This window comes from Volvox carteri (genome assembly GCF_000143455.1).
Source record: "Volvox carteri f. nagariensis unplaced genomic scaffold VOLCAscaffold_24, whole genome shotgun sequence".
In the NCBI taxonomy this organism is placed as follows: Eukaryota; Viridiplantae; Chlorophyta; class Chlorophyceae; order Chlamydomonadales; family Volvocaceae; genus Volvox; species Volvox carteri.
In genome coordinates, this window is record NW_003307567.1 from 1499348 (window position 1) to 1567121 (window position 67774).

The window sequence follows — 67774 nt, forward strand, 5'->3', positions numbered from 1 at the left end:
AGGTCCTGCCGGTCGCGATGCGCCGCCGCATGCAGCGGCAGTAGGTTGGGCAGCTGGCGCAAGCCGCCGCGTGACAGCGGGAAGAAGGGAGAGGGCTCCCACCAACATAGCGATTCGGGGGCCGCGCTGTGGGCAATGACGCCACCGAACATGTCCACAAGCAGGTTGGCGCGCCGCTGCAGCGGCGGCGGTAATGGATCGCTGGTGGTTTCGGCGCCGCTGGCGGTGGCGCGACCGGCAGCTGCTCGTTGCCATACTGCATTGCGGAGTGCGGCTTCGTCCGTTGAGTACGATAGTCGCGGTGAAGGCGCTGCCGCAGGCCCTGTCACGGTCCCGCCGGCGTGCTCGGACGAGGTAGGGGATGGAGCTGTGGCTGCGGCAGCTGGGACAGCGGCTGCGTGACGAGCTGCCAGAGCTTTGATGGTATTCGGTTAAGGAGCGTTGCACGGCGAAGCATCGGGCATAGGAAATAATGTTAACCACGGTCAGCTATTCCGTTGATTCCATATGGTGATTTCTACGCACCCTAATTCCTACGTTCCGCGTATTGTCGTTCATTCCAGGTGCTTATGCGATGTAATGGACAAGGTTATGAAGCGTTTCTGGCACTCATAAAGACATATTTACCTTCATCATCGAGGATAGGATATATAACCTCATGCCACGGGTCCAGGAGTTTCTTCTTGAGCTCTGACAACGATGAGTACTGTGCTGTGCCCCAGCAGAACGCCTGGCCTTTCCGCTCCACAATTGTCAAATCATATGCATTTGGTATGGAATCCGCATCAGCTGCCTTCAACGCAAACTCTTTCGGGAATGGCGAGCTGCCTTGCGCAGCTGTCCACCACCACTTCATATCATAACCAACAGGGTCAAAGATAGGCTTTAAAAATGTTATCAGTAATCGAGGAAAAGCATATCACAGCTTCCACATGGTCGCGCGGTGGTGTGCAACCTCAGAGCATAAAGAGTGCTATAAGACAGATGCGTGACGGGCTCAAGTAGCGCACCCGTTACCAGATCGAATAAAAGCACCAGCATTTTGAGTATATAGAATATCGAAGACCAAGTGCTGTAGAATGCTCCGGGCGGCTGGTGCCCGTGCCGAATTTCCTAACCATAACGAACTTCCGGAGCTCCGGAGCCGCCAGTCCACTAATTATCCGCGCCCCTCTCTCGCAGCGCAGCCGCTAAGCAGCCGAATGTCTAGTTTCACGGTGTTTGGCCGCTTCATACCTGCACTGCTGAGACGTGGCTATGTCAGTTCGACACCTACATGCATTGCGCGACCGTGCTTTGTCCCTCGCCAGCATGCGACACAAGCCGTAAGCACACTGCTCTGCAACCAGACAGGGCACCTGCAGAAGGCTGTTATGGGAAATAGCTCCATGCACGGCTGTTCCTGCACATCTTCCCTCTGTCATCTGGTTCACCGCCCGGCATGCGCACTTTTAGTGGCACAATTTGCAGGCGCCGCACGCCATGTCAACTCAGGGTTGGCGATCACACAATGAGTTCGGCTGTATCGGCCGGCTGAGGGTCTCCCAGGGGCTCATTTCTGTGCCAGGCGAATCGTGTGGTGCTGGATGTGCAGCCAGGGGGTGGTGGATGTGCGGGAACCGGGTTCCGAGCCCGGCGAAGGCATTGAAGGGCCACAGCATGTCATGTCACAGCACTAAGGTGAAAAACTGCATTTGAGTAAATACATTTGGGTAAATACAGAGATCCATAAGAAACCACAGTCGATGGGGGGTATATTGGAATTTTAACCACGCTGCTGCAGCCGTGCGGCTTGCAGTAATTTGTCTCTTAACAAGCTCGACGCAGCTTTGTGTAGCTGCCGTACATGTACTGGCAAGGTCCTCTTGTGGGGTCGCTGCATCGTACTGATGCCGGAGAAGGGTTCTCTGTAACTTCAGCTGCTTCAGGCGAAGGCTGCATTGCGACCTATGAGGCTTGGTTCTGTTCATAAGATTCGCACCAACGCTTGGCATGGCAAGTACAGGTACATAGCATCTTCGGGAAATGTGCAGGTGCACTGCGGCGGCCAGCGCGTTCGTTTTTTAGCCTCAAAGAGTAAATCTTCAAAAATTAAGTACGTAATATATATATCAAGAAGTAAGTGGAAAGGCAGCTGGGTTCCGGCGGACGACGCATGGCCGGGTACGTAAGTATTGTGTTTTGGCGTCGAGGGCCCTGGCTTGGAGATTCAATAGTACTCTGGGCTGTGATAATGAACAGCTGCAAAATGATGATTCAACATGGGCCTAACTGCTCCACCATTTCGCCCACCATTTCCCAACGCACTCCAACCACGTGCAATTGCACGAGCTTGGTGCTATTGGGCAATCATTTATATATTGTGTTGAACATGTAAGCTGTGAGGCGTCCGTGGTGGCTGCTCACAACGATTCGGAAAGTGATGTCTATCAGTGCCTCAGCGTAGGTTGGCAATAATCCTTTCCACAAACGAGATTTTTCACTACCGAAAGTTATTGGAATTTCCTGGTCACAAGATGACGGCTAGTGACTATGTTCCTGCATCATATGATTTGCACGAGTGTAACCAGGTATAATTGCTAAAAAAGTTTCTTAATTATAATCTGAGAAATTCTTTCTTTGAACATAATCCTGTGCAAAAAGCAGGCCCTGTAGCAAGCTACCGATGGTATCAAGTATCATTAGGCTCATTGTGAAACGCAGACAGAAATTTTCTTACAATAAGTCTCCGGATAAATCTCTACGGGTACATCACACATCACTGTGTATATACACGTTATGGAAATACATGTTGACCTTCATGGTGGGCGGTCAACAATTTCTTGGCAGGTCCCGATTGCGTTGACCAAGGTCAACGCTGTGACCCAATGTTGACCAAATTTCTGTGAATGAGTGAGATGTGTGACATAAGCCCCAAGTCATTCCCCCTGGTCAATAATAGCAGCCCTCCTCATGATGGTCATGAACCAACCCTGGCGGGCTGTGGGACCCCAAGTCTTCATAGGACAGAAAGCATAGTGTGTCCTAAAACCCATTTCTCGCAGTTGTGCGGATAACACGGCCTTTAGATATTGGCTGTCGGCATAAGTAGTAGTCCATCGCCATCCTTAAGTGTTACTTGTCCTTTGTTCTGGGTGCCGGCATAATCCCAGCAGCCTTTAGTAGTCATTGATTGCATTTTCATCCGAAAACAAGCCAGCCGTCAGCGCGTGGCGGCACATAGCCACGATGGGGCGCCTTTCAGCAGCCCTGGCCGTGGCGGTGGCGCTCTTAACGCTAGTGCCGGGCGGTACGTGGGGCTTCGCGGCGCGCGCTCAGACATTTAAAAGCAGCTATCAATTATCACTCAAATAGCACGACCCATGTATCGTTGTATGCACCCACTGGTGCACGAGGGGCTGGCACTGATCGGCATCCCGATCCCCTTTGGCACTTTTAAGCGCACCCACAGCGGGACAGCATGCTAGCAAGGGTTAAACTGGTCATCATACCTATGGGTCACGTGGCTTTGACAAATCACTCTGCGCGGTGCAGGCCGTTCTCAGTTTGCGACACCTTTCGAGTACATCTCTTCGCAGCCAGATTTGTCAATTACCAAGGCCTGCATTGAAAACATCATTTTGAGGAACCAGGCTCCGTGGACATCCCAAAAGGACCAGGACTTCACCATTTATGTGCCCACCGACGATGTAAGGCGCATGGGTGTGGGCGGGGATCGTTTGTGACTGCTGCGCTAACTTATGCTTCAAACACCCTTGTTCTCGGCTTTAATTTCTAAAGGTTTTGCTTCTTGCAATTTCAGGGTTGGAGGGTCATCTTCGACTCCTTCGGACTCGGCGACCCAGAGCGGTTTTGCAAGGAAACACGGAAAGTCAAGCTGAACCAGACTCGTAACTCTGTGATGAGGTTCCACCTACTTCCTGGGGCTCGCACCCGCGAACAGCTTCCGGGTAACTGCCAAGGCGGCCAGGGTTGCAAGTACGCAACTCTGGGTGGTGGCAACAACCTGGTCGACGAGCTCACGATCGTCATCGACGCCAGTGTTGGCACATACGTCTTTGGTGCCAACCCTGATGACTACGGTGACTACCAGTATACCACACTAGCTAACGGCACTCGTGTACCTCGGTTTAACATCCGCATCAACGGCCGGGTAAGCTGACAGCTATGCTATGCGGTGTTCAACTAGTATCTGTGGACTATTGAAAGGATAGAAACTATTAAAAATTTCGTGACAGTAAGGAAAATAATGGTAAATCCATTGTTCTCGGTACGACGAACTTGCACTAGGTGTATAGTTGATTGGTCAGACTTTTCCACGTTGCGGCAGACGGTTGTTGGGGCCAGATGTGCGCGATGGCGCTCTTTGTCGGTTATGCCTGGCCGGCATTCGCTGTCTTGTGGCATCCTAACCCATCTTCCGATTTCATTGCATCGCCAGCTTCAACCCCTTTCACCCTGCCATCATGTTCAAGCCGTTCCGTTCCGTTCCGCTGCCATCTGTTCCCCGGGCCAGATTCTTCACGTCCTGGACGCCGTCATGATTCAGGCGCGCTTCATCCCAGCTCCGTCGCCGTCTCCACCACCGCCCAAGCAATCCCCTCCGCCTCGCCCGCCGCCACCAACCACCCAGCCCCCGCCGCCGCCACCGCCCAGGCAGTCCCCGCCGCCACCGGTGCTGTCGCCACCGCCAGTGTCCAACTCCCCGCCGCCTCCAGCTCCTCCCCCACCCTCTCCGCCGCCTCCAGGTCCCCCACCACCAAGCCCTCCTCCACCGTCCCCGCCACCTCCAGCTCCTCCCCCGCCCTCTCCGCCGCCGCCTGCTCCCCCGCCGCCATCGCCTCCACCGCCCCCGGGTGCCTCTCCGCCGCCTTCCCCCGCTCCTAGCCCCCGGCCACCTAGCCCCGCGCCGCCGCCTTCCCCGTACATTGGCTTCTACTCGATCTACTCCTTTCTGTCGCAGCGCGTGGTTGACATGACCCGCCTGAAGACGGCGGTCGATGCCGCCGGCCTGGCTTCGTACTTTGATGACCCCAGCCTCCAGCTGACTTGCTTCTTGCCCAACGATACTGTGAGTTTTAATTTATTAGAGCCCCATAGTCCCATACTCCCCGTACTCCCCATACTCCCCGTACTCCCCATACTCCCCGTACTCCCCGTACTCCCCGTACTCCCCATACTCCCCATACTCCCCATACTCCCCGTACTCCCCATACTCCCCGTACTCCCCATACTCCCCGTACTCCCCATACTCCCCGTACTCCCCATACTCCCCATACTCCCCATACTCCCCATACTCCCCATACTCCCCATACTCCCCGTACTCCCCGTACTCCCCGTACGACGCGCCTTATGAAAGAACTATTGCCTTTAAAGCCGTAGCTGGCGTCAGCGTACGAAAATGTATCCCTTCTGCTTGCTGAGCCCACCGTCCTTCGTGTTCCCATGTCGCCTGTTGTATTGTGTTCTGTGAGTCACAACAGCACGGCCCTGGTGACGTGCAGCGGCTGCCGCTCATTCGGTCGTCGCAATACTACAGTACTCTAGTTGCACCGCACACACCGCTGCACGACACGAGCATGTCTCACCTCTTCGCGAGCCGTTGAGACGCGAGGCGTCACCCTGTGGCAGGCACCATCTGTCAGAGAACTCAATATTGGCTATGGAGGGAAATCTTGGAAATTTGGTCAAAATCTTACATGACTTTGACTATGGCTCTCATCCCCTGTCTCTGTGCGCTGTCAAATCCTGAATCCCTGCACCCTTGTCGCCGTCCGCACATACATGTACGGATACATACATATTCATGCACGAATATATATCCGTACATACGTACATATTCGTACACACGTCTTTGGCACTACACAGAAACTAACTCCCCACGACATTGCACACGCCCCACGTCACGTCACGCGCCACGACTCCACAGCTAGTAGTATTGCCATTCGCGGATGTTTTTTACCTTGACAGGACGTTTTAGACTGACGCATAGATTGTCTAAGCATCGTCGCTAGAACAAAGTGGTCTCCACTTATGTGAATGACGTGTATGTACACGGAGATGCAAGGACGTTTCCCTCGGCTCTGCCATCCCAGTCCCCAGCCACTAAGCGACAGCTTTAAGAGGGAGGTTTTATTTCTCCTAGCGATCCTGGACCGACAGGCCTTCCATTACCCTCCGCACGTGAACAGGAAAACCGTGCGGCCAAAGCCGGCTCTGCCTCCTCATGGCTAGGTCTCCAACACTACTAGTAAATCCCGGGTGCTCTTGCGTCCCACTGGCTTCCCCGAACTGTTTGTTAGATCCGTCTGATTCCGTATCCCTACATCAACACTACCCGCCACTCCCGCCGCCCTTGCGAACCCGCCTCTTCCCGCCCACCCGAACGCTATTCCCGAACAGGCCGCCACCTGGGACGCTCCTGTTTTCTGGACGAGCACGATGACTAATGTCAGGGTGAAGGATCAGACCGTGTTCGTCGCCGCCTGCCGTGCCAACATGTCCTCCTCCGCCTACTGCACCAGCGCCCTCGTCACGGAGTACAGCGCCCTCGTGCGCGACTTGCTTCTGCGGCACTGCATAAGCCCACGCGTCCTGACCACCAACTGGACCAACGCCGTGTACACCACTGTGCAGAGCTTTGTCTCCCTGTCCACAGCCGTGAGCGCCCCCACGTAAGTGGTAGTAGTGACATGGGCTGTATGGCTGGATGGTAGGTGTTAGAATGTGGAGCAGCCTTGTTGGCTGGTTGGAGCGGGGATTCGGGTGGTTTGGGGGATGGTGGCCGATGGACGAAAAAAAGGGTCATTGCTGCCGGTGTAAGGGGCTTTGAGGGCCACGGTGCGCCTGTGTGATAGCTCTGACCTACCTGGCTTGGGGCTCGTTCCTGGGTGGGGGCTGCAACTCGCGGCGCACGTGCGGGATACGCGCCTTCCCGGGCCCTTCGGCACTATCTAGGTGTTTCGCTCCTGTGCCTGAAGGGGTTGCTGTGTTCCTCGCAATGACGTCGTACCCCGCTGTTCTATTGGGGCGTCCCCTTGGCTGGCTGCCACTGCTGCTGCTGCTGCTGCTACTACTACTACTACTATAGAACTATTAACGCTGCTGCAGTCACAGTCACTGGTTTTGGTGTTTGCGTTGCTGGTCAACCTGTGCTTGAGCTTGATGCTTATTCCCCATGACCATGACCATGACCTAGTCCAAGGTTTATCCTTCATCACCAATGGACCCTCCGTCAAAACTTCCACTCCGTAGGTATTCGGTTTCGCTGGTTGGCGGTCCAGTCCGCACCCTGCTCCCCGACACGCCTTCAGCACGCAATCGCGACAACATCGTGGCCCAGTCCGTCATCCAGATAATCAGCGACTTCATTGTCGGCGGCCCATTTGCACCGCCGCCGCCGCCGCCGCCCAGCCCACCGCCGCCGTCGCCCAGCCCGCCGCCGCCCGCCTACACCTCCATTACCGCCGCCATCAACGGCGTCGACCAGCTTTCCATCACCCGTCAGCTCATCAGCCTCCTGAACTTGTCGCCCCTGATTGATGCCCTCAACGGCACAACCTGCTTCTTCCCCAGCAATGCCGCGTGGTACCGGTTCAGCGTGAACGACAATAACCTGCTAGTCAACGTTGTGGCTAGCCCGTCCCCGCCCAGCCCATCTCCCCCTAGCCCACCCCCCCCAAGCCCACCCCCTCTTCCCCCGTTCCCTGCCTCGACCACCGGCCGCCGCCGGCTCTCGTCTGTCGAAGAAGACAGCAAGACGGTGAAGTTCAACATTGCCCCGGGCGTGGTGGCCCACGGCGTTATCACCGACCGCCGCATGCTGGCTCAGGTTGACAACGTGTTCAACGCCGCGGACTTCTACGACCGCACGATTTGGACTGTTTCTCTGGAGAGCGGCATCACCCCTTACCTCACGCAGATGCTCCGAAACAGCATCTTGAGCTCTTGCGTGAACCCAGCCAACGCGACCCGCAGCTTCAACGCCGGTCAGAACACGGTATTCAAGCTGCAGGACGCCAACACGGAGCTCCCCTTGGAGACTGCCTTGGGCTGGGGCGAGGACGTCGCCGCATACGTCAAGCGCATCGCGTGAGTAGTTCGTCGCCTGTGGTGCGAATCTGTGGTGTGGATCCTCCTGGCGGCAGTTGGTGACATACATACATACCGTCATATGTGTGTGGGTGTGGGTGTGGAGAAACGTGTGTGTGCGAAGGGGGAGGCAGAAAGTGGGGGGTAGATGCAATGTGAAGGTAGTTGCACAGCCTCACTGCATGGTGGTGGCCAGCAACGGGTGTTCAGCAAGGGAGGGTGGGATTTGCAGGCGTGGTTACCTTAAACACCGTCGTGTGTGTCATGATTGATGAAATGTTGCCGCGGTCCCAATGGACCTAGGCAATAGCGGTCCATAAGGGTTTGAGAAGGCCTCTTGAGCTGATCCGCTGGCAGCTGCATCGCTGTGCGAACGGCCGTCAACCCAACCCCCCCCCCAAGCGTACTCTCAGGGCGCTATCGGACAGTCAGTATCCGCAGTCTTTTCGTCGCATGCTCCTTCTCTCCCACTACCCACCCCGCACACCAATCCCCACCCCCACACACGCACACGACCCTACGTACGACCTCAGGCACATATTCATTTTACCTGACGCCTCAATATTTTTCCCATCCTAGACCTCCCTTCTCCACCTTGTCTGACCCAAACCTCCCCCGTGCCTGTTTATCCGCTTGCGCAGGTTTTCGGGAACTTGCAGCGACAGCGTCACAATCAACGGCGTGGCAAACGTCCCCCTTGAGACTCTGGGCTACTGCTCCCAATGCCCTAAGTACGAGACCTCGGACGACACCTACCCGAACTGCAACTTCAATGTGTACTATCTGAGCTACGGTGGCGCCTCCGCTTTCGACACCATATCAACCGACAACACTGTGCGCATCCCGTTCGTCTACTGGGTCCCCCGCGACATCGTGATCGGCTCCCCCGCACAGCCGCGTGGCTATGTCCAGATTGTGAACCGCGTCTACCAGCCGCCCAATGTACCGCCGCCGCCGCCGTCGCCGGCGCCGCCACGCCCGCCGCCGGCACCTAGCCCGCCGCCGCCTGTTCCGGGCGGCCTCCCAGGCCTCCTCAACAACAGCTTCTCTCTTGCTCACCAGTTGTTCACTGCCTTCAACTACTACCCCACCGTGGCGCAGTTCGATACCTCTGGCTGGACCCTTTTCGTGCCAACTGATGCCGCCCTTACCGCGGCAATGACTGCCAGGGGTCTGACTATCAGCACCGTCATCAGTTCGGGTATCGGTCTGTCCATCGTCAGGAACATGTTCGTTCCCAACACCATCCTCTTCACGAGCAACATCACTAACTCCACTTTCGTGACCACCAACGTGGGTATTTTCGGCAGCGGCACGAGCAGCAACGCCGTCACCTTCCTTGTGCTGGGAAGCAGCATCACGCTCAACCAGACATTCCCAGGCAGCGCCTCACCCCAAACCGCCACGATTGGAATCCTCCGGGATCTCCAGGTTCTTCGAGGTGCCGGCGCCTTGGCGGGTGTGGTGCAGCAGCTAGACTCGGTGCTGTGGCCCGACCTGGCTCTACCCTCCCCGCCTCCACCACCACCAACGCCGCCAACGCCGCCGTCGCCGCCACCGCCGCCGCCGCCGCCGACGTTCCAGGACGGCATCGCAACCTACCTGGCCACCTTCCCCGAGCTGTCCATCTTCCGGCAGATCCTGACTTGCACCAACTTCACTACACTCTTCAACGACGCCTTGAGGCAAAACCCCACGACGATCTTCCCGCCAATCGACAGCGCATTCAACAGCTATTTCGCTACCAGCGGCCGTACGCTGTCGTACTTCTGCAACCCCGATAACCTCGGCGACGCCATTAACCTCATCAAGGCGCACGTCATCTCTGGCGCCTACTCCTCGGCCACTTTCGCAGCCAACACCGGCGCCAGCACCCCGGTAACGTCTTACCCGTACTTCTACGTGGCCGAGATGAACAGCCAGACTCTGACGGTTTCCGGCAACGGCACCGTCACCAACGTCACCGCGCGGTACCCACCCGCCGCCGGCACCTTCGTCCCGAACCGCTATGATATCATCCTCTTCAACACCACCCCGCCCCCCACGCCCACTTCTGTCGGCTACGTCTATGCGCACATGATTAACGCCGTTCTGCCGCCAGCCAACTTCGCTCCCCCGTCGCCGCCGCCGCCGCCGCCACCCAATGTGTACAACGCCATCAGCATCTGGGACGGCATCACCAAGGAGCCCCTTCTGGCCACTTACGCGGGCCTTGCGTCCGTCCTGAAGATTCCGGGCACCAACACCACTTTCCGGGCCTACTTCGAGAACACCTCGACCATCGCCACCGTTCTTGCGCCGACTACAGATGCGCTGTTCGCTATGTTCCCGCGAGTTACCATTACTTTGGCCTCGGGATCCTCACGCGCTCTTACGAACTCGGACTGCCTCGGCAACTATTCGGCTGCCGTGGACTTCTGTAGCAGAATCCTCGCATTCACCGTCATTCCTGACGTGGAATTTTTCCCGTCGTACAACGCAGCGGAATATTTCTTATCTTTTCCGTTCGGTGATGCGAGCAGGTATATTTTTATGCCGGTAACGCTGGTGGGTCCATCGGTCTCCGCTAACTTCGGCTACACGATGAGTCTGGCCTCCAATCCGCCGGACACGACCACACTCGCATTCGCCACGGTTCCCTGCAGCGGCAAGGCCGTCAATCTTAAGGGCCCCGTTCCCGTCGGCGTGGTGAGTGCGCGTGTGTGTCTCACTTGCATGTTGGGGGGGGCCCCACCAGAGCTACTACAGGGTAGCTCTCCAAGGTGCGGGTGGTCGTGATTTTGTTTGCCCCACAGATGCGAGATGATGGGCCATATCTGTCTTACAGTTGAAGTGATAGGGGCGGCCCCAAGCTGTTGCCGCTGCTACTATAACTTCTTGCTGAACATTACTTAAGCCCTTCTTTGTGCTCCACCCCTCCTGCCCTTGCTGCCCCCTTCCTGTCGCCCCTTTTCCCTCATCCCCAGCCGAACGCCACCACGCAAAAGCAGAGCGCGCTATACGTCGTGAACGACGTGCTGTTCCCGCCTGGTGGGATGCCGAACATCGGTACCACGCCCTCATCGGCGTGTCCATAAAAGGACAACGAATCGCGAGGCGCCTTTATCGATTCGAGGATGATTTCAAGGTGTACCTCTTATCTCCCCGGTGTGGAGAGAAATGTAAAGATTGTAGCCATCAGTACTAATATGTAGGCTAAGCGCCGGGGCGGCCGGGGCGGCTAGGGGGCACGGCGGTGAGGTGGCGCAGGGGACGGGAGCGAAGCAAAGGGTTGGGAATGTGTGAATGGGTTTATTGAACTCTTTTCCAAGGCTCATCTAGAGAGGTATCGGAGCTGTGGATAGCTGTTTTTGTGGAGGAGGGACGGAGAAGGGGGACAGGAGGTTTGCGCTGCTGCTCCGTGCGGGTCAGTAGAATGCAGCGGGGCGGGGGAGAGGCGCTGAGTCGGCTGAACAGTTGGCGGATGATATGATTCGCTGGGATGTCGGCAGAGTCCGAAGGGGGTTGGGGCAGGTGGAAGGAACGATGACGGGGCGTGCGCGCGCGCGTGAATGTGATTTTTGGTGAGGTGAGGTAAACGTGTGAATGTGCGCGTGCTGAGATTGAGCGCGGATATGCCAGGAGGGCGGCGCACGCAGCAGCATTCAGAATAGACAAATTTATTTCTTTGTGGCCTTTAAACCTCACGCGCGCGTGATTCCAATCCGATTTTTTCCGATTTGTGGAAGATGCTTGATCTGTCTCTTCTTATCCTAGCATATGACTGCTGGATTCTGGACTAATCCGTCCAAGTTAGGGCTGGTGCTGCCGGCTTGTAACAAACCTGTTGTAGCAATATCGCGGTTTGCTGCAATAACGTTTATTATATCGTCTCATGAATAGCACATTACAAATAACACAAAACAAACAGGTGAATTGCCAGAGGGAACACAGGATGCTCCACATGCCACACGCACCTTTGATGCTTAGCCAGCTGTATTCCACATCACTTCGCCCGACATTATGTATACACACTTAAAAACGTGTTTATTACCTACCAACAGATGTGGAATGGAGTGCTGTATTATAGTGTATAAGGTAAGAGCGTGATGTGGTGTGGTGTACTGGGGTGTGATGTATATTGCATGTCGCCAGGAGTGCGCTGGCTCTTTCCTTGCTCCAGTAATGACATGCTCCAGTAAAGAGCGAGCAAATCCTTTCTTCCCTCCTCCTCTTCCTCCTTCAGCTTCTCAGGTCCTTCCGCCTAAGCAGTAGTCCATGAGTGTAACTTGTCCTTGTTTTGGGTGCCGGCACCCGTAATCACAACACCAAACTTGGTCATTATTGATTGCATTTCCAGTCTCGATGGTGCCAAACGATGAATACAGTTACTACCAGTTCACTACATTAGTTGATGGCATCCGCGTAGCAGGCGGCGTTCAACTCGTACCAGAGGGTAAGGGAAAAGATTATTAACTAGAATAGGAATATAATAAGGAACGTAGTTATGTTTAATTACGTTCGCTACGCGACGTGTTAAGCGGTATTGCCGGAGACTAGGTGAAAAATCTGTAATTTGCAAAACCAAAAATTACGATTTGGCATTTGGGTTTTGGGGCTGGCTCTCTTTATATAACCTTTGAATTCTTGGAGATATTTCAAAGAATACGTGAAACTCTGCTGCTGACAGAAATTGCTGAATTCTGTTTTGGATGCAAATCCAATTCGTTCCGGCGATCTCGACATGCGATTGCAGCACAAAGTGTCGCACAATCGCGATTTGCCCATGACATGATTGTCGGCTTAGATGCAGACGGAGCGTAGCGACCGGAGCCTCTAATTCTGTGCGGCTATCGTACGACCATTATCGCAGTGGCGATCCCTTCTATCAGCTTCTGCTCTCCTGATGATGTTATCCTGACTCCACTCAGTAGAGCTTTCAGCCTTGTCATTCGCCAATTTCCCCCTTTCCTATCTCTTCATCCGCGCGACCATCAGGCTCCTCAAAACCAGCGTGGCCGCGGCTCTAGCGGGGGGGACCTGAGAGCGGTCGGTGGCTCCGGCTTAGGCGACTCCAGGATTCGAGTCGGGCTATCGTGCTGGGTTTTTCCTTCTTACGATTGCTGTTGTGGGGGCGTCTTTTGTGTTCTGGGGCTCCCTGTTTTTGCCGGCAGTCTCGGTGCTGTACTGTCCAGTCCTTTTTGACTGGCTGGGCAGCGTCGCGCGTGGTGTCGCTGTGGCTGCGCGGCTAGTGTTCTTCTCCTGGTCCCCGCTCAAGGCGGTGGGCGTTGCCGCGCAGCCAGCGAGTGGCTTGGCTGCTTTCCTCTCTTCCGCGGTGTATTGGCAACCGGCAGCGGTCGTTTTCCGGTCCCCTCCCCGGCATATGGCACATTGCACTCAGCCCTAGCGATAAGCACTCTACGAGGAGACAGGAGCACAGAAGCATGAGCATGCAAGCCCGTTACGAAATTCCACAAAATTCGTTTTATTTTGTGTAAAGTTCCACAAAGACCAGTAAAAGTACTGTAAAAGTTAGTACACAGTATGGAGGTATGTTAATAACGCGAGAAGGCAATTTTTCGCCTGGCCGCACGATTCCTTTCTGCGCTGTGACACCCTAACCCGTTTTCCGATTTCATTGCATCGCCAGCTTCAAACCCTTTCACCCTGCCATCATGTTCGAGCCGTTCCGTTCCGTGCCATCCGTTCCTCCGGCCAGATTCTTCACGTCCTGGACGCCGTCATAATCTAGGCGCGCTGAAGATCCCAGCTCCGTCGCCGTCTCCACCACCGCCGCCCAAACTCCCCTCCGCCTCCCCAGAAACTGGGAAGCTGTATAATCGCTGCATGGTGGTGGCCAGCAACGGGTGTTCAGCAAGGGAGGGTGGGATTGAAACACCGTCGTGTGTCATGACCTAGGCAATAGCGGTCCATAAGGGTTTGAGAAGGCCTCTTGAGCTGATCCGCGAACGGCCGTCAACCCAACCCCCCTCCAAGCGTAGTCTTATGAGCAGTAATCTTACTCTTTTCGTCGCATGCTCCTTCTCCACTGTCGACAGCACATCAACCGTTCGTGTACTGGGCCCCCCCCCGACATCGTGGTCGGGACCCGCACAGCCGCGTGGCCATGTCCAGATTGTGAATCGCGCGACCGTTAATAGAATTTCTTAGTTGGACAAATCCTTTTCCCGGAAGATATCAAGGGCTCCAGCCGCAGGATGAGGAATGGTCTGGTGTATGCGCAACGCTTCCATTCCTTACTGGAAAGATGGTATCGAGCGTATTTTACTTTTGACTGCTATCAATGCTGAGCTTCCAAAGCGTGGATCGCCGGCTGCTTGACACTCCATCAAAAACGCACCACACGGTACTTCAACCTGCGGATGGACTCTTCACGAACCACGGCGTGGACCACGGTGATAGATCTCTCTGGAAGGGAAGATCTCTCTGGCGGTGTTGTGCCGCCCAGGGGAGGACCCCTCTCCCCTGGCAAATACCCGTGTTACAAGAAAGCCTTGAAACAGCTTCACGGCGCCGGCATGAGGCTGTTGGTGGCTAGGCACTTGGTGTGGGGGAAATGGTCCAAAACAGGCAACGCATCGATATTCCGCCATGATGCAAAATTGTTGTAGAATGTGGACGGCTGCTGCTGCTGTTGCTACAGCTCTTCCCCCAAATGCCCCTGAGAATTTCGCCAGCACACAGCTACACACCCCTTCAACAACCAGCTTTCCTTGCACACCATTTCAAATCACTCGGCTTGCTATCCACACAGCTTCAATCAATCCAATCCATGTATGCTTGCCAATCGCTACCTCCTCAACTCCTCAGTGCGTGGGCACAACTTGGGCCCCACCGTACGTAAGCGTACACACACCCCGCGTATGTATGTAAACTTCTCGTTTCGTTATGTATTTTTAAATTATAAAACAATTCTTCGATTATAAATCTTCGCTGCTGGCGCTGGACTGGAATTATATACTCCCCGTATCATCACGTATTCCCGCTTGATGCCTGTATGGATATGGATATCCATGTGTTCCTCAACACACAGCGGAACGGCGTTATACACATACATACATACATACATACATACATACATACATACATACCATACATACATACATACAAAAGCACACACACGCACGCCATTTTCCGCATCCTACGTGTCCAGCATCATCTCTGAGGCTCACGTCATCTTCGCCGTCGCTGCCATCGACCTCGTCGTGGTCCTGGTCTTCAACGGTGGTCCTGGTCTTTTCACTGGTGGTTTCCCGGTGGTTTGCGTCCCGTGATGACATTGAACTTGATTAGACCCCTCCGAAAGCCCTCCGCCATGAGCGGCATCACGAGGGCGCCCTTGATGGTGGTCCACCCCGCCTTGAGCAGCCCCGACAGTCCCTCGCTCGTCAGAGCGCTGGCAATGACGCGACCCCAGAACGGCGACACCTCCTCCGACCAGTCCCGTGTCCGGATGTCCACCAGGCCTTGTTCCTCTGCGGGATGATGTGAGTAGCCGTACGGGCAAGGTGGTGTCGTACCAGCATGGGTCGGGTCATGGGCAAAGCTAGGCAAGGTAGGGTCGCGTCGCGTCGGGTTGAGGTAGTGTAATAACAGGCCAGTGGTAAGGGAAGGATATAGCTGCTGCAGCTGCCGTGGTGATGGTGAAGAGGGTCAGGGATTGGCGATATTTGGCGATATATATCCGAATGATGGATTTCGAAAGGACAACATTTCAGCAGCCAGGGGGAGGCTGGCAGGGAGCTCAGCAGCCCTGCACGGCCATCCGTGTGCAGGCTTGCTGAGTAGCTGAGGAGGAAGGGAGCGGAGATGAGGCTAAGGAGGAGGAGGAGGAGAGCGCCTGGACGTTTGGAGGTTTCAACAAAATCCCCCACAATATCAATTCGCAGAAGCAAGGTCATCCCGACCCGAAAAATCTTAAATCCTCTCCTTCACCGCCTCTTCCTCAACGCACACACACACACACATACACACACACATGCACACAGACACAGACACCTACCAAATAGTTTCTGGTAGTCCGCCACTGAGCACCAGGCGGGCAGGTAGTAGGCCTCGCAGATGCGCTGCAGCAGCTCCTGCTCATCCGGCTGGAGGGCCTCCTCCCCGGGCCCCAGCACTCGGTGGCACCAGGTCACCACCAGGACGGAGCCACCAGGGGCGCACACGCGGACCAGCTCCGATACGAAGCGCCTGAGGAGGGGGAGGAGGAGGAGGAGGAGGAGGGAGCGGGAGAAGGGGGGGGGGGGAAGACGAACCACACACGATTGAAGCTGCTGCCAGGGCAAGAGAGTATCAAACGTAGAACTGACCGAAAGGCGTCCGGGGGGGGGGCAGAAGGGGGGAAAAGACGAACCACGAACGAGTGAAGCCGCTGGCAGAAGGGGGGAGGGGGAGGAAGACTTAAGGTGGAGGTGGTGAGGTCCCCGTGTGTCTGTATGTATGTATGTGTGTTCGTGTGCGAAAAATGGGTGACAAAGGCGCCAGGTGAGGGACGTTGAGAAGCATCTAAGCGGCATTTGTTGACTCTCATTCCCCGCGTCCGGTGTGCCACCTAACCCCTCCTTTCCTCCCGCCCTCCCTCCCATCCCTACCCGCCCTCCCTCCAAACCGACCCACCCCAAATTCCCCTTTCATACCCCACCCCGCCGCCACGTCTTACCCTCCCTACCTTCCCCCATACAGCCGCCCCTACTTTTCCCACATACAACCAACTTTCCATAGCAATTTCCAACAGCTCCACCCCCGGGAACTCTTCCTGATCCCCCAAGCCAGCCCCATGACAGCAGACGCTGACAGATGCCGACATACACCAATTTATCTCTCCGCCCAATTTATCTTTCCCCTATTCTCCCCGCCACCCCCTACCTCCTACCCACCACCTCCTGTCCCCTCCCTTGCCCCCGCCCGCCCTCAAGCCCCCACCTCTTGTCGGGCATGTGCTCGCCGCTCTCCATGGACCACACCAGGTCGAAGCAGTCCGAGTCGAAGGGCTGAGACAGAGCGTCGGCCACTTGGAACTGAAGACGGTCGCCCAGACCGGCGGCCTGGCTCAGAGCATTGGCACGAGCAGCCTGTGGGAGTGTGGGTTGAGTTGAGTTGGGGATGGAGATGGGGATGGAGATGGGAATGGCCGCAGGAGAAGGGGAGAGGGGAGCCGCCGGGGGTATGGGATGGTGGACATATACGTGCAAGGGCTGTTGTGCGCATGGAAAAAAACTTCATTACTTCATTACCACCCGTCAAGGCTGCCCGCATGAAAAAAAAACGGTGTCGTACAGTGTCGTACATTGCCGTATATTACCTGCTTGGGACTGAGCGTGATGCCGCTGCCGCGGCATCCAAACTTCTTCGCCATGTAGCGAGAGCTGCCGCCGATGCCGCAACCCACATCCACCATCTGTAGCGGTGGCCGCGGCGGCAGGTGGCAGTGGTGACGGTGGCGGCAGGTGGTGGTGGCGGCATGTAAACATCAGCAGACGCAATTGCCGAGTGGTGTGCGTGTGTGTGTGTGTGTGCGGGTGTGCGTGTGTGTGTGTGTTGGAGAGAGTCAAAGAGTCCGGAGAGGTCACCACACGCTAAAAGCAAGAAAGCAAACCAACGTGTGTCACGGGGCAGATGGGGGATGATGGCCGAGGCTGAGGAGTCAGTGGGTGGTGTTTACATAGATACATACATACATACATACATGGTAAAAGCAGTGATTAAAGCAGGAGCAAAAGATTTAGCACAAATAGGGATTGAATGTTTTCAGAAACTCAAATGGACAATAACTAAGAGCATTAATCGACGTAAACCAAAAGGATCACCAGAACCGGTTGTGTCTGTCTGTCTGTCTGTCTGTGTGTGTGTATATGTGATGCATGTGTGTGTGTTTGTGTGTGTGTTTGTGTGTGTGTGTGTGGTCGAATTGTGTGAAAGTAAGTTGACCAGGAGAACAGACGCCCATCCCTTGAATTCCTAGCACGGGTCGCCCTGAACCCCCCTCTCCCCCTCCTCCCTTTCCCCCCCCCCACACACACGCACAACACTACAACCTCTGTTGTCAGTCCCCCCCCCTGTGATTCGGCGCCCTCACTCACTCATTCACTCACTCACTCACGTTGCGGACCTCCGTGACACCCGCCACCTAAAGGGGGGAAAGGAGGGAGAGGAGGAGATGCGGTGAAGGGGAGGAGGGAGGGAGGGGGAAAGGGAGGAAAGGGGGGAAAGACGAACCACAAACAAGTGAAGCTGCTGCCAGGGCAAGAGTGTAAGGAAAGGAGGGGGGAGATACATGCGAAGTCAACAACGGAAACAAATGCCGATGCGCAAAGTCAGCTGGCATTGAGGAGGAGGAGGAGGAGGGAATTATGATTGTAAAACATATCCTGTATGTATGTGTGTACAGCGACGTGATGATGAAAAAAGGGGGTGAGACGCTTTTGAGGTGTCACGCCCTCTACGCCCCACCCTCCTCCGAAACCCCCCTCCGACCCGCACACCAATAACCCGAAAACCAGAGTCCAGAGGGGACCCGCTGCGCTGCCGTACGCGTCACACCACCGGTGAGGAGCGTTGATAAATATGGATTGTACGGCCTGGGCACGTACGTCCAGATCCTCCCACATGTCCATCCATCGCCTCTACCCCCAAGCCCCAAAACTCATACACACACACGCACATCTCCTCAACTCCTCCTTCCCTCTTATTTTCAGACACTGGCGTATAACGTATATAAGAAACCACTATCCCGCCCAGCCCCTTCAAACACTGCGCAACTCACCCGCCCACCAACACCACACACCTCCCCCCTCCCGTTTCCCCCCCTTTTCCTCAGCATCCCAAAGCACTTAAAACGTAAATGTGCCCTTCTCATCCCTAGCGCCCGGGCCCCCCGCCAGCCCCTCGGCCCACCTTGAGCGTCTCCTCAATCATGTCTATTTGCGCCTCCTGGTTGCTCTTGGGCGGGGCGCCCTTGGGATAGTAGCCTGGTGTCAGTGGCAGTAGCAGCAAGCGCGTTAGAAACTGGGGTGGCAGTAGCAGCAAGCGCGTTAGAAACTGGGGTGGCAGTAGCAGCAAGCGCGTTAGGAACCGGGGTGGCTGCAGCAGCAATTATAGCGATACAGGAAAAGGCGGCAAAAGGGTGAGTGAGTGTGTGTGTATGAGAGTGTGTATTCGCGACCCAAATGGGATCAAGGGTGATAAGAGGGCAACCGCGCATGTGTCGTCCTGACGGCTTCCGTTGTGTTGAGGTGTGTACGACATTACGAGCACATGACCTATCGTATTGTCGTACCATGGTGCATGTGCTCTCCCCACACATTCTCCCATAGCTCCGACGATTCATCGTAGAAGGTTGCGATACCGGATTTCAGGTCGGCTACCTGCTCGCATCAATCGCGCAACGCACGACATATGGGTATACTGCATAGACATACTGCATGTATACATGTATATATGCAGAGTATGTCAAGTGAATGGCCTCTTACACCGCTTTAGCTGATGCTAGTGTCTTAAGGACCAACGGGTACAATCATCCTAAGCCGAAAGGAGTTGAGCTCGTCTTCGGTGGCCTGGCATAGGCTATGACAAATACAGCTCCGCCCCGGCCGCGGAAGAGAGCCTTCTGGGGAGCTGGAGGTTAGATGCGTAATGTGTGTAATCGTTTAAGCGTTTAAGCAGGGCCCGTTTAAGCAGGGCCCGCACCGGCAGGTTAGCGTGATCATGCAGCGACACATAAACGCTCCTTGTCGCAGTCTTTTCTACGGTTTTCAAACGTACATCACGAATGCCATCCACAGTGCGGAATAGAGATAAAAATGGTTAAGGTTGTATGGTGTTCGTGGAGGGTAGCGATGGTAGTGGAAATGCTCATTAGGCATTTTCCCTTGGAAGGCTAACATGCAAAAGGTGCAATGCCATGCCACTGAAACACATAATGTACACTGGAAAGATTGAAGTGCGTAGAGCATCACAATAGGGCTTTATCGAGATCGATACTGCGAACGGGATGTTTTTCTTGGGATCGCAATTCAATGGCCTCCGCATAGTCCTGACTGTGAAGCAGTCCTACATTATCCTCCACTGCGGGTTAAGAGGCGCCGGGAAGGCACCCGTAGAAAGCGTCTCCCCGAAACATCAGAAGCAGCAAGCCCGTTATGGCTCTCGTAAGCGGAGTTATGGTATTGCTCAAGGATGGATGTCGCGACCTTGCAGGGTCAAGAAAGCCCGTCGGCCCTTGCAAGCTTAGATCTCCATGCAGCACTCTAGCCTAAAAGCGCTCACCTTTCCAAAGGTTGTGATGGGCTTGATCAGTGACTCGACAACGCCCGCTCGAACCATAAGGCCAGGTCTCCTGCCCGCTTGCACACGCAACGCTTTATCACTTGAGCGAAGACGCTTTGCAGCAAGGCATTTCCTCGGGCAAAGAGCCTGATGGCTCATGGTCACCAGCTGAGGTCACCAGCTGAGGTCACCAGAACGTGCACGCGAAGCGAATTCGAACCGTCTAAAGAAACAAACGAAAGAAGTAAAACCGTGTAGAGGAAGAGTACAGTCAAACATGAACGGTACGTGAAAAAGCCTGCTATATGTCGTTGTTCAAAGAAGGACTATCACTCCCGCCGTACAACATGACATTTGCCCAGTCCAAGTCCTTACCAACATACACATAGTTCCATATACAATTTGGTGCTAACCTTCCGGATACACCTCTTTGTGTTTAATATTCTTCTAGGCCTCGCAACTGGTCCTGTCCGTAGACTCCTTGTCGTTCCTCGACCCAGCCTATTACCTCAATTGACGTGGATCTAGAGGACCCTAAACCAATTTAGTAATGGCAGGTAAGGTCTTTTGTGGCAAGTTTGCTGTTGTGGGGTGCCTGCTGTTGCACTGGCCTTTAGGCAACCTCATCGGAGGCCCATCACGCCCATCACTGCGACCCATCACGCTACAAGCACGACAGACCTCGTGCTGTTTTCAAAATTCGTCTGTACTCAATGTTCGCAACAACCTGCCTATATAAAAACTCTCTTGTCGCGCCATCTCGTCCGTTGCAGACGGGCGCCTGAACGCCTCGCTAGACGAGCTAATTGAGGCGCAAGGCTTTGGAAAGGCTCCGCGTCCTGGCGGTTCCATGGGCATTCCAAGCCAACGCATGCAGCCTTACGGTGGTCGCAGCGAAGGCGGCCGGGGTCTGCCCCGTCAGGGCGGCGCCGCGCGAATCAGCGAAACCCTGGACGACACAGCAACACCCCAAAACGCAATCAAGGTTGGCGGAGCCCAGGACGCTAAAGACATAGCGCACCGCATTTGCGAGTCATGTCGCGTGGGAGAACCCCCTGCCCTGCTGACTATCGGAGGCCAGTCCATCAACCAGGCTGTCAAGGCCATCGCCATCGCCCGCGCTGATCTCGGCAAGGAAGGCCTCCAGCTCAGCTTCCAGCCCGCCTTCCGGCATACAGACCGAACCAAGCCCCTCATTGCGTTCTACGTGGCCAAGGAGCGAACACCGCGACAACAGGCAACACACGGCGACGACGTCACGCTGACAGTCGCGTCGGGGTCAAAAATCGTGCCAGTAGCCGGCGCCATCGCCGGCAAGATTCGCGAAAACCTGAAGATCTCCCTGATGGCCATTGGCGTCGACGCCGTCACGAATGCCGTACTAGCCGTTGGCAACGCACGGCTGTTTCTTGAGCAGGACAATTACGACATACGCGTGGAGCCGGAGTTTGAAAAGGTCGAGAAGAACGGCCAACTCATGACATCAATAAAGCTTTCGCTTATTGCCGAGGCGTTGTAGGCTGAACGGCAGCCTGCCGTACCTCCTCTTCTCGTCCTGTATCCGTCGGTGGGTAGGTGGGCTTGGGCACAGGGAGTGGAGGTGCTGTCTGTCTGTCTGCGGTGTCAGTCTAGGAAGCGCTCTCTGCACCCCGAAAGACCCGCCTGTCGTGCTGCTATCCTGTTTTATCCTTCTTAAAAGGACGCCGCATGTGGATGTATGGTATGATCTTTACGCGCCAGGTTGGGGTGCTTTGTACCTGGCGCGGCCCAAATGCGCGGTCCGACTGAAGGGTTTTGGAGGGACGGGAGAAGAGAAGAAGTGGGCGTTGGTGTTGGGACGTGTCGCCCCTGCGCCTTTCAGGCGGAGAACTCTGAACGCACTTTTGGGTGTCTGGAGGAAATGACTGTTGTAGGGAAAAGGAATGAAGGGGATGGCGGTTGACGGTTTTGTTCGTTGGGCTTGGCTTGGGATTTTGGGTTTGTCACGGGGCCGTTGGGAGAGGGCGCACAGCGATCCCAGCTGCTATTCGTTATTATTCTGAATGGAAAGTGGTTGACGGTTTATTTGGGGGGTTAGGAGGATGGTACTTCGTTATATTCTTATGAACGCCAAGAAGTGGATATCGTAAGATGGATGCCGGCGATTCACTTTGTAATCTCTCCAGGCACGGGAGATAGAACTTTGGTTAGGATTCAAAAAATGTGACCGGTGTGTACCTTCCAGATCTCCACCCGGCGTTTGGTGTTTGTCGTTATTGTTGTGTGTGCTGTCTGGTTTTGGTTTGGTTGATGGCCCGTGCATTCATGCCCAGTTCACGACCAAGGTATTTACGGCTGTACGGCGGCGAAAGAGCAGCGTTATGACGTGGATCGACCCCTGGGGCCCCCCGCGCGCTGTTGCCAAAGCGACGGTGAGGTCTCGCTGTGGGAAGAGGTGCTGCAGCTGCTACTGCTGCTGCTTGGGCTGAAGCTGCAGCTCCTTCCACAGCTGCTATTGCTCCGCATAGGTGCAACAAGAACCGCCCAGGTCGTTGTCTCGCTCCCGTCAGTTGGTCCGGGGTGCGAGGAAGGGGGAAAAATTACGACAGTGTCAGTGGTATGGGGCAAGGCATGTACGGCACTGCAACGCGTGTGTGGGGTTGGGCTGGATGACCCGGAAACGGCGGCCCGGGTTACGCAGCTACGTAAAACCTGCTACGTCTAACGTGATCTTTCGAGCTTTATCTTGATTATGAAAACATGATGACAGTGGCTGGCAGTTTTTTTTCCTCCTCGACTCTTCGTGAGCACCTATTTACGAGGGACCTAGACGCGGGAACACGCTCAGCACTTTCGCTGCACACCATCTGAACATGAATGAGCACCCGCCCGCGATATCTCAGCATCTATTTGACTGCGGACAGACAGACAGGCAGACGGACGGACAAATGGAACTGAACACGACAGGTCTTGTACCTGAACACGTCCTGCTTCTCTCCCCAGAGGTTGTGATGCGCAGCGAATGCGTGTGCTTGTGTGTTTGGGTGTTGTTGCCGTTGGGCTCCGCATCCCAAGGTCTTCCGTACTCGGTACGTGATAAAAGAACGGCCTTAATTCCCGTACCTCCGTACTTGGTGACGTACCATTTCCCCTTTGTGTGTTGATCCTTGTGTGCGCGCGTGTATGTGCGTTCGTACAGACCACGTGACCACACTATATGGCAGAATGCCTGTGCGTACCTTTGGAAATATGTACGTGCGTATGTATGTATCTCCCGTGCATGTCGGTGTACGTTTGTCTCACGTACGCAGGCTCACGCCACGGGCCTGTATGCCCTCTGGAGCTCGCTTGCCCAGCAGCTCGCTTTTATACTTGTGTGAGTAATGACTTACTCCTTATCGGCGAAAGGGCAAAACACATACTCCTCAACATCGCGTGCGCATTAAAAAGTAAAGCTTAGTACGCATGTATCGGTGTAAGTGTGTGTCGGGGGGCTGGGGAATGAAGGGTCTTCGTCTGTTTGGACGTGTGTGTATGTGTATGCGTCTGTTTTCCCGGGGGGGCATTTGCTTCCCCCCCCGCTGAGGGAAGGGGGGATGTAGGTAGGGCGTAGCGCGGAACACGAGCCGCTGGCCATCGTCGCCACTGACCTGAAGGGAGATGGCTGTAGTAGCAGCAGTAGCGGTGGAAGATGTAGCATTAGTGAAGTAGGTATGAAGCAGGCGTTTTACTACTGCTACTAGGCGTGCTACAGGTTCCACTCTGGTTCGCATGGATATCATTCGATGTCGCTGTGGAGTACGCTGGTGGGTCGAGGGAGGAGGGCATTAGGGGGAGCTTGCCGTCTCCATGCTGATATAGGACCCAGGGGCCTCACCAGCCTCCCTTCGCCCCTCTGCGATGTGCAGAAGGGGTGAATGTGGGGGGAGGGAGGGGTGGAAGGGAAGGAGGGTGGAGGGGGGTAATTTCAATGTGGATTTAGTCAGAGCTGTGGGCCGAGGAGGCTTTGGGCTGCGTGTCTGTGTGTCACGTCTTTCTGTGTGGTGCTTTTCTTAGCTGTGTGTCGCCCGGAAACGCGCGCGCGCGCATGCATGAATGCATGTATTCTCTTGTGTATACTCTCGGCGAATGTGCCGCAGGGTGGTGGTTATAGATATATTGTTACGGGACTTTCCAGTCTGCACGTGCGCGCGCGCGCGCGCACCGAACAGAACCATGGCCGAGACGTACGCGCGTGCGTGCGTGCATGGGTGTGTGTATGTATGTATGTGTGTGGGGGGGGAGAGACCGTTTTAAACTTGATCAGACATAAACTTTCTGACAATGAATCGACCAACGGAAACGTTTTTAAACCAATAAATATCATAAATAATAACCAGTCCGTTCCCGTTGTGCTCTACCCGAGGCTGGTTCCGTAGTGCTGGTTCCGGAGCCAGAAGGTGGGAATCAAGCTGCAATCATCCGACCCAAATCCTGTCATCAGCGCTTGCCAGTATGCAGATGACACAGAAGTGGTGCTGGTGATGATGAGGAATCAGGATCCACTCTTATCCTGCAGGCCATGGAAACCTTCGCTGTAGAGGCACTTGGGCGGCATCCACGCGTCTCCTTCCAGTCCTGTCCTGTCCTTTTGCTTTTGCAGCCGGGCGAGCCTCAAAACGTGCAGCCGCAACGGCACAATTCGTTCAATTTCAGGTTTAACAACTTGCAGGTATGCACCCGTGATTAGGCTCCTTGACATAAGGGCCTAATACAACATCTCCGGATTAATTCGTGGCGCTGTCGGACTAGCTACCGTCAACAACATGAACCCTTAATACAAAAGAATGAGGAGGGTTAGGCAGGCGTCCACCTGGCTCTTAAAGTGTTGCAGCCCTTTAGGGCCATATATAATTAAGCGGGGCGGCTACGTATGCCTCCAACCCCAAGCCCTCCAACCTTTCGAGCCCCTAGGCGGCGAGCTTGCGCCAGGAAAACAGTAAATTGATGGTTTCATCGACTGCACGCACCGCCCAAAGCCGCAATCCCATGTCCACGCGCCGCATTCTCACAGCGGAGCAACAGGCTTTTTGCGGTAAAAGCAAGGCTGGACACTAGTGCTAGGTGCTAGGAATTACGGACTGCCCTATACGACACTTCGCCGTACCACTACTTTCAACGCATCCATACAACCCGGCTACAGCTGCAGTTACGTTGAGAACACCCTGCTGCACGTCTTCTCGGACAAATCTGCGCATATCATACTTGGACTCGCTACAATCGTGCAGCCATCACCACTATGCTGCCACCTCCACCCCGTCATCCTAGTTCGCGATGCTGTGCATGTGTGCTGGGCCAGGCCCTCACCATTTATGCAGCTAGAACACGTGTGCGCGCGCGCGCACGTGTGTGTGTATGTGTGCGTGTGTGTGTGTGTCATAGAGAGACATAGAGGGCCTTGCTTGCACTTCCTGTTTGGGCTTGTTGGGCAACTTTTCGTAAGCAATAAGCTATTCTGGTATTGCGGCTGTGGCTGGTACACGACGACGGGAATAAAACAATCACTGTTCGCATGTCGTTGCGTTGCCCTGGAGCTTTCTGCCGCGTGGAGCAGCTTTGGACATGCATTCCAAAGGCTAAGCTGTCTGTCGTACATTGAACCAAAAGCACGATTCCTCTCCTTTTCGTGAGGTCTCGCTGGCGACTGCTGCTCCCCTCGGTGGCACAACCTGGCTTATATGTTGCTATTTTGCCATATTAGTTGCCGCGGGCTGGGGTTGGGATCTGCAGGTAATAAGGGCACAAGCAGTCCCTCCCCCCCACCCCCTTTGTGAGCCCTCATTCCGCTCCGCCTGATTTGGCACACCTCCATCCAGCACCCCGGGGGCATGAGAGACCATGCAGACGTAAATCTCGGTTATCACCCCTCCACCATGTCCGTCCCCTCTCCACGCCGAACCAGTCAGTTATGTTACTCGAATCCAAGTAGTACCTTGTTTGTACACCGATACTTGCGCAGCTGCCCACCCATCACGTCCGCCATCACGTCAAACAAACCCTTGCGATCATCACGCCCTGTAATAACCCCTGCCGGCAGCCCATGCCTGCGACCGGGAGAACCACGCACACGCACAGGGCCCCCACAGACAACCGGCTACCGCCGCCCCGCAAGCCATAACTACCCGGCCAGCAGGAAACAACATCGGAAAGTGCACATCGCCCGTCGCACATCAGATTACATGATATCACATCATGTCTGGCATGTCTTGCCTTTTCGCCTCACAGATACTCACACGGCCCTTATTGAAAACCACGTCTCCGGTTCGATCCTTGGCGCTGTCGGACTGGCCACTGCCTCCAGCACCAGGTCTCTACTAGCCCCCGGCTGGCGAATGGCCTTGGGCGACGTGTGTGGGGGGGTGGCGGGGCGGGGCGGGAGATGGTGGCCAACCGTGCGTTCAGCAGCGTCAAGGCGGGCGGGCGTCAAGGGGGATAGGGCCCACGGGGGTTTGCTTGTAGGACATCCCTAGAGGTGGGGAGGGAGCGGGATGCATGGACGCTACCCTGGGAAAAGTTACACAGTCCGCACTTCCCTACCTCCCTACTTCCCTACTTCCCTACTTCCCTACCTCCCTACTTCCCTACTTCCCTACTTCCCTACTTCCCTACTTCCCTACTTCCCTACTTCCCTACCTCCCTACTTCCCTACTTCCCTACTTCCCTACCTCCCTACTTCCCTACCTCCCTACTTCCCTACCTCCCTTAAACCCCTACCTCCCTTAACCCCTACCTGCCCCCCCCAAACACACAAACAGAAATACACACACCAGCACATACCCGCACACCTGCACCGCCACCTCCGCGACCGTGTCCCGTGATATGACCCTCCCCGGGTCGCCCTCCCCCGCGAACAGGGTGTCCTCCGGGGCCAGGATCAGGTTGCCCACTGCGGCCTCTGGCTGGTCGGACAGGCCCCCCGGTCTGAAAAAAGGGAGGTAGAGGCAGGAGGGGAAGGGAGGGGGTTAGGAAGGAGACGCTCCCGTTTGTCTGTTTCCAGCTGTAACGGGCTGAGGCCTCTAATGCGGGGGGAGGGGCCCCCGGGGTACACATGGTTATGGTGATGCACGCGGGAGGGAAGCCTAGGGAGCACCTGGCAAGGTGACCAGGGTAAGCCCAGGGCCTGAGGTTAGGGGGGAGGGGAAGACGAACCACGAACGAGTGAAGCTGCTGCCAGGGCAAGAGTGTAGGGGGGAGGGGGGGGAGGGGGGAGACGAACCACGGGGGATGAGTGACGCTGGGGAAGAGGGACGGGAGTTCGAGAAGAGACAGTGCTGGGCCTCCCTCCCCCCCCCCTCTCCCCCCTCCTGCACACTCGCCTGATGATGGTGTAGTTAAGACCGCTGGCGCGGAGGTACTTCTCAGCCTGCGTGTACGGACACATGTACGGCGTTTGTACGACAGGTGTATGGGAAAGTGCATTTGGCCGTAGTTGGTAAAGGTGCGCGGGGCGGGGGGGCCGGAGAATTCACGACATGGAAAGGGAGGAAGGGGGGAGGGATGTGGGGTGCAGTGGGCTCGGGGACCTTACTGCTTTTTCCCTGGCTGCGGGTTCAGGTCTCTCATCCTGAGGGGGGAAGAGGGGTTGAGCGGGGGTGGGGGCCGGGGGAAACACGTGCAAAGTCCTCGAACCTTGAGTTTTTGTATTAGGACTCCGCCGAAGAGGTTGAGGAAGAGGTAGTTGAGGTTGGTTGCTTGGCCAACCGCCGCGGCGTTTGTCAACAGACTTGATACGAGTACGAACTTGTTCACTCCGGAGCCGAGCGCCGCATTCACGAGGTTGATGGTTCCCTGGGGGGGTGGGGGGATGCAGGTGGGGTGTGTGTGTGTGTACATGTTGTGTGTATGGTGTGAGGGCGGGTTGTGTGTATGGTGTGAGGGCGGGTTGTGGGGTTCATGACATAGCATATAGGTGGGTGGGTGTGTGGGTGTGGGTGGGTGTGTGGGTGTGGGTGTGAGTTCAGGCGCTGACGGGGCATCTGATGCTGTGGAGGTGGATGATGAAGGGTATAAGGACCTTCGTGGACCCCAACAGCCCCCAGAAGAGAGTCCCGGAAATGCCCCCTCCTCGGAACTGTGTGCGTGTATTGTGTGTGTGTGTGTTTTCACGGGGGCGGGGGCGGGGGCGGGGGGCCGGGGGACCGGCCGACTGCTGTGGGACTGGCCGTTCCCCCAATCAATGGCCCCCCTCAACCCCCAAGACATACAGACAAACGCAACACACACACACACACACACGTACCTGCGCGTCTACTCGGGCCGCGCCGTTGGATCCGAAACCAGCCGCCCCCGTGGCGCAGATCACCGCCTGAGCGCTACCTATGGCAGCTACCAGCACACTGCAAGCGCAGCAGCACACAGCCACAAGACATACATGCATACATACACATACACGCACACGCACACGCACACATATACAGTCTTACAAACCCATTTCCATTTCCATTCCAGCCTCAGAATATGTTAAAAAACACTTTCGAATCCGAAGCTGCTCTGCTGATGTTTGGAAAAGAGTCAAAAGCAATCTGACCTGTGGGTTACCACCCTCGGCTTGGACCACCACCCCCCACATGCACACCATGTGTTCACGAACTCCCCCCTTCACTCCCCGCCCCACTCCCCTTGCCTCCCGGAGCCCAGTACCCCTCCCCCCTCGGCGCCCTATTACTGGTACGGTAAAGAGGTCAGGTCCAAGCACTCAACTCCACCCCCTTGGTGACGTCAGCCTCCACAATTGTGATTCCCCGATCCGCTCCGAAACCAAGTGCCAGGGCCTTCTCGGGGGACTGCGGGCATGCGGGCAGGTAGGGCAGGCAGGTAGGGCAGGCAGGTAGGGCAGGCAGGTAGGGCAGGCAGGTAGTTAGGCAGGGGGAGGGGAGGGGAGGGGGAGAAGGAGCTTCCATGCGAACCGGTGATGGCCGCCGACAGCCGACATCAGAGCAGGCAGCAGAGCAAAGGTGGAACAACGCCGTGATGGCCGTACACGCGGCGGCCGCCCACGTACGGCAAACCGTGATGGTGACGTTGGCCAGTAACCAACCCCCAACCCAGGCCTCCCTCCCCACACACATACACATACACACACATACACGCACGCACGGCCGCCTCTCACCCTCACTCCAGCCCGCACCAGGAACCCCGCCCTCCGCAGCTGCTCCACCACCCGCCGGCCCGTCCTGCCCGTGGAACCCGCCACGAACACCTGCAGGCGGGCGGAGGGGGGTTGAGGAGGGTGGGTGAGGAGGACGGGGTGAGGAGAGTGGGTGAGGAGGAGGGGTGAGGAGGGTGGGTGAGGAGGAGGGGTGAGGAGGGGGGGGTGAGGATACCCGCACATCCACCCGCACCTCCAAACAGGAAGGGCGCTACAAGACACGGCATGTAGAGAATACGTCGATGATGATGAACCTCTGTTGGGGAGCCCAAGGTTCCGGAGCTACTTTGGGGGCCTGCATGGTTGATTTGCATGTCTCTCGTGACTCGTTCAGCAGCAGCTGACGTCAGTTTGGACGGTTGTCGGTTGGCAGTTGACCTATATGATAATGCATTTCCGTGGATTATTGGGTAATTCCCCCATGTACGACGTACCGGCCCCTGCCCTGCCGCCGCCGTACCGCTGGGCACCCTCCCTCCCCCCTTCCCCCTCCCTCCCCCCCTAAGGGGGAAGGGGGGGAGAAGTTGCTCTCTTCCGTCTCACCGTCGTGATGCCCTCCGCAGCCCATGCCCGCATCCCGCCGTACTGCCGTACTGCCGTACCGTCCCATATGTCCCACCCGCTGCCTGCCAGCATCACCGCCAGCATAGGGCCCAGTCCCAGTCGCAGCATTACATCACGCCGGCGAGGACGGGCACCGCGAGTTGCTGCTGCCGCCGCCCCCTCGACCTCCGGCGGTGTTGGGTGACCCCCCGGTAAGTGCTGCTCATGCTGCGGTCGGTGGAAGTGGTGTGGTGGCGGTGGTGGCGGTGGTGGTGGTGGTGGTGGTGGTGATGGCAGTGATCGCGGTGCTGTGGCTCGTGGGCCGAGTTTCTCCCCCCCTTCCCCCGCCCGCCCCGGCGTGCAGCGCTGAACCGAGCAACAGTTCGAAAAGAAAGGTGCGAAGCAATGACAACAGCAACAGCAGCAGCAGCAACAGAAGCATTTACATATACCCGCGTCGCTGTGATGCTGTACGACAGAAATCGGCCCGAGGCCATGCTCTCGTCACGACGTCATCATTGCCGGCGGCGACGTCGGCAACTGCCGCCGAACAACGCGAAGGCTCGCTTGCGGGGTTTTGAAACCATGATGTATGGCATGATGTATGGCATATTCCTTACATCTGGCCCTGCCGTGCTTTTCGCAAAGGTATCTCAACGAGAGCGAGACATCGTGTTGCGAAGCGTGTGAAACGTTTGTACGGCAGGTAATGGCCCTTTGCGGAATGCTTACTGAGATCCCGGCATTAGCGCTCTTGGGGTGATGTACGTGGCCGTGTTGATGTGGGTGAAAAGCGGCGCACCTGCTGCCGGCTGCATGCATGGTGGTGTGTTTTACCAGGCTGAGATGTGCGTGCATGAGATGTGTGAGTGTGAGTTTGTGAGCGTGCGTACGTGGGTTTAGGAGAAAGGGGGGAAGTTGGATATGGATAGGAGGTTAGACGGAATTGTAGTTCAGGGTGCGCACTGCATTCTGCACAACTGGGCTTGGGGACGGAGTTCGGACAGCAGTGTAGGCTTTTTGGCTTCTGCGCGTTCGACCGCGCTCGCGCACATTTTAAGATTTCCAACCTCGCGAGGTTGGACGTGTGACACGATAGCCATGTTTTGGTGGAAGCAATGTTATTGGAGTCACGTTTTACTTGCTGAAAGAGAAAAACAAGCCGAGGATTAGGAGTACCGATAGGCTGTCAGCACACCACACCTGGATCGGGGTGACACGTTGGGGCACCGTAAAGGGCTTTCTACCAGGATGAAGGTGCCTTGGGCAGACCACAGAAAGAGATGGCAGAGTTTTAGACAGAGCAAGGGCGCCCTTTTTGATCCTCTGCTTGGGCTGTGAAGCCTGCGTCCCAACAGTGCATCCTCGAATTTTTCGATACATGTAGTGAATGCCCCTGCGCGAATTACTGTAAGCTAATGAACATGACAGATTTACAAATTGTTACACGTTTGCATCTGTGTTTTGCTAAATTCGTAAGGAATGTACGGAAGGGAAACGGCTTTCGGTCAGCAAAGATGGAACGTCGTGTGCATTTTTCAATGTGGAATTGGGTTTGCTTAGAGACTTGCACTTTGCATAATGTTATGTTATGTTGTCCGCGGCAACTGGGATGGTGGTGATCATCATGATTACAATCTAAACAGGCCGTAAGACCCAAGCGAGTTAGGAGCGCACGACGATCAATAGACCCAAAGGACCCAGAAAAGGCAAAGGGATGCAAATGATTAGGTTGAAAGCTGAACGCAAGGCCACCAAAGGAGCTTAGCTGTTCGAAAGAGAGTATTAGCCTCCTTTGGCAACTTGGAATCGACAGCGCTGTTACAACTGTACGGCAAGACCGAAAAATTACCTTCTATCTTCAGGATTGTGCGCTTATTATTTGCCGCTTTTGAGGATCGACAGCGGACCTTAACCTGGAAAGCGACAACTTGAAGAACATACAACGAGACAAATAGACATCTCTCCTGTTTTAGCAAGCCGATTTGTGAGATGAGTGACAAGGAGCGTGGCATAGAGGAGGAGAAGGCAAAACTGCTGGAGGGCAGGAAGGATGTGGAGGCTGGAAAGCACCTCATGACCTCGGCGAAATCTCTCAGCCTTGGGGGCTTTGGGTTGACTTCGATCGTGATCCTCTATTACGCAATATGTAGTTCAACTATGCTTGTGATCAACAAGGTCGCCATCTACCACTTTCCTTGCCCGATCTCTCTACTATGTCTCCAACTATTCTTCTCTGCCTTTGCTGTCACGTTGGGGCACTACGTCGGCGTCGTTTCAGCTGAAGCAATTGACTTCGATAAGCTGAAGAAGTTCGTCTGGGTCGTCGTCGGGTACGTAACACGTGTCTTTCGATATTCACCTTTCCTAAACAGCGTATCTCAGTAATTTTGCACATCTACCGTAGTTGAGAGGTACATGGTTGACAGTTTAGACCAAAACCTGCATTCCGGACTTCATTCGGTTCTCGCGTTCATGGGGCTCGAAGGCTAGAACCGGTGTTCCTGACGGTTTTCTACCTGTGCCATCTAGGTTTCTTGGTACCATCTTCGCCAACATTAAGGTTTTGCAACACGCTAATGTGGAGACGTTCATAACGTTTCGGTCTACGACACCGCTGGTGCGTCCATGACACTTTGTGCAAACGTTTGGCAAATCGTTATGGTTCTGTTGAGTAGAGCTGGAGGCGTTTCCGCGTTGGCGGCTAGTGCGTGGGTATGAGGGAGCGCCAAACACAGGGCTGTACCCAGATCGCCCGTGTGATTTTATCATTTGGGGGTGTTTGCCGACCTGGACTGCTGCCTGCTGTTGCCTTTTACGTGCCGTCGCATGGCATGGACTTGCACATGCACACCATGCCGTGTCGGCATTATGAACGCATACATCATAACCCACATGCGTTGGCAAACTGCAGATCTTGTCGATCTGTGACTACATATATCTTGGGAGGGCGCTGCCAACAATGCGCTCATGGCTCAGCCTGGTCGTGCTCCTGTCGGGTAGCTTTGGATATGTACTGGTGGACAGCGACTTCAAGATTGATGCTTACTACTGGCTATTGCTTTGGTGAGTAGTACATGCTCCGGGCATGCCGTCCTGGCGGCTAGAACCTGGTGTCACTTTGGGCATGTTGTACTGGCGGCTGGAACGTGGTGTCGGGCCAGGCGGATGGGCGTGGGGTTCTTGCACGTGATGTTACTCTTGTGGATATTTGAAGACCTCTTTAGGTATATTGTATGGATGAGGAGGTTTACTTTTTGCTTCCCGATCTGGGTATAAGCATGTGGACATCCACCGTTTCCAATACTGGCCGGTGTATAAGGAAAGAGCGCCGCCAACGTCCGAATGTGACAAAGTTGCGACGGTCGGCGTGCCGACCGCGGTCATGCCGGCCTTAATGGCAGCAATGCAAAATATGTCAGACAACCGAATACTAGCGGGTTTTTCTCACTCTATCGATGTTGTCCAAGAAGCATGCGTGTTCCGCGCGCATGACATCAGTCCCGTGGCGTCCATTTTCGCCTTACTGAGTAAGGGACATAGGCACATGTTAACGCTCCTCCTCGTCTGGTGCAGGTATGCGTTCTTCACGTTCGACACCGTTTACGTCAAGCACATGTGCGAGACCGTCAAGGTGCGACAAGCTGGGCCCTGTTGGCTTGACGTCTCTTCTTCCACTGGACGTCCCTTTCGGAGTTTCGACGTTAACATGATTTTGGTTGTGTCTTTGTGCGAAAGCAAGCTGCTTTTTGCATTAAAATCCGCACTTGTGACGCGCTATTGGATCCTCCGATCGTCGTCCTCAAACTTACGGCTCATTTCGCGCCATCCTTTTCGCCGTGGTCTGCTGGATCTGGGTCACGCGCGTATGCAGATGACTAACTGGAGTCGAGTGTATTACACCAACGCCATTGCGCTGGGACCTCTTCTGCTCGCACTGCCCCTTGCGGGCGAGCAGGACCGGCTGAGCTCTGTAGTCTGGACGTCGAACGTCTGGGTGCCGGTGCTGCTGTCGTGCCTGATGGGCATTTGCATGTCGCACAGCGCCTACCTGCTCCGTGATACGGTGTCCGCCACGCTGTTCACCATTGTGGGTATTTTGTGCAAGATCATCACCGTCGTCATCAACGTACTCATCTGGGACAAGCACGCAACGCCGGCAGGGATCGGCTTCCTGCTTGTATGGTGAGTGCTTGGATGGTTTAGTGTGGGGACTGGCATCACAGTACCACGCGGCAGGGCGGAAAAGAGTCGTGAGCTTAGTGGGGCAGGCGCCTCGTGGCGCAGGCCATGAGGATCGCAAGGGCCAGGAATCCGGGCCTGTGCCGCTCCGCAGGGTATTTATGCATTCGCTAAAGGGGTGTCTGGGAATAGGTTTCGCTGGGCGATTTGGAAAAAAAACGTAAAGAGTGTCACATCGTATGTGCGTGCCGCATGAATATGATGCAGGCCCGAGCTTGCAACTTCAGGTGTTGGGTTTTCATGCACATGTGTATGTTCATGCCTTGTGCAGCCCGTAAACCAATGAAAATTGTAACGGATTCAACCGGATACCTTTGTTTTAGTCGATCCATTGTTCTTCCTGAGTCAAGCCACATGATGCATGAGCGCGACTGTGCGCTGCTTGCTGCCCTGAATCTCTGATAGCGCCTCTTGTGGACCGCCTCCTGCTGCTTCTCCTGTAGCGTTTTCGCTGGGACGTTCTACGAGCAGGCGCCAAAGCGAGCCTTGTAGAGCTGTGCTTGGGTACTTTTCAAGCGGGCTGCCAAGCGGCAATCGCAACCTTCCGAATCGTTTTGTATTTGTAAGCTTAGCAATGATGGTGGGTCTTCGGGTATCGCTGCCTGCCATTGGGACGGTGTAAATCCCGATTTCTTTTCTATGCCGTGAAAAGATCGTAAGGCGGAGGTCGGATGGAACCTGCGGATAACGTGATAGCTGCGCAAGCAAATGTGATATCCGCGCACGCGATATTAAGGGAGTAGGCTTTTTGCTTAAGAAAGTAGGTTTGGAAGTGCCGCTTGGGAAACTGTGTTCCAAGAAATTGCCGGAACTTCTCTCCCTGATTTGCACGGCAGAGGGGCAGACATTCATCCAGCTGACTGTAAGTGGATGGTACGCAGTAGTAGTGATAGATACCTCCTTTATTCCCAGGTACTGCCCCCTGACCGCCCCACGCTGTGAGCTCTGTTCGTGTGGATGGTGCGAATGTTAGACCTTCGTAGCGGTTATAACCTAATTGCACGTGGTTGGTTGGTTGGTTGTGTCACGTGCCCTAGTTAGTTTATGAGTTCACATTTCTCACGATGCGGATGTGGATAGTCATCTGAGGATTTACTGGGTGGCACACGCTAGAATGGTTGTGACTGCGTAGTTCTTTGTCTCTAGATTGTTCAGTCGGACAAGTGAGAGGGAGGTTCTTTTACTTGTAGGATGCATCTGTTCGTCCAGATGACGTGTCGTCGTACGTAGTCGGGCGCCCTTAAGAAGGGGAACGCTAATGGTTTGGTTTGGAAGAGAGCTCAAGAGGAAGGGTCCCAACGCTCAAACATACTGTAACCGACGTTTCGAGTTTCAATACGGACTACTATTCTACTATTCTGCGTACTATTGGTGGGCTGTATGATGAACGCTGTCTCTTGTGCAGGTTGAGAACGGCACAAAGGGGCTCTGATGTCGCAGAGCTTTGATGTGGGGGTTTTCTATGTCGGTCCCCTTACTGCTGTGTCACATCCTTACGTGGAGGAGCGCCTAGGATACTAAAGGCCGTAATAAAACAATTTGTCAAACGTGCAGCATCGGCCGTGCAGCCGCGTCTCGGTCCTCGGATGCGTCGGCGCATCGCCGTCTCCTGGTGGCCATCTGCTGGAGAAAGCTGGACGCGACGTCGCTCGCACCACCGCAGGACTCCACATCGTGTGCGTTTTTGAATTAGCCAGTAGAGCACGCCTGTGCCTTATTGCGCACGTATTTATGACCATTCAGGGGTCGTCAGAACCTGGTCAACCAGCGCTCCAGAGGAAAGCTGGAGGCCAAGCCTATATATGGCTCCACCAGAACCCCACGTCACATGTGCCAACGGTTAACTAACGGCCGCGCCAACGGTCAAGTACGGAAAAGACTCTCCCGTGGTCCGCAGGCGAGCTGATTGAGCTGTGTGTGTGTGTGTGTTACATGGTTGGGGTTGCGTGACCCCATACCTGTAAGACTACCCATACGAGCCGAAGGCCCAAGGGCAATACTACAACGCCTAAAAGCCACGGAGGGAAGGAAAACACCGCACATCAGCCCAGGCTAGCGTCCAAATGGGGTAATTGAGTTTCGGTGAGCCCACATACGTTCCAACATCCTCGCAAGACGCAAGGGTTCCCATTTCATGGCCTCCAACTTCGATCATCAACAAAGCACTGTTGATGATCGAATCCCTCTTCAGCACGAAATATCATTATAGGCTGGGCATTCCAATAACACGTGTTCTTCATCCTCGATTCGGCTATTAGTACCACAACAGTGGCAAAACCGCTGCCCCCTGGGGACATGGTACTTGCCCCTTCGTGCTCTGTGTGCCTCCAAAGCCCAGCAACATAAACGAAACTGCATTAGCTTACGATGTGCTAAACGAGGAATGAAAACCTTAGCATGTGTTGGCCACATGACGGCTGCGGCTCCCGAAAAGGGCAGCCCCATCCAGTGCTTATACTTCGCCATTTGCACTCCCGGTTGCTTCCCATCTGATGGGTACTCCTCTGGCAAGACAGTCAGACGCGTATGGTCCCAGCCGCTCATCAAACGCTCTCTTAGTGCCGTTATCATCGCTCCTTCGGGTAGAGGTCTACTCAACAACCAGTCAACACGCTCCTTTACCCCCACGACTTCTTGCGGTATTCCGCTCCAAATGTTGCACTCCAAGAAGGAAAACAGTCGTAACATTGAGATTCCCCAACCCTCCCATTCCGGGTTGGTCAGGGCATCGGTTATCTCCTGCCGTAAAATTGCATGAGCGTTTTATGTAACAGGCCTGCGTTCACAATCCACCTCGTGACGCACTTTGCCAGAGGAGCAGGATTGTCAGAGGATATATATACAGCATTTCGTAAGGTCCGCCCTTAGTGCTGTTACCGTCAGGCTTGACAGGGATCCGTCCCCAGCCCCTCCTCGCCTGCCACGATCGCCGGACTTCGCCAGCTGAGCCAAGCAGGAGCTTTTAAGGAAGGCTCTTAATTCGTAGCTATCACCACAGTGAGCCATCCGCATTTCTTGTGTCTGTTAGCATGCCATATGGCGTGACATAGGGGTATATAGGCCTTCCTGCGCGGACTAAGACTTGTTTTATGGGCTTGCGGGTATGGGAGGGCGGAGCAGGGTCTGTTTATGCGGGGCTTTGTTGCGCGGGCAGCAGATACTGGCAACATGGAGCGTTCACGTGAGGGCTGGGCTGCTGACCTTCCAACCTGCTGAGTATTAACGTTGCTAAAAGGTACACGTCTACGCAAATCTGCAGCAAACAACATCGCCGCGCCACAGGGGGGAAAGTGCAATCGAGTGTAATTGAATCGATCCGTTTACGTTTACATTTACAAGCTTCAAGCTTGTACGGTCCAGACGAGCCAAAAGGCTCATGAACCGCCAAACTGGAAACAGGAACTTAAAAAAGAGAAATGCCAATACCCAACAATAACAGATTGATTAATCTTCAACGTACTGCAACCTGCATCTTCTAATGTCGTCCAGGACGCGCGCTAACCCGCGTTGATCCTTGACGCCCATAATCTCGATCATGCGGTCCCCAGGAGTAACCCCCAGGTCCCAAAGCTTCAAACGGATATTCGCATACGCAGGACAATCTAGCAGCACATGACATTCATCTTCAACAGCTTGCCGGTTCCCACAGACCCGGCACCACCGGGCAGACCGTTCCCTACCGTGCGGTCGATTAACCGCCAAAGGCCAAACACACACCCTGAAACGCATCAGCGTGACGTGCTGTTTTGGCGAGATATAGCCGCTGCCATGCTTGGGCAAACCCATCGATCCTGTCACACGCAAAACGGTTGTCGGTTATGGGAATAGCCATTCGTGCAGTAGTGTGTGCAAACAACGGCGCTTCCCATCCAACGTATTCGTAAATGATGCAGCATGTATTTCATGGAGCCAGACGAGCGGAGAAACAGCCAGAAGGACAGTATTTTACATTAGTTGTAACGAGGTATGCCTGCAGTCCGCAACGCCGTCGTACATTTGACTTGTTTTCTCCGGCCACTTCACCATTTCCGGAATCAGGGCATGAAGGTTGAGTGGCAACTTTCCATTTGCAACGTCCATGTTACGCGCAGAATAACCCGTTCCTAAAGCCTGTTCATCGGTATGGCCGATAGTGAAGCCCTTTCGAAACGACTGAACAAGGCCTCCAAGAGGATTCATAGCATAAGCAACTCGCTAGTAAATGCAAAGCTGATAGCGTTACTAACTGATAAGGAGCTTTACGCAAAGGCGCTGTCTCGCTTCTATTACGTTTTCGCTGCTCTTGAGCAAGCGTTAGACGAGGTAAGCCTGCAAACACAATCTGAGCACGATTATCCTTTATTCACTTGTCCTTGGCTATTTTGCGGCAGGCGCTCAAGAATGGCGATTCAGGCAAGCTCCAAGTAATCGTAAAACTGCCCTGTATGTTGGCGTGAAGACCCTTTCCTTCCCCGACCTCATGGACCAGATGTGGAGAAATTTAAAACATTTTATCATCAAAAGGCTATGTACCGCACAGCCGGCTTCCGTGCGGACCTGGAATACCTGCTTGGGTAGGTAGGGCCCTGTACAGCCAGCCTCTGGCTACTGCTCCCTTTCCCATGTCTTACATCTGCGTAATCGCCGTGGACTTGTGGTCTCCTGCTCTGAGTAGAGTCCTTGAGACCGAGGCCATATTGTCTAAACAGCGGAACTCTCTGGTGCCATCGAAGCATCCGAAAACAATGCAAGCCACCGCAACCATCATCACCACTACTACCACCACCGCCACTGTTTTTTTTTATAATCAGCGGTTCCCAAAAGTCCTCCCTCCCTCCACCCCTGGCAGGCCCAACTGGGAGGCCTGCTGCGGTTCCAAGAGCCCTCCACTGAAGGAGTACGAGGTCAGTAGTTGGTTGCCGCGAAGATACGGCGGCGCATAGCCCGATGATTGCGCATCCTGCCTGATTTCATGATTGCCCCCTGTTGCTCCTGACAAGGTTGTAAAGACCCTTCTTTTCCCTTCTCCTTACCCTTTTTTTAGCTGCTCCTTCCTGCTCCTTCCCGATGCTCCCCTGCTTCCTTCCTGACATTCTTAATTCTTTCCCCCATTTGCCTCCTAATGCCCGCCCGCCCGCATGTGCGCACGCACGCACACCACCGCGCCGCGCCTGCCTCCACACGGCTGCCGCAAAGCACCACCTCTCCCTCCTGGCCGCCACAAAGCCCCGGCTGCTACTGGCGCACTCGTACACGCAGCACCTCGCAATGGCCGCGGGTGGCCAGGTCATTAGGCGCCTCGTCCGGAAGCATCTGGCCCTAACCGAGGAGGATGCGGGAACTGATGCTTTCGAGTTTAAGGTAGGAAGCCGGCTAAGCTGAGCGGGAAGATAGCCGGGAAAACACCAAGCAAGGTCTACGGCGCGAGCAAGCCTGCCAGTCACTAGTATTGGGTAACTGGTAGTCTTTAGTTTTTCTATTATTGCGCGCGCTGGCCTCGTCCCTCTGGCTAGAGTACTGTACTTAAAAATGTCCAGATTCGTTAGATTTAAAAAATAAAGTTAAGACCTTATTTGGGTGGGTGGCCTTTGATGAAATATTGAGGTTACTATTTTTCAATCGGTGATTATCGGTGCTGTCCATCGCATTAATCCTGCTCGTCGTTTTTTGTTTGCTTCTGCTGCTGTGCTGTGGCGGCAACTAAGCCGTGCGTCAGCAATTCTGCGGCTGTGTGTGTGTGGGGGGAACTGCCTGATGACTTCACTGCAGGGGGAGAGCAGCAACACGCTCAGAACCAAATTCAAGGCCACGCTGGACGAGTGGGCCCGCGGTCTACCTGAGGAGGATGTCCGGCAGGTGGAGATGAACGAACCCCGGAGACGATTGCCTTAGTCGTTGTTTTCCCTTCTCCCTGACGCCACAATCACTGTCGCTATAACCCCCGTGTGCTCTAGGTGCGCTGTGCACTATATGGACTCTCCGGCGGGCATTTCCTGATCTCTCTCCGTGCGTTTCCCCGGGTTACCTTTCCCCCTCCCGCCCCTGCTTTACTCGTCCGTGGCTCGTCCTAAACCCCCGCCCCCTTTCCTGTCGCCCTTAACTTTCCTTATCTTCCTCCCTCGCGCGTCTGAGGAGGCCACAAATCTTCGTACCCGAGCTTTGTGGCCTCCCAGCTATTTGTGTGTGGTGTCCCAGTTACCAATAACCCCACGTCGTCCTCCCGCTTCCACGGGGCTGACAAATTCGGTCAAAAATCCCCCGTCCATCCTTCCTATATGCCGCATTCCTACGTCGCCCCTACCACCTACCCTAATAGCACGCCCTAACAGCCGCCCCCAAAAAGCTCTCCTCTTCCCCTCACCCACCCACACAATCTCCTCCTCCTTCTCCTTTGACACCCAGCTCATCTCGGAGCATGTGACGACGTTCCAGTTCCAGAACGCCATCATCCGGGCCTTTCCCATCCCGACTGCCGCCGTGGTCAAGGGCGTGCTGCAGCTCATCCCGCGGCCGCTGCTGCTAGCGGTGCTGGCGGTGCTGGCGGCGGCGCTGGTGCTGCTGGTCGCCCCGACCGTCCCATGGGTCGCTGCCGCCATGGGGTGGCAGGTGCTGCCAGATGCCGCCCCCTGAGGCTGTAACGCCACCGGTAACGCAATGAGCGCGATACGCTAATTCAGATGGAGATAAATAACGAACTGTGGCTCCTGCTCCCCCGTCGTCCTCCACCTGCTCCACCCGCACGCTGTGTTACTCTAGGCGGAGAAATATGTGTGTGTGTGTATGTGTGAGAGAAAGAGAGAGAGAGAGAGGGGGGGAGGGTGTGGGGCTTGAATCGCTTAGCGGATGGAGACATGCACCTCCCACGAAGCAAGTCGCTTGCTTAGCCCGTCTTGCTTGTTGTTCAGGGTCTACCAGTCAGGTGCTCTGCTTTTTAGAGGATTGTGTATCGGACTGGCCGTATGTCCGTATGATCTATTTCTGGTTGCATGTGTGAGTCGCAGTCCACCTAGCTACCGCCGCCGCTACTGGTAGGATAGACAGTCGATTTCCTGGCAGTGGGGACGGTAGCGACTCGTTTGGTGAGAGGACACGCTCTATGTGCTGGTTGCCGGATTTCCTGGTGAATGGAAAAGACGGAGACTGCTGACGATTGAAAAGGTGACTGTTAAGCAAAAGGCACTTCGTACACCGCACACATACAGGCCAAAAATAACTTGTTGCGCAACAGCACATGTGCAATGTGCCATGCATGACCTGATGCGAACATAAGGCCTTTTTTAAAACTATAGGTTAGAATTCCTGGTTCCTGCTGGCGGAACGTGCCACCGAGAGAACGACCGGGACGATCGACCACCTGTACATCTCAGGTTGCGGGTAATAATAAGAGAAGCTTCCTTCCCCTGTTCGTACGCGAGGACGCACCGGGAATGTGACCTTAGCCCTACAGTATCAGCTCTCATAAGGAATGATTTCCCGTACAGTATCAGCACCAGCACCTGCACAAGGAATAATTTCCCGAGCCAAATGTCTTACTTATACTTTTAATTACTTGAACACACATACAGGCTTCCATCTTGAGGGAAACCTCCGTCAGAACAAACGATATCTGCAGCATAGTAATAATGTCATACATATTCTCAGTCAGTGGTGGGCGGTGGCACCGGAGGCACTGACGGCCGGCCGACGGCGGTCTCGTGGGCCCGTCCTCCTCCTACACATACACACACACACACGCGTGAGTTAGTGCTGCGACTCCCTCCTCCGCACTGGCGTCCACAGCTCAACACCTCCTCTGACTCAAGACGCGGCAAACCCACAACGCAAAGCTGTGCTACCTGCCTCGACCAGCCCGACCCAACCCTCTGACTCGCCTGCCTCGGCTCCTTTCAACACCTCTCGACCACCCCCCCGGGGGCGAAAAATCTTCAGAGTTCGCCTTCCGCGCGTTTCTTTCCCTCCCCTCCTGTTTTTCCCTACCCGGCGGGCCCTGTCGTCGTCCTTTCTCGCTCACCGCTGCTCACCGCCCTCCCTCGCCAGGAGGGTTCAGACCCACACCCGTGCAACCTCCTCCTCTTGTGCGCGACACCCCGTAGGACGGCCTCCCGACCGGCGTGCATGTTTTTTTACCAGAACATATACCCTATGTGTATATCCTGATGATATATATATATACACACATGTATATATATACACACACACCTAACGTACGATAAATAGAAAAAAATCATGTATACCAAGAAAAGACGTCGAGCTGGCGGCCAGCAAGTCGACAACACTCCTTGCTCGGGGCACATAACCCCGCCGGGGGGACCCCGAGACCACTGAAACAACAACCCTATCCATCCAGGAGTGTCCGTGTCACCGTACACTTGTTATTCTGCATTAAGTTTTACAACGCAGTACGGTATCGTCGCTCTGACCCTAGTAACCGCAAAGATGCACCAAAATGATCAAAACCCCATATGTGTGTCTGTGTGTATGTGTCTCCATCTCCGCAACCGCCACTACCAATAACACCATCCTTTCTCTCCCTCTCTCTTTCCCTCCCTCCCCTTTTCATTTCCAATCCAAGTGTGTACCGCCTCAACCCCCTTATCCACCACTGCACTGCCCTAAGAGAGCACTTCTTCCTGGCCACGCTGACCCGAGAGGCTTATGTGCAAGGACGCACATACATACAGGGATATTGCGTCATGGCGCTTTCCTTGTTTTCCTTTCCTCCCCCCCAACCCCAAAACCCCTCCAAAGGCTTGTCATCCCAAAAAAGGGGCACGGAGCTCCCTCAAAGCCGCCTTCTGTCTTCATTCCAGGCAGAACGCCCCCATCCGCAACACTCTTATCTCCGAGGACTACTACTGCATATGTCCCAGCTTGCAGCAGCCGCCGTCACCGGCTGCATCCTGCATCCCGGCAGCCTGTTGTATCACGTCTTTTGCAGAAAAGAACCGATCGGCGGATGACAGATCCCGTGGTGACCAGGATACTACACAGCCCCCCCCCCGTCCGCTTTTGTACACCCCGGGCTCGCTGGCTGGGAGGGTGGCGACTGGGCTAGAGGTGGGGTGCTGAGGTAAACCTGAAGGTGCAGAAACAACCTGAAGGACATACATACGGGTGCGTGGGGCTGCGCCCGGGGGGGTGTCCGTAGGGTTGTCTCTCTGTGGACATCACCACCCCAACCCAACCTAAGCGACCCAGATCAACTCAATGTAGTCCAACCCCAGCAGCCCCAGGACCAGTTGAATTTCTATATGTTAGCAATATTGTTAGCCAGTGTGTGTGTGTGTGTGTGTGCGTGAAGCGTGCTAAGCTGGATTGACAGCTACAGCCGCCGGCGCCGGCGGGCTCCCCACAGCCACAGCCTGCTGGCTGTTGACCGCGCTGAGGAGTGCGTTCCACACGAGCCCCGCGCCGTTGACGTAGAGTATGCGGGCCGAAGGTGGACAGCACATGAAGTTGATCATGTTGGCTGCGGGCCAGAATACAGAGCCTGACAGGGAACAGCACGAGCGCGGTGGGGAGAGGCGCCGGGGAGTGTGACGAGCAAATGGGCGAGAGAGGGTTTCAGAGGGTGGTCTGTTCACATTTGTGGTCTGGATGTACTCGATGTGCGGGGACCCCGAACCATGGAAGCCAACCTCCCGGTGTGTACATCTGTAGATATGTAAGCCCGTTACCTGTTCCTAGTGCCTAGGCCTAGGAACAGGTGGCACGGCAGATGCAGTGTTTCACGCTCTCTCACGGCGCTAACGCGCCCCAAGAGCAATCCCCTTCCCGGCCTGCGGTGTTGCTTCGTCGAGTGTGACCCACTCCGGAGTCACGTGGACCGCTGAGTGAAGGCATTTCTTTCCGACCCATGCACGGACATACATACATACATACATACATACATACATACATACATACATACATGACACGCACCTGCCACGTAGGTCTGTAGGAAGCTGCTCCGCAGCTTCGTCCCCACCGCCGCCAGGTTGCCCCCCGGCTCCAGGATCGCGATGTAGGTGAAGAACGCTGCCACGTAGGCTGGGAAGATGGTCACCTGACCGAAAGCCGTCTTCTTGGCGGCCTGAGGGGGGGTTACCAGTCCAACCCAACCGGCATCCAGGTTCATAGCCCCATGGTGTGTGTATGTATGTATGTATGTATGTATGTATGTATGTATGTATGTGCGTATGCGTGTGTGTGCGTATGCGTGTGTGTATGTATGCATGTGCGTGACTCTCATAAACGACACACAGACAGCCCGGTAGCCGCGTAAAGGAGCCTAAAGGTAGAGGTGCGGAGGTAAAGAGCGTTACCGCGGGGTTTGCTATTTGTTGCCCGCACTGTCAACTGGGCAGTGAGCGTGAGTGGGAAGCGGGGGAAGGCTGTCCAAAGGCAGGGTGGCGTCTTTTCACTAGATATACATCACTGGACAGATTTTACACCTCGTAGCAGCAAGGCCACTCTACCACTCTTACAATACCCAGTTGCAACAAAGTGTTTCACGTGTGTGGTGCAAGCTCCCGGGAATTATTCTCCTCTGTGAGAGGGAGACGGGGCAGAGGACCGCCTTGCAGATAACGGCACCCTTCAGCCACCCCTCAACCATCGCTGCCAGCTTTGATCCTAAGCCCACCAACGCCACCACTATCATCCCCCCCTCCCCCCTGACCGTGAGCAGAGTCTTGGCCGGGCCAAACCGCTCGTCGATCATGCGGAAGCCCCAGAGGAAGAAGGGCCCGTGAAGGGTCAAGCCTATGAGGCCGAAGCGCGCGGTGCGCTTCCAGTCATGGGCTCCCCAGTCCAGCGCACCCGACCTGCAGCGCGATGGGGTCGTGGACGGGTGAACGAGTGTCGACCGGGGAGAAAGGAACACTGCCTGGATAACCCACTTGTTCCTACGCTGAATAGATTGGCATAGGATATCTCCTGCTTGCATAACGATGCATGATGTTACGCCGGCGCGGACCACCGGGGCCACTCTTTTCAAGAACGGGGCTGGTAAGGGGGCCATATGTGCTTAAAGAAGGCTATATGCAACTTAAATCATACACACTAATCACTAGCAGGGCGCAAGGGTATATGCCATAAGCGACCGACGGCCTGACCAAAAATTTTGCCATTTGCCGTACGCAGTTCAACTTCCCATCCGCTTTGTGTTTTCATTGGCTAGCAAAGCATACAATATCTTTCAAATTTTGTAATAAGATGCAACTATGTAATCTGCATATTAATGGCTTTGGGGCCAAGTTAAAGCATCTGTCAGAATGATACCGCATTCCTAGCCAGACATCGGATAGGACTAATTTAAAGGAAGACTTGAAAATACTTGCGAATCTTTAAGGAATGGTATACCTGGAATTCATTGAGCAGGCAGGGGGTGTTCATCCGTAGAAGTTGACCACCTGAGAATGTCGGCATCCAACAATGATGCTGTTCTTGATCGCGTACTCACGCGTATAGTATCAGCCGGTAACCAAAGGGCGCAAGCTGGAAGGAGCCCCAGGTTGGTTCCCGTCAATTGATGTGCGGCGTTGACTTCGCACCTAAAGGAACAGCAACGTATCTCGCACATCGTGCAGGGGAATCAGCTCCGTCCTTCAGCGGGATGGTGGTTCCTCTCGAGGGCACTTCGGCGTCGACAAGCGACGGGCTGGCAACACGGCGAAGTTGTGTACAACATATCGTAAGACAGCCCAGTACAAGCTTCGCATGCCTTTGACCAGCATAACTTGGGAAGATGACAATCCAAAGCAGGATATCTACATCTAGCATAGCACCACTGCATTTCACGGCCTGTGATGGATGCAGGGGTGGCTAACCCGGCGTTTGGAGGCTCCTCGGCCCGCGACTCAAGCCTTGCAGGAACAAACACTGTAAGTTGGCGCTCAGTCACTCTCCATTACTAATCATGGGCTTCGCAAGTGTCCCCGTCCCTGCGCCTGCATTTCACCTCCCGGGATCGCGTCATCGTGGCTCGTACGTCCGGGAATTTCCCTCCCAGCCGAGCCCACCTTGTGCTCGGTCGATTACTATGGCACTGCTGCGGTCCTTCTTCACTTCTCCACTCCCCTGACATTCCCCATGGCAAACCTAGGTGGTGCCCCAATTCGTCTTCAAAGGTATCTTGCGAGCACCCACGTTGGCCCTGCAGCTGCCGTCCGTCGCGGCCAGCGTTACCGGCACAGCGGCCCCCGTAGCAAGCGGCGCTTCGACTGCCAGCCTGAAGACTTCAGCGGTTATTTTGCGGCAGCAGCCCCAGCGACAAGCTAGCCCGCAACCGCAACTTCGGGCCCCGCGATGTAGCAGCCCTCCTATGGTCAGCAGTGGTATCGCAAGCCGCAGGCGCAGCAGCCCTGCCGACACGGGTGCTAGTGGCTGTGGTGGCGGCGGCGGTGTTGGTCCTGACGGTGGCAGTGCTAGTCCGCGCGGCGGCCGGGCCACATACGGCTGCGACAATGTCGCCGGCAGTCCAAGGGCAACTGGTGTCAGCCGTTGCCGGAGCAGTCCCAGAGACCGGCATGTCTCCGTCGTCAGTAATGGTGTCCGGGGAAGCGGCGGAGGTGACGGAGGTTCAGGGCTTCTCACGGCGGGGCAAGGGGGGCCATCTATGGCCACGGGTGGAGATGTTGCCGGCGGCGAGGGTGCTGCTGACAGTGGTGCGGCACAGCCGGCGCGTGGCCGGCCCCGCAATACGATCACTCGCACGGCTGCACTGCGCGCCTTGAAGCAACAGCGTTCCACCACGCCTGACATTATCGCGGAGTTGCGTGCTGTTGCATCCATTAAAGCCGCACAGCAAGCGGACTTCGTGGAGGCTGCATCTCTACCCACGGCAGCCCGTGTTGTGGGTGGTGTGGAACTGGAACCCACCAGCGCAGGAGATACTTCAGCAACGATACGACAGCAGCAGGAGCAGCAGTACAAGCCCAACGGGCCCCATGAAGCAGGTGGAGCGTCTGCCAAGGCAGGTTCAGCCAGTGGCACTCAACCGTGCAACGCAACGCTGGGTGATTCAGTCCCAGCGAGCCATACCAGCTACGGGGCCAGCACTACTGCTGGCCGGGCGGGAGGGCTTATTGCAGGATCGGCGGCAGATACGTCGCCACACCCACCGGCGCACCCGCCGGCGCAGCAGCACTTACAGCCACCACAGAAACGTTGCGCACCACACGAGTCACAGGGGCATGTCCAAAAGCAACTAAGGCAGCAGCAATCACAACCACAACCGCAACTGCAGCTTCCACAGCAGCTGAAGCAACTGCAGGTGCAGCAACCCAAATCGCAGGAGCCTTCAACGGCCTCACCTACCGCGGCCATAGGAAGGAGAGGAACCAACCTGCCGTTGGAAGCGGTAGCTGCAGGGAGCCACTGCTCCGGACCGGCTTTAGTCGCTACGGTCGCTGCGGTGCTGCCGCAGCCGGCATCAGCGTCATCGGTCTCGGCGTGCCGCGACGCGGGGGCTGTCTGGGAAATCGGAGAGGAACCGAGTTTCCGGTCCCCCTCTCCACAGCGCGCGAAGGGCGCCGCCTCTCGCGAATTCGGGCAAGCGGTGCCGCAAGTCCCTGCCGCTATTGCGGCTCCGGTCTCCGCTGCTCTGGGTCCTGTTGCTGCCGCTGCTGCGGCAGCGCCAACGGCGGCCGCTATCATGGCCGTTGCCCAGCGGCAGCAGCGCGCTATGCGGCAGCACGTGCAGCGCCAGTCCAGCCCATCACCCGGCCGCCGAAACGGCCAGGCCCCCGGGCCCCTGACGGACAAGCAAACCGCGGCTCGGACCTCACTTTCCCCACAGCCACAACACCGCCTGCGTGGCCTATCCATGGAGGGCGGCAGTTGGCAGAGCGATGTGGTCATGGCTGCACAGGCCCGCATTCGGAGGTTAGAGGAGCAGGTACGACGAGGTTTCCGGACCTTGCCATGAGGGGAGCGCATAGGATGTGGGGCAGGGTAGAAGCCGCCCGCAAAATGGATGGATTCGTGTTCAGGCAACGTAGCCGCCTCGTTCCAGCAGCACACGTCGCGAGTCGAGTTCGAGTGGTGTAGATGTAAATTAGTGCCTCAGTGCGTTTCTTGGTGGCGTTGGGGTCGGGGTCCTAGATCCAAAAACTCCCGCCGGCCGTGAGTTCGTTTGCTCTAAGCTCGCCCGTCATCTGCTTCCGCGACGCCCTGTGCAGGTGGTCAGTCTGAGCGCGCAAGTGGCTGAGCTACAGGCCTCTCACGCCGACCTGGAGTTTCAGCTGGAGGAGGAGCAGCAGCACACCCGGGCGGCGGCTGCGAGGGCCGACGCAGCTGCGCCAGCCTGCACGCCCCAGACGGCCGACGCGGGACAGGCACATGCGATGGCAAGTAGCAGATGGGTGGGGCAGAAAGCGTGGGGCTGCATGGGTGGCCTGCCCGTAGGGCTGCACGTTGTCAGTAGCCCTGCTGCTCAATACTACCTGGCAGTTGATGTTTTTCCTGTACACAAAGGCACGTGCGACTCCTCGCCCACGACCCCCTCTCCATGTCGGCTCTCAAGCCCCAGAGCCAATAAGCAAGCTAGGTTTCCGTGATCTTCATCGTGGGGAATGCACAGTAGGGGCACATAGCTATCTATGAGTTCCATCGGACTGCCCTCTTTCCGGCTGTCAATGACGGCAAGGACCCCTTGTATAACACATACCTTTCACCCCGATAGTCGCAGGAGAGCGACCAGCACCTGCAAGAACAGGTCCGGGAGGTGGAGGAGCGCCTGAAAGCCCGGGAGGCGGAGCTAGATGAGCGCTTGAAAGCCCGGGAGGCGGAGCTAGAGGGGCGCTTGAAAGCCCGGGAGGCGGAGCTAGATGAGCGCCTGAAAGCCCGGGAGGCGGAGCTAGAGGAGCAGGTCATGCGGGAGCGGGCGGCGAACGACTCGCTGGCCAAACAGAACCGGGCGCTGTACAGTACGTTGGAGGAGACCCTATCCGCCGCTGAACACGTGGGTATCGTGGCCTTTTGCTTGGGGAGCTTGAGGGGGGCGCTAAGGTTGATACACATGTAGGGATGAAGCTGCGTTATATGTCTTTGATGCTTTAGGTACATGGCCAATACCGGGCTGTTCTGCGTGGGGCCCAGGTTGGGCAGTGAACTGTTGCGGGTGGGCCTTACGCTTTTGGGCTGCTGTCGCACAGTTGGTCGGGTCAGTACAATGGTCAGCAGCCAATGGTCGGCATGATTCGGCAAGGTGTTTAGTTCTTGACTTGCAGTGTGGTGTGGACGCGGCGGATGGACGATTGAAAGCGTGACAAGTGGATTTAAAGTACGATTCTTGTCCATTACAGGCTGCCCAGGAACTGAAGCAACTGCGAGCGGCTCACACACAATTGCAGGTATGTCTGACATAAGCCACTTGAACTGCCGCTGCCGAATCCATGGTCATAAGTCCTCTGGTAGTAATATTCTTTTGTGCAGGTCTGGAAGGGGGGTCTTGACGCTGTAGATAGCTGAGCTTGCAGATAGACGGCTGGATAAATTCTCCATGGGCTTGTCGCTGTAGGAGCTTGCTTACACCTCTGTTCCCTGCCGCGGCATGGCGCTTCCCACAGGAGGTACACGACACGTCCCAGAAGGAGGTGTCGCAACTGAAAGAGGATCTTGAGCTGCGCGAGCGTGCCCTTTCTGCGGTGAGGCGCCCGGCTCGGCAAGTCATTTGCGTGGTTGTTTCCTCGCGTTCCTTGCTTGGCGCGTCTGCCTGTCAGTCCATCTCACCTACTTGAACGGAGTGTGGCGACGGGCATTTGCTGCGTACGTGGGAGATCTGTCGGTATGCGAATAAGGGTCCACCCAAAGCGCTCAATTGTGGGGATAAGAGAGGGATGATAACGTCAGTGGGCTCCAGTAACGAACAATCCGACGGGGTCCACATACCGAGGATCGGACCACACTGCGGGTTGCCGCGCAGGTCCAGGCAGAGTTCAGCGCATTGCGGCGGCGGCATGAGGAAATGTCGACAGCCGCGGAGGCGGCACGGCGCGACAACGCGCTGCGCGACGGGCGACTGCGGCGTGAGGTGGAGGTCGCAACACAAGACGCGGCAATCCTGGCTGCCCAGCTCACCAAGCTGCAGGTGTGAAGGGGCTGAAGGCGTTACAGCCTTGTTAAATCCAAGGGCATGAAAGAGGTTCCCCGTCCCCGCGGGCGCGCCGTGGAGTGCAATCACGAGGTGCTGCTGCTTACCCTGCTCAGCCCGGCCTGCGGACTCTTATCGTCTGCCTCAGGATCGCTCGTACTCTCCTCGGTTTTCGCTTCCACGCTGCCATTACCTCGTAATGATTCCTGTTCTCTTATGGGGTAGTGAATCGCAAACAGCATGTCGCGCCTCTGCCCGCCCGGTGATGCATATGCGTGCAGCGCGAGCACCAGCAGCTGCATTCCCGCAAGGCGGAGAAGGATCGCCAGTTAGCGACGCTGGCAAAGCGTGCTGATGCCCAGCAGGAGCAGCTAACTGCAGCAGAGCGACTCGCGCAGGAGCAAGCAGGTGCGCATGACGGTCGCCACAGTCCCAACTGGTATGCAACTCAATCTGCTTTGTATTTTGGACCGTCACCTCTTGGCATGTAAAAGCATGTTTCCGCATGCCGCTCCGTGGATGTAGCGGTTTCAGGAGAAGATTTTGCCTGCTGTCCGCCTGCTTTCATAGTATACATGTCTCAAGCGAGCGGTGGCAGTGGGGTATGTGTATGCATCCTGCAAAAGGCTCATAGCTGAAACCTTGGGGGTCCCTATTTAATGCTCAATACCCGTTCTCAACATACGGTAAGATCCTATCGCTGTCTCCGTCGCTGATTGTGATTCGCCAGCACTCGTCCGGGAGCTGGAATCACGCGCGACGCTGCTCCGAAACCGCAACGCCGCCCTAGACCGCGCTGTGGCTGCGGAGAAGGAGGCACGGCAGGCGGCGCAGGAGCAGGTGCGACAGATGGAGGAGGAAATCGCGCTGCTTGTGTCCATCGTGCGGCAGAGCGACCCCAACCTGGAGACGCTCACACGCTACAAGCGCGACCCTGCAGCGGCGGCGGCGATGGCCGCTGCTGCCGCCGCTGCGGCGGCGGCAGCGCTGCTGCAGGCTTCGCCGTCGTCGGCCCATGGGATCCGTGGCGAGGAGGGGACGGAAGTGGAAGGCGGACAGGCTGCAGATGGCGACTACGGCGTAGTTGCGCCGATAGTGCCACCGCTTATCTTAAGCGGTCGTGGAAATGGGGGATTACGGCGCCAACACGACCCGTACGGACACTCTGTCGTTACCATCACAGCCGGATCCGGTGAGGCTGGATGCGGCTACGGCGCGCACGGAGGTTGTTGGGTTTGGGTGCTGAGCTGCACATGCTCAGGACGGCAGCCCTGATGTTCCTATGCCTTGAGTGCGGGGGCCCCGTAAAACACGCATTAACCACGTGACCAAAGCGGATGGCCATTAAAGGATATCCACCATGTGACCAAAGCGGGGAGGGCACGGCCCTCTCGACAAGCGATTTTTCAAGGCACTGGACCGACACTGGACCGATTGGCCAGAAGCGGGAGCAGGTTAACAAGGAAAAGGAGTTGGGCAGGAGGATAGGTTGCGTTTCTCCGCCAATGCCAGCCCCGGTCTCGCGCCCGGCACAGCGTGCTGACAACGTCGACACACAGTCACAGCCGCGCGCCACTGTCCTGAACACTCTTTTCAAGCTGCAGCTGCTGCCTGCCTGCCTGCCTGCCTTCCTCCACGTCTCATCCTTACGGCCGTCTCCCCATGCTCTTCATCTGCTCCGCAGGGCCAGCTGCGGCAACCCGCACCACGGCACCACAACCTTTACCTTTCGCCATTCCGGGGTCGGCGCCGCTCAGCGTGCGTGCGCCGCCACCCGGATCGCAGCCCCTGTCCCATCGCCAACAACGGGCGGATGCTGAGGCACAGGCGGATATCTCGTTCGCCGACGCCGCTTCAGTCGATTGCGACGCCATCCTACAGCCCTCCCCGCAGGCCGCCACCGGTGACACCCCGCGCCAAGACCCAGATTCAGGCAGCGCCCATGCTCCCAACCGACGTTATGCCGCCGCCAGCCGAGAGGACAGCCCGCTGACGATGCCATACCCCGCCAAGCACAACATGACCGGTGGCGTGTTCCTTGACATCGGTGGCAATCGGGGGCCATTTTCAACGTCGCCACGCGGCGTTCTGTCACCGATTGCGGCTGGCAGGGCGCACACCAGCGGTGGCGCTGGCTTACACGGAACTGGCTTCACTAGCGCCTCCCCCCGCTTGAGACAAGAGACCCGGCTCGCTGCTACCACAGGGGGCGGCGGCGGCAACGGGTGTCGGAATGCGAGGACGCCACTTTCCAGGCGCGGCTCTTCAGCAGGCCTTCGTGGCCGCCGCCGTTCCGATGTAAGCACTGCTGGCTTCTGTAGTGCTGCCTCCAATGGCGGTCACCTAGCTGCCACATGGAGCGGCGCCGACGTCAGCGGCGGCAGTGCTGTCGCTAAGGCGGCCGCTCCCGTTTGGCGGGGCGCTGGTATCGCTCGGCGCTCTGCCACTCCGCCGGGAACGTCCGCCGTCAGGCGGGGTCGAGACAGCCAGTCGCTGCTTGGTCCGGACGGCGCTGGGGCCTTCGTGACCGTACCAAGCGGCGCTGTCAGTTTTGGCGGGGTGGCCGCGAAGGCTCGGACAGCAGTGACTGCACCCAGCGCCGCCACGGTGCCGAAGGCGGCAGGTATTGGTACTGATGTGCCGCAGCCATCAGCAGCTGCGGCGGTTCCTGTGGAGGCAGTCTTGGACGGGTCGCTGAGTGATCGGGCGTTGTGGGCCAAGCCGCGCCGCAGCAGCCGTTCTGATGGGAGCTGCGCGAACGGTAGGAGCGGCGGTGGAGGCGGGCAGCCAGCTGGCCCTCGGGTGGGGTCCCAGGTGCAGCAGTTGAGCTACGCTGCTATACACACGGCGCAGAGGGCGCTGGCGACGTCGGCGTTAACGGTTCCGGCGGCGGCGGCAGCACGTTGCCACAGCCGAAGCCGCAGCTGCAGCGCTATGGAGTGGATCCGGCCGCGGGTCACAACGCGATCGCGCGCCTCCCGACGAGCTATGTAAGATTCGGAGGTTGGGGTGATGAGATGGGATGAGGGGAAAGGAAGGCGCAAGCGCGGACCTGTCACGTTGATGAGCGACGACGTTCTTGCTGCCGTTGTTGCTGCCGCGTTGTTGCTGTCTCTGGGGCTGCCGGGACCGCACTGCTTTACATTCTCAATAGGCCGTACTTTGAGGGGGCGGTCTTACGTTGCTTATTCGATTATTTGGGTCGTTGTCTTCGCCACATCGCAGGACGCCTGAACCGAGGACTGTAGCCGCATGGCTGAAGCTGTCAGAGGAGGCGGCTGCAGCAGCAGCGGCGGCGGCGGCAGCGGGCGACGCACTGAAGCACTCACATTCAGAGATTACCATTGGCCGGGGCTCCTACAAGCTAGGACCTCTTTCATCGTCGGACGGCGGCGCCTTCGCTGGCGCGGGGGCTGGCGCAGTCCGTTGTAGCGACGCGGCTTCTGAGCTGGCTGCCCTGCTGGAACAACATCCGCTGGGTTTGCGCGCCCAGCCGCAAGGTGGCCGCGCGGGGGCTTCCAGGGCTGTGTGTATCTTAACCCCGCACGCGGAAGGCCAGGAGTGCGAGCGGGAGGAGGAGTCTACAGGGGCTGCGAAGCACAGCGGGGACTCTTGCGGTCACGGCAGTCCTGCAGGTGCCGCAAATGAGAGTCGAGGCGGCGATGGTGGGGAAAGCGATGGTAACGGTGGCTGCAGCTGGGGCGTAGGGCTAGACGACAGCAAGATGGAGATGGCGTCCCCCGTCAAGCTGTCGCGGGCCAGCGGCGGTCAAGCGGGTGCTCGTCATTGCCTTGCTGATAGCCGCGATAGTCATGAGGACGTAGTGGGGGATGCGTCTACTGGGCGGCGCAGAACCCATAGCCCAGACGGTGTGAACGGCGGCAAGGACAACAGCAGCGGCAGCCCCAGCCGTGAAAATACGCGAGGCGTCTGCTCAGCTACCGGCCGGCCCTCCGCGATAATCCGTGCTAGCTACGCCTTCGATTCGCCGCTGCGACGCCAGAAGCAGCAACCGCAGCAAGCCGCTGGTGCAGCAAAGTGGGACCACGTCTCATCGCCGACCGCCGCAAGGAGCAGCCTTGTAGCAGCCGATGGTAGCGACGAGGTCGACCCCTTGGGTTCAGTACTCCGCAGTCTTCAGAAGCGCCAGGCGGCGCTACTGATCGAGCTTGCAACCGGTGGCGGCGGCAACGGCGGCTCTCCCAGCGCTGTTGTTAAGCCTCTCCTGTTGATCCCAGGCTCGTCTCCGCGGAATTCGCTGGCCCTGAACCGTAGCAAGCCGGCAGAGGACCCGTCTTTCGTTGCATCCTTCACATTCGCCAACCCCAAACCTCAAACATCTCTGCTGTCTGCCAGCTCTGAGAAGCCCAACGGAGGAAGGGGCACCGCAGATGAAGGCACCGACAGCGACAAGAACTGGACCGCAGACGCGGCAAGAGGCAGTAGGCCGCAGCGGCGTCGTAGCATGTCCTTCACTGGCGAGGAGGCGAAGGGTGTCCCCAAGGGAGGTGCCGGCGGCGCCAGCGGCGATCCTCGGCCGCTGGCCCAGCCGCTGCGGAACGTCTCCAGTTCGCGGGAAGGCGGTTGTTGGGCAGCACCGCAGGTGATACGACAGCCTACTCCTCCACCGCCGCCGCCGCCGCCACGTAGCCCACACAGGCCCAGCGTCACTGCTGCTGCCGCGGCGGCAGCAGCGGCAGGCGCAGGGGTCGGCGGCCCGCTGACTGCACTGCTAGGTCAGCTGGAACACTCGGGTGGTACGTGGCGAGGAAATGCCGCGCATGGTGAACAGGGCGGCCCGGCGGGGCCGCATCGACTGTCTGACGGCTCCACCGATGTCGTGCCGTCGTCGCCGCTGCCGTCGCCGCCGCCACAGCAGCAGCAGCAACAACCCTCGCAACAACAGCAGTGGCAAAAACACGAGCAACCGGAGCAGGGGCACATCGTGACGCATTTCAGCGTGACAGCTGCGCTGCAGATGCCTACCGGGAAGTTCGAGGGCGAGAAGTCAGGAGAGGACCAGCAGCGGCAAAGATCGCACCAAAACGGAAAGGCGGATGCATGCGAGCCGCGCGGATCGAACCAAGAGTCGAACCAAGAGTCGCTCAGAGTTGCTAAACCCTCGGCAGCTAGGTGCCATGACGGCGAAGGGAGCAACGGGGAAGGGATCGAGGGCGAAGAAGTCTTCGCCGCCGACGATGATGAAGTCTTTGGCGAGGATGAGGACAACCAGGGCATTAAGGATGGGGACGATAAGGAGGCGTTCGGGGCTGACGTGGGGATGGAGGCGGCGACGGGCGATTTGAAGGAGCTGCGACTGCTGCTGCCGACAGTGGATACACTGACAGATGCCAGAGATGCGTCCTGCGCAGGGGGTGCCGACTGTGAAAGCAACAACACAGCGGCGCCCCCGTCGCCACAGCCTCGGGACGAGCGTTCCATGGGCGGCTCGGAGCTGTTCCCTGACGACGATTACCCTCCTGCATGTGACGCGGACGCGGGTAGCCTAGTCTCAAGACTTGGTGTCAGTCTGTACGACAATGTCGCGTACGACATATCGCGGGCGACCAGCGCGAGGGCTGAGTATTACAACTCCAGCGACGGCGGCGCGGGGCATCCGCGGGTGCCGTGGCGGTCGTCCTCCGGCTTTCCCCTGGTGCCCGTCATCTGCGTACCGACTTCCCTGGCGAAAGCTGCCGGTGACGGCGGCAGAGGCGGAGGCGGCAGCAGCGACGGCACGGCGTTGGACCCGAGAGCGGTTGCTCGCTCAGCCCTCGCCAACTTGGAGCAGCATTTCTCGCCGCCGCCACCGTCCCATCCTTCTGACTCCGGGCCATTGCCTGGAGCCAACGCCGCGAGCAGCAACCTATTGGACTTGGAGCTGTGCGAGAGCGGCATTAGCGCGACGAGTGTCGCCACCGTCAGCGGCTCAGTCAGCGCCATCACGTCCTCGGTGTCGCATCCCATGTCGTCACATGATACGTCTTTGCGGGCCTCTGGTCAGCCGTCATGGGCCTTCGACCAAGCACCGTGGGATCGGCAGGATGTGTGCGAGGAGGCTGGATGCTGTATCACCGGGGATGCAGCGCCGGTGGCTGCTGTAGAGGTAGAGGTAGAGGGGGTTGAAGCGTACGAGGGCTGCGAATCAAGGGCAGTGGGAGAGGAGGCGGCCTCCGGATGGGGAACGCTAGGATCCGTGGAGCAGGCTTCACGGCATCCCCAACCGGCAGGCATGGACTGCGACGGCATATCGTCCACCGCGGCGGCAGCTACGGCACCTGACGGAGGTGCAGATGCCTCGGGTTGTGTAGCGGGCGGCAAGGAACAGCACGCGGTGGCGGCCGCAATGGCGGCGGCTGTCTGCGAAAGTCCAGCAATGGAGGAGGAAGGAGGGGATGCTGCTGCTGCTGCTCCGACAGCGGCCGCAGAGGCAGTGGCGGGAGCCTTGCCGGCGCCCGCGGCGGATGCGGACGTGGGTTTGAAGGCTCCAGCAGAGGAATCGGCCACGGTGCCGCCTGTGACTCCGCTTCAGGCGACGGCAACGGCGCACTGCGCCGGCGGGCTGCCATCATCGTCGCTGCAGCTGTCGTCGTCCTCCTCCCAGCCCAACACTGGCGCCGCCGCCGCGGGAGGTGGAGCTGCCGGGTCCTTTCCCCGGTCGGCAGGCGCGTACGGGCCGATGCTAGGGTCGTGGTTGCTTAGCCGGACGGAACCGACGCTCCTGGACCGGCAGTTTCAACAGATCTCCGGGGCGCTGCCCATCGCTCGGAAAAGCATCGGCCACGCGACGGCCGCTACCGGCGGCTCTGTTAGCAGCGGCGGCGGTGGCAGCAGCAGCAGCAGTTCTGTTACTGCCGCCACCGCCACCAGCAGTACAAGCAGTCATGATTGGCTGCAGCAGCGGCGGCCGCCGTCACCCAGTGTGAAGCCCCTGAGCCTGGCGGAGGTGCTCCGGCGGCCGCCCAGCGCCCGGTGAGGAGGAGGAGGAGGAGCATGCGGGAGGGGAGGGGGGAAAGCGCACACCCCACTTGCCCACATGTTACTCTATTGGTAGGAGATACCGTGGGACCACTTAGCACGGTTTTCGTTTCGATCGTCTGTGTTTGTGTTGTTTGGAGAGGCCAACCATCCTGTAAGCAGCAATGGACATGTGCTCTCGGACCTTTCTGGGCCTTTCCTGGCGTCGTCGGCCAGGCATGTGAGGGAAGCCTGCAACCGGGTGTGTGGCTACGACCGGGGGGAAGTGCATCCACATGATGCTGAACACGTTTATGTTGATCGCATGTGCCGCTGCGTCACTTTATTGGGTTGGGAGATCAAACCGCGTGTGCCATCGTCACCGCGTGTCCCAAGGTCGCTGCGGGTGTGCAGGTGTCTTGAGCCGCGTTCCTGCTTTCGCTTTGGTTTCCTGTGTGGGGCTCCACTGTAGGACCGCAGCATGGCCGGGGCTGAGGACCGGGGCTTAGGATGCATGGCCGGGGCTTAGGAGAGGAACAGGGGTTGGCATAGCCAGGGTCCTTTTGCGTTGCGTGGCTGCTGCTGCAGGCGGTGCGGTGACCTTGCCGGGGCCGCGACGTGCGTTACGTTGCGTGTGTGCTCGTGTGTTCATGCGCGCGTCTGACCCTGTTTGTTGCGTTGGTTTCGTGTGGTGGTAAAGACGTGCGGTGCGTATGGCTGTTGGTGTTTTCCCCTGCGTGTGTGTGTGTGTGTGTTGGCTGGCTGGCTGGCGCGTGGGAGGTCTCATGAGCAGGGCGAAGTGCACGTAGGGTGGTAGGTTGTTAGGAGGCTCGGGGGCTATCGCACGCGGGTTGCGTTAGGAAGATAGACAATGGCTTCAGGCCAAGCGACAGGTTCGGAGCAGTGCGTGCAGACCTCATCATGCGTGTACGGTATTGTTGGTTTGTGAGATGTACTGGCAGAGGACTGTTGATGTATGTGTGTTACATGATGTACTGGGCAGATTAGGTAGCCATCCTTGAGTGTGGGGATCGGACGTCGAGACGAGGAACAGATAGGAATGGGTGACACTGCGCAGAGTATAGGGTAGTGGTGAATATAAGTGAAGACGAGACAACCCTTCCCCCCCCCACACACACACACGCAAACGCACGCAAACGCAAATCAATGAGCACACATGCGATGATCTTTATAGAAAGCGTTCTAAGACGACTGAGGGAAGGTGTAAGGTGGGCAACGCGCCCTTACTCCGGTCGTCCACTTCCCGTGAAAAATGCGCGATTATTGTATTCGTGACGCCGGTGGGAGCCGTTCAAATCCTTGCCGTTAGGAAATCGACAAGCACCGTGTTGCGCCGACAAAGCGTTTGTGTGGGTCTCTCGATCAATGGCCGCGGTGCAGATAGAAACTGAAGGCTGTTGGCAGCTAATGTTGGTGCTTAATGATGCAGGGCCGCCATACCGTCAGGACCCGAGACATATCGGCCGCTTCGAACAAGGCTATGCAGCTTAAAGTTTTGGGGGATGACTTGAGCATAGAGTGTGGGTGCAGCACAATAGGGTTGTGGGGGATAAAGTGCTCAGCGGCAGGGGACCGCGCGTCACGAGCGATGTGGCCGCCCTGGCCCTCCGCAAAGAATGTGTGTAGGCCATCTTCAAGGGACTCCCGATTGCGAGTAGAAGTAAGGGACAGTGCTCCTGACGTACGGCGTTAATGCTTTGACCAGTGCGCTTAACGTGCGACGTTCATTTAATACAGTGTTGGGGAGCCATAAAGTAAAAGCATTCATCGAAGAGCGCCGACCATGAGCCATGGGTCGGTCCCAAAGTAGGCGCCGGTGTCAGAACTGATCGCGGCATGCCAGGCTCTTGCGCTCTTGAAGAACACTTGGAACCGGGGCGTGAGGTTCAAGGGCTGTGGAGGATAAGGCCTGCACGAGGCTTGGCCCACAGACGCCTGCGCATGGCTGTTGCCAGCATGGGACCCTACACCGTCAATAACTGGTTCCATATCCTACAATGAGGTCCTACAAACATTTGGGTAGCAGCGAACCGTGGGAGGAACGAACGAACCGGGGCGCTAACGATGTTTTGCTCCTGAGTAACAGCGGGGCGGTTCCATGTGAGACCGTGCTGCAAGGAGCCTGGACTGGAGCAATCCGTATATGTTGCGTAAACCTTTGGAAGATTAGGACAAGCTAGAGGGACAGAGTTACATCTCGGCCTGGTCATGCAACGCAGCTTGCGCATCCAAGTGGTGCCATTGGTTTCGGAGCTCGGTCGCTCGTTTTTTCCCTTCCCTGCTATCCTGCCGCCCGGCCACGCGCTGGGCCATTCTATGTTCGCAAAATTGTTCAAAATGATAACAGATGACCAGCTTCTCAGACCCACCTCGAAAACTCCTAAGGCTGGTGGTGCCGTACCAAACACAAGTATGGTATGTCAGTAGCCCTGTTCTCCGTGGCTTTTAGGCGTATAGATATTGCCCTTGGGCCTTTGGCTCGTATGGGTAGTTTTACAGGTATGGGGTCACGCACCCACCAACCATGTAACACGCACACACACACACAGTAGCCCTGGTGCAGGACCGCTGGCATCTTCGCGCTGAAGTCAGGAACCTCGCCAACCTAACTGCATACTTGCGTGGTGCCAAGTTGGTGGCCATTCAATGGCTTCCAGAGGAAAGGGACCGAGCTGCGCATTCCACCTATGGCTGGGTTCTCGCTGCGCAACCCCCATGAACGTGCAAGCAAATAACAAAACCTAAAAAAACGTATGAAATGTAGGATTTGTGCTGGCGGTTCCTTGCACCTTCGATTATAACATGCTCTAGTCATCTGGACGAATTCAGCGAATTTAGTAGCTCTGAAACTTTGTGGGCGAACTTCGGTTTTATATGCAAATGTGGAATGGAGGATGGTGAAGTATTAAGACATGATGCCGTCGGCCCTTAGCTCTGCAGTCTGCACCTGATCTTACATATTGCAAACATGACCGCATGTCATAACACCGTAGCAAACAAACCGAAAACAAAACGCTACTACTTCATGGAAGCTGTGGGGATTAGCGCGAGTCAACGTCCGCCAGCCACGTAGCAAATCGTCGGAAGTGTTTGTTGTTCGACGCAAGTATCAATGGCTTCGGAGCACTTTTCGCGAGCACCTGGCGTCGAAGTTTTTTAGTGTTTCCTGCTGCACTCAGTGCACGTGACAGCTGTCAAAGCAGGAAAGAACAAAAACGATTCGTGCCGTGTAACCATTATTAAAACGAAATTAACCGTCATGGAGCTTCCAGAAGGTCACACATTACAGGCAGCTGCAGAGTGCTACCATTACCGCTGCACTTCGGTCAACGCATTACGTCAAGTGGTCAACGCATGGTCAAACAGTCCGCGTTGACTGGCGGGAATTGATTTGACTCACTGTTGGTCAACGTGAGCGTCCCATAACCTTTGACTTTTCGTTCTCATGTGACTCGACTTGCGCAGCCGCCAGCTATCGTGAGGCAGTATGGCGTTAAATGGCCACCAAGCTGTCAATCTCTGAACGGGACAGATTTCGTGGGCAATAATGCCGGATTGAGCGGTTGAGCACATGCATAGTACTGCAATTACAGTGGGCTGCTACAAAGATCCGACGTTTATCCTGGAAGAAATAAATTTTACAGATCCTAAACATTGATTGCATTACGCCTATCTTTCGCATAGTAATTTGTCGATTCGATTGCGCTTTGTTGTCGCAATTCCCCGCGTCACATAAATTTAAGAGCTAATGAAATACGTTACGGATATAATATGGCTTGCATGTTTTCCCATGACATAGGAATTGCACCCTGTCCGTGCCAACCACCGGTCAGTAAAATGGTGGGCGCGCACAAAGTGCTACCACGAGGTATGCAATGTTACTGAAAAACCGCTTATCGCCGATTGACCCGAAGGCTTGACCTCGAAGCCCTTTGGTGTGCCTCAACGCGTGTAGCCTATCAAGGTGCAAACCAAAAATCGGTGCAGGAAGCCCCCAAAACCGTATGTATGTCGCAAGCATCTTGACAGCCGCAAGTAAAGCTCTTAATAGAGGACCCTAATGACAGAACACATGAAGCTTAGAGTGACCAATTTATGCATCCTGCGCAGCATTCGTCGGGTATTTGTACCCGGACTTCCGGCAATGTCAACTGATGACGCCCCAGATACGCGATGTCGCGCCAATTGAGCTTGACAGGACGAAACGTAGCTAGATTTAACTCAGCAACGTAAAAGTGCTGAAACAGTCAAGGCATAACAAGCCAGTTTCGAAAGGCCCGTTGTGAAAGGTTTTTGACATCTCCCAAGCCTACACCATCGTCCTAGAGTTGTAATAAGCTTGTATCTTTAACTTCAGTGTTATAAGCTAAAATGAACTGACTGGCGCCTGTTTAAGCAGCCCCTCGCACAAATGTGTCCGGTCGTACTGTGCCGAATAAACAGTTCGTACATGTCGCCCCAAAAGTCAGGAGCGAATTTTAACGCGCGGATGCGCGCGTGCGATTCGCAAAATGCTCCTGTACAGGTGTATATAAATTTTCTTGGCGGAAAAGGACGAGGTGCGCCAGCGCGTTGCGCAGGTGGGCACGATGGCCATAGTCGCACGCGGCATGCAGCCTAGTCTATTGCGTGGCTGCTTTGCAGTAACTGAAAGCACCGAAAGCCTACGTCGTAGCTTGCAAGACTGGGCTCGTGAAACTGCCGCGGGAAGAGGAAGCGTCTGGCGAAGAGGCAGTTGTGTGCAAGCAAACGGTCGCGTTTTTGGTAGTGCAACGTATACAGCACCTTGTTCAGAGTAAAGTCAAATTACAAAGTTGCGCAAAGTATAACATACATCAACTTAATTAAACATAAGAACAGATAAGACGTTTAGAGCCTTGTCGGTGACATGGACGGCGCTGTTGGCTTGGAACAGCTACTTGCTGTGCATAGGGACGTGCCCGCGTTAGCCGTGTTGCAACAGCTCAGGATGGATTTCAGCCAGCAACAGCCTCAAGAGCTGCTGCACAACCACCGGGAATGTCTTCAGTTGGGCACGTGCAGTTTTGGTCGGCGGGTTCGAGCATCGTATGCATTGCGCACAGAAACCAAGGTGCAGCGTCTCTGTAACATCGCCAACATATCCGGTGCGCGGTGGCAGGCTTGCCGAGCACGAAATGATGGGGGGGTCGCATCTCACCATTCAACTAAGCATGCATGTGCTCGGTTGAATGCTCGGTAGCGTGCGAGTTTACCCCTATCAGGATGTTTGTTTGCATATCCCTCCAAGCGAGAGGGCTTGGACCTATGCTGATGTTCGTTCCAAGAAGTGAACTGAGGACTGATGCTACGGTGAAAGGTATGCACGTAAATTCGCCCGTGCGCCAAACGCCCTGTAACTCGCTTACGCTAATCTCACATTCCAATATGCCACTGCACTTTCCTCTCCAGCCTGGCCACATTCTCTTCCTCGCAAACGTACTTGGGCACCTTACAATCCAACACCATACGTGCTTTGGAAACGCGGGCAGCTGCTTCACAAGGACCCCCCTATTTCATGGATGGATGGATGTTACAAGCTTCAGTTCAGTGAGCTTGTACGGCTCAGACGAACCCGAAGGCTCATGAACCGCTTCGACTGCACCGAAGATATTAGAAAACCAAAGCACTAACAGAAAGATCGTAAAAAAATGAGACTAAAGTCTATTTGCATCACCTCCACTAATAAAAGCGACTGCTAGCATCTCGCGGCAAACTTCCCCTCTCAGTAACCTCTGCTGCACTACACCTAAGATGCTAAGTTCTCCTGTCGTAAACGAAACATGCCGAAAATAATTTTCGCAAGACCACGCTGATCATCCACTTGCATGACATCGTGAACAGACGCGCCGACGGGGACACCGAGGTCCCAGAGTCCCTGCCGCGCCGTGGCAAGCGCAGGGCACTCCAGCAAAAAGTGCCTCTCATCCTCGACGACACCGTTGGAACTGCACACACAGCACACCCGTTGCTCCCTAGATCTGGAGCTCTCACTGTTAACCGCCAGACCAGAGACGCACAACCGAAAACGAAGTAGGGTGCGAAGGTGCGCGGGGGGCATGTAGCCCTCAAATACCTTGGGCGAACCCATCCAGTGCTTGTGACGACACATCTTAACGCCGGGCTTCCTACCGTCCGTGGCGAAGGATCTAGGGTCTGTGTTGAGCCTATCGCTCACCCAGTCATCGTTGATGCGACTCCTAAAAGTGTCCATCAACGCCTCGACATCAAGCAAGCAGGCCCAGTAACGCCTAACCCTCGCGTCAATACTTCCCGCCGCCGCCTCGTCACCCCAATCGTGACCCAAGTAATTGAGGATGCGAATGACCTTGGACCCCCAGCCGTCGTACTGCAAATCCGTTTCTAAAGCCAGCCGTATTTCTGGGCGAAAGGCGCTGTGGTATATGTTGCTAGTGACCTCTACCAAACTATTCCAAAAACGAAAGACCGATTCAGCCCAGTGTACCTGCAGCGGCGACTGCCCTAGTTCCCTGAATAAAAGCTGGAGGGGAGGTACGGAAGCCCCCACCAGCTGCTTCATAAACCAAATCTGGAGCTTAACCATCCGATCCCGGACGGCCACATCGAAGTAGCAAGAGCGCGGGGCTTCATTGGCTGGGTAGCCCTTGTCTAGCAACGCCAACACCTGCTCCGCACCCCACATCTGAGAACCGTACGACAACACAGAGCGCACTTGTGCATTGAAACACTTAATGCCAACGTTGGGCAGTAATAGCCCCTGGCGGCGCAAATTATTGCACAAAGCAAACATAGCTCGTTGACCCGCCGAGAAAAGCTCATCCGTGCAAGAGACGAAAGGTGAGTCGGGGCCGAAATCGAGCCCAAGGTAGCGCGCTCGCACCTTCCACGTGATCGGCCTGTACACTGGTAACCCCTCCTCCAGCCCACGCATAGTGACTAAATTGTGGGAGCTGAGGGCATACACCTGCCTTCTTACTCGGTCGCTGGGATGAAAGAAAAGAAGCTCGCACTTCCGTGCGTTGACAGTGAGCCCAAACGCTTCTGACCATTCCCGCAGTGCCCTGAGTAAGCTCATTAATCTCCGCAAAGACTTCGCATAGAGGCTCAGATCGTCTGCGTACAGCGCTAGAGGCACCCGACGTCCTTCTACGTTGGGACTATCAAGGACTGCCATGGCCTCGGGGAGCGCGACATCTAAGGCATCAACGTAATCCGCGAAGCCCTCCACAAAGAAACCAAAAAGCGTGGGGCTCAGTGGGCAGCCCTGCTTCCCCCCCTGCGTGGACATGAAATCTTCTTCTCCCGTGCAGCCATTTACTTTAACCCTCATTTCCACCCGCTCATAGCATCGCTTCAGGGCATCCAACGCTGACCCTGTAACCCCTCTCTCCTCAAGGCGAGCCCAAAGCAGCTCCCGTTTCACCCGATCAAAAGCCTTTTCGAAGTCAATCTGGCAGACGAAGAGCGCTTGACCCGGCGTGTTGGGAAGGTCCCGACGGCATCGATCAGTAAGATGGCGTACCAGGAACAGGTTGTGAATAGTGCCTCGCTTTGGCCGGAAACCCCCCTGGTATGGGCTGCGGGCTCCGCAGCCCTCACCCCAGGCCTTCAGTCGCCGATCAAGCAGGAGCGCATACAATTTGGAAAGGGCCCCGCCAACGGCCAGCCCACGGTAGTTGCCCGGATCAAGGACATCGCCCTTTTTATGGATGGGTGTAAGAACCGACGTCTCAAACTGCTTAGGATAGTCCCCGGTGGACCTAATATGCTCCAAGAGGCTCAGCAAGTACGGTGCGAGAACTAGCTCCTCCTTGTCCTGGATCCAGTGCGAGGAGGCATACTTATAGCACTCCGCCGGGGCCCGTTCGAGCCCCGGGGATTTGTGGTTGCCCATCATTTTAAGTGCCGCTATGACCTCTGCCAGCGTAAAAGGAGCACTCAGGGCCGCGGCGGCCACGACTCTCTGATTCCGGGCTAAGCTCCCATCTCCTGCCCACCCGCGCAACATAGTAAGGGGACGTCCGTTGATAAGGTTCATAATGCAGTCCGCCCTGACCGCATTGAACGCGTTGACCTCATTGTTGTACAGCGCATCGAAGTAGTCACGCCAGTTATTGACATCGCGGATAGGACACTCAGGTCGCACGCCCTGATTGAGCCGGCGCCAGAGCGCACGTGGGTTTCCCTTGCACTCCTCCAAAAACGAGGTGAAATGGGAGACGCGGTGTGCAGCGACTGCCTCCTTCCTGAGCCTTTGGTATCGGGTGCGCAGCAGTGTGAAAACATGCCTAGCCTGCTCATCGGCTAGGAGCCCGTGTGCTCTCATGTGTGCCTTGTGTTGCAGCATGTCGCTTCGGGCGGCAGCGCATTCCTCAGTCCACCACGGTGCGTCCTCATCCTCTCTAACCCTTTGAACCCTGTTGCGTCACACCCCAAAAGCCCTTTCCAGAGCCGCCGAACACGCTTTAGTAATGATCTCGACGACTGTGGTTGAGTCCATACCCGCACCAAGATGACCAACCGCATCCGCAATGCACCGTACAGCGGGGGCATCATCCGCTGCGAACAGGCTCTCGTATCGAGCCTTGCGCCGAATATCGAAGCGCGCCCTGGGCCTGCCTCTGCCTGCCGAGCTGTAATCGTGCCTTAGAACCCGGAGCTCGAGTGTGACCGGGCAGTGGTCGCTCATGAGACTGCCTACTTTCTCCCCACATTGTGCGACAGGGATATTCATAACAGAGAGATGCTCCGCACGGAAGAGGAGAGCTGGAGATGCAACAAAGAAATCAATCATACTACTTCCGTGACCCGCGGGACTCCAGAACGTGCACGCCCCTTGCAGATCACCGTTCACACGCCCATTCAACACAACAAGCTCCAAGTCCTGGCAAAGGCCTACAAGGGCCCGCCCAAAGGCATTGTCCGTGTTGTCCTCAGACCGGCGTGGCGGGATAGCGCTTAAAAGATTAGCCTGCCCTAGTTCCGCTTGCGTAAAAAAGGCTATCTCCGCATCACCTTCCGAGTCTGGGAGTTCGCATATTCCCGCGACTCTGGAGTTCAAATCTCCCAACAACAAGATCTCATCACCTGGCTGCTGGTAACGCCGTATCAGCGTGCGGACCCGGTCCATAACGCGGCGTGTTACGCCGTCTGGCGATCGGCGCCCGCCTGCCGTGTATGCTTTGGAACCGAGGGGTGCAGCATACCCAGCGCCTATGACCAAGCCGTTTCCTCCAAGGTCCAACGCCTCTCCCTGGAGCCGCAACCACACACTGCTCATGCCCCTTGGGGCGTCTGACGAGGTGCAATACGTGACATACTGCTGAATGCGTTGATGAACCCAGACACAGATCCCTCCACGCTCCGTAGACCTACCCGCAAGATAACACCGTGACCCGTCCGGTATCAAGCGTGCCAATTGGCCCATAGCTTTCCCGTGTGCTTCCGTGAGTACCACAATGTCATAGCGCAGCGCAAGCTGGAGCAGCTCGCGTTGCTGTAGCTTCCAGTCAGTTACGCCATGCAAATTCCATTGGATAACGTGAAGCGGTCCAGACCTCCGGTCGACCTCCTAGCCCATAGTCACGTCACCTGAGCTGTCTCCGCTCGTGTTGCCGCGGCCGCCGTGACTGCCACCGCTGCGGTCGCCACCGCCCCCGCCCCCACGTCCACCGGCCCAGCCGCCGCGACCGCCGCCACCGCTGCCGCGTCCTGCACTGCTTCCACCGCCGCTCCCACCGGGCCGGCCGATAGCCGTACTGTTAGCGCCGGTCGCCGCGCTGTGGCCACCTTGCGAGTTTCCGGGCTGCCATGGGCCCGTGTATAGTCGCCAGCCCTGGTCCGTCTTCACGGAGATGTCCACTCCGTTGACCCATCGGACGTCGCGCTTCTCGTCGTTGCGCAGTCGCAGGAACGTGGCGGTGCGCTGCGTTTTCAGCTCAAGACCCCTCTCGGTGAGGGAATCTTGGATGACGAAGCTGTTCGCTGCAGTGCCCGAGTTGCGACGAAGGTGCAAGAGAGCCTGCAGGACGATGCCGCGGCTGTCGGCGTGGAAGTTGACGTCCACCATTGCCATGTCCTTGAACCGGCCCGACTCCGTCAGCTTCAGGGCCGGCACGGGGGAACGGGTATCAAGCCGTGGGACGACGTCGACCCGGACCTTCGCGAACTGATTCCTGATCGTGAGCGCCTGTTTAAGCTGCGTTGACAGCTGCTTGGCGATAGCTGGAGTAGTCCGCACAAGAAAACGGCCAGGGCGGAAGAAAACGTTCCCGCCAAACTCGTGTACTAGCATCGGCACGATTTCCTGCTCATTCTTCGTCTGGAAGCTGGCAAACTGTTCATTCAACAACTGCCTAAAGGCATCGAGAGTGATTGATTGATCAGACATGGCGGTCTGCCTGCCGGCCGCCTTTCTGGCCTCAATGACCTCT

At 56.4% G+C, this 67774-nt stretch overlaps 9 protein-coding genes across 9 annotated transcripts in view; 5 read left to right on the forward strand and 4 right to left on the reverse strand.

The window, feature by feature from the left end:
- Positions 1-856, reverse strand: part of VOLCADRAFT_92183 (uncharacterized protein) — a gene marked incomplete at both ends in the record, with an annotated part of 7394 nt that extends 6538 nt beyond the window's left edge. The window contains 2 exons of the mRNA XM_002951594.1: positions 1-322; positions 628-856. The exon at positions 1-322 is cut by the window's left edge and continues 1498 nt beyond it. Of these exons, the coding sequence (XP_002951640.1) occupies positions 1-322; positions 628-856 (551 nt within the window). The remainder of the gene's footprint in view (positions 323-627) is intronic.
- Positions 857-2989: 2133 nt separating this feature from the next.
- Positions 2990-11941, forward strand: VOLCADRAFT_105161 (uncharacterized protein). The gene is made up of 8 exons (XM_002951515.1): positions 2990-3289; positions 3535-3689; positions 3803-4153; positions 4517-5071; positions 6403-6674; positions 7255-8091; positions 8733-10779; positions 11058-11941. Exons 1-8 carry the CDS (start codon positions 3229-3231, stop codon positions 11166-11168), a joined length of 4389 nt encoding a protein of 1462 aa, XP_002951561.1. The 5' UTR covers positions 2990-3228; the 3' UTR covers positions 11169-11941.
- A 2619-nt stretch (positions 11942-14560) lies between these two features.
- VOLCADRAFT_105162 (uncharacterized protein) lies at positions 14561-20585 on the reverse strand. The gene is made up of 8 exons (XM_002951595.1): positions 20359-20585; positions 19370-19457; positions 18988-19061; positions 18194-18220; positions 17396-17491; positions 17017-17165; positions 16094-16284; positions 14561-15566 (listed from the first exon to the last, which is right to left on the reverse strand). The coding sequence occupies exons 1-8, from the start codon at positions 20515-20517 to the stop codon at positions 15331-15333; spliced, it is 1020 nt and encodes a 339-aa protein (XP_002951641.1). The 5' UTR covers positions 20518-20585; the 3' UTR covers positions 14561-15330.
- Positions 20586-20769: 184 nt separating this feature from the next.
- On the forward strand, positions 20770-21877 carry VOLCADRAFT_105163 (uncharacterized protein; the record flags this gene model as incomplete). The annotated part of the gene is made up of 2 exons (XM_002951516.1): positions 20770-20915; positions 21132-21877. The coding sequence occupies exons 1-2, from the start codon at positions 20909-20911 to the stop codon at positions 21875-21877; spliced, it is 753 nt and encodes a 250-aa protein (XP_002951562.1). The 5' UTR covers positions 20770-20908.
- A 1704-nt stretch (positions 21878-23581) lies between these two features.
- Positions 23582-31450, reverse strand: VOLCADRAFT_105164 (uncharacterized protein; the record flags this gene model as incomplete). Its single annotated transcript, XM_002951596.1, has 15 exons — positions 23582-24140; positions 24215-24232; positions 26140-26182; positions 26344-26420; positions 26610-26713; positions 27162-27297; positions 27467-27540; positions 27689-27739; positions 27905-27940; positions 28006-28164; positions 29082-29159; positions 29486-29575; positions 30068-30295; positions 30870-30908; positions 31271-31450. The coding sequence occupies 15 exons, from the start codon at positions 31448-31450 to the stop codon at positions 24116-24118; spliced, it is 1338 nt and encodes a 445-aa protein (XP_002951642.1). The 3' UTR covers positions 23582-24115.
- Positions 31451-31966: 516 nt separating this feature from the next.
- Positions 31967-35643, forward strand: VOLCADRAFT_105165 (uncharacterized protein). The gene is made up of 6 exons (XM_002951517.1): positions 31967-32400; positions 32600-32687; positions 32982-33133; positions 33644-33701; positions 33942-34252; positions 34753-35643. The coding sequence occupies exons 1-6, from the start codon at positions 32060-32062 to the stop codon at positions 34799-34801; spliced, it is 999 nt and encodes a 332-aa protein (XP_002951563.1). The 5' UTR covers positions 31967-32059; the 3' UTR covers positions 34802-35643.
- A 3172-nt stretch (positions 35644-38815) lies between these two features.
- VOLCADRAFT_117870 (uncharacterized protein) lies at positions 38816-40918 on the forward strand (the record flags this gene model as incomplete). The annotated part of the gene is made up of 5 exons (XM_002951518.1): positions 38816-38862; positions 39138-39192; positions 39515-39649; positions 40058-40144; positions 40691-40918. 5 exons carry the CDS (start codon positions 38816-38818, stop codon positions 40916-40918), a joined length of 552 nt encoding a protein of 183 aa, XP_002951564.1.
- A 2675-nt stretch (positions 40919-43593) lies between these two features.
- On the reverse strand, positions 43594-45290 carry VOLCADRAFT_92190 (uncharacterized protein; the record flags this gene model as incomplete). Its single annotated transcript, XM_002951597.1, has 4 exons — positions 43594-43778; positions 44210-44360; positions 44949-45093; positions 45169-45290. The coding sequence occupies 4 exons, from the start codon at positions 45288-45290 to the stop codon at positions 43594-43596; spliced, it is 603 nt and encodes a 200-aa protein (XP_002951643.1).
- Positions 45291-46077: 787 nt separating this feature from the next.
- Positions 46078-59927, forward strand: VOLCADRAFT_92191 (uncharacterized protein; the record flags this gene model as incomplete). The annotated part of the gene is made up of 11 exons (XM_002951519.1): positions 46078-46152; positions 46374-48167; positions 48451-48633; positions 48960-49232; positions 49840-49917; positions 50196-50360; positions 50645-50771; positions 51094-51555; positions 52048-53353; positions 53589-57335; positions 59891-59927. The coding sequence occupies 11 exons, from the start codon at positions 46078-46080 to the stop codon at positions 59925-59927; spliced, it is 8247 nt and encodes a 2748-aa protein (XP_002951565.1).
- Positions 59928-67774: the final 7847 nt, after the last annotated feature.

What these genes read in the sequence shown, in the direction of transcription:
- VOLCADRAFT_105162 (XM_002951595.1), bottom strand. Translation starts at nt 20,517, where the DNA reads ATGAGCCATCAGGCTCTTTGCCCGAGGAAATGCCTTGCTGCAAAGCGT. An exon ending in GGGAGAGCACATGCACCATG is followed by an intron (nt 19,062 to 19,369) that starts GTACGACAATAC and finishes CACTGACACCAG; the next exon opens with GCTACTATCCCAAGGGCGCC. An exon ending in TGATTGAGGAGACGCTCAAG is followed by an intron (nt 18,221 to 18,987) that starts GTGGGCCGAGGG and finishes TCCCCCCTTTAG; the next exon opens with GTGGCGGGTGTCACGGAGGT.
- VOLCADRAFT_105165 (XM_002951517.1), top strand. Translation starts at nt 32,060, where the DNA reads ATGAGTGACAAGGAGCGTGGCATAGAGGAGGAGAAGGCAAAACTGCTG. An exon ending in ACATGTGCGAGACCGTCAAG is followed by an intron (nt 33,702 to 33,941) that starts GTGCGACAAGCT and finishes GCGCGTATGCAG; the next exon opens with ATGACTAACTGGAGTCGAGT. An exon ending in ATCGGCTTCCTGCTTGTATG is followed by an intron (nt 34,253 to 34,752) that starts GTGAGTGCTTGG and finishes CTTCTCCTGTAG; the next exon opens with CGTTTTCGCTGGGACGTTCT.
- VOLCADRAFT_105161 (XM_002951515.1), top strand. Translation starts at nt 3,229, where the DNA reads ATGGGGCGCCTTTCAGCAGCCCTGGCCGTGGCGGTGGCGCTCTTAACG. An exon ending in GCTTCTTGCCCAACGATACT is followed by an intron (nt 5,072 to 6,402) that starts GTGAGTTTTAAT and finishes ATTCCCGAACAG; the next exon opens with GCCGCCACCTGGGACGCTCC. An exon ending in GCCCCGTTCCCGTCGGCGTG is followed by an intron (nt 10,780 to 11,057) that starts GTGAGTGCGCGT and finishes CCTCATCCCCAG; the next exon opens with CCGAACGCCACCACGCAAAA.